The following is a 70,943-nucleotide window of genomic DNA, read 5'->3' as shown; positions in this document are numbered from 1 at the left end:
ACAGGATCACGGTCCTGGGACTCGGGCGTGGAGGCACTACCATGACACAGATATTAAATAATCATTAGGCTGAAAGAAAAGGAAAAAGGATGAAAATTTCATCCAAACTTCTTTTCCAGGGATTTGGGTGCAGAAATGTCCATTTCAGTTAGATTTTTTTCCTGGATAAAACACATCTCTGTTATCCGTCATCATCCTGCAAACCCCTCCCCTCCGCCAGCCTCTCAGCAGGTGGTGATCCTCCTAGGGAAAGGGTTTAAGTGGCTTTTGCTTATTCGGCGACACAGACAATCCTCAGCCCGACTTAGCTATAAAGTGAGCTGGGAGGGGCAATTTGGGAAGAGAGGATCAAGGGTGTGGGCTGAGCAGTGTGGAGAGAGGACCCTAGAAGTAGCCCTTCAGGGACGAGGACCTGCAGCTGAACCTGAGACTAGCTAGTTTAGTCTTTGGGCAGACAAATGAGCCCAGATGGGCTACAGCAAAACCTCCTGGGTGGCCAACCCTCCTGATTGGTTGAAGGGACCCAACAGGGCTGATCGCTGGCTGCTCAACGCTTATGATCACTCCTGTGCCTGCCTCCTTCCCAGCCTTGCTCCAGCCCTACTTGGATCCTGACTCCAGCTCTGACCCTGGACGTTGTTCCTGACTGCTGAATCCTGCTCTAACCACTAGGAACAACTGCCCACATCCCAGTCAGGAGGCTTTCCTTCCCAACTGACCGCCCCCACCTCCGGCAAACAGCCCAGGCCTTGCAGCGGGAGGTTTGATTTCTTGTCTCCTTATCTCAGCTCTGACACCTGCCAGGCCTGTTAACAGCCAGAAGTGCAGCATGGTACGCATTGCCATAGAGCGTCTGGGTCAAAGAAGCTGCCTCAAAGGGGGAGGAGGGGGTAAATGGTCTGATGGTTTAGGGATTGGGAGTCCAAACTTCCTAGTTCTTTGAGGCAGTGGGGTTTAGTGATTAGAGCAGGGGACTGGGAGTCAGGAAGCCTTGGTTCTATTCCTGTCTCTGCCACTCACTGCTGGGTGACCTTGGGCAAGTCACATCTCCCTATGCCTCAGTTTTCCCCATCTGTAAAATGGGAGTGATGATACTGACCTATCAGGAATGCAGGGGGAAGGTGAAATGGTTCAGGGCACCAGTCATTGATTTAGGCACTGGGCAGGGGGGCCTGGGAGAAGAAAGCTCTGTGCAGCCATCTGTTGCTTTGCTAAGTAGATGCACGAAGGAGGCAAAATGCTTCGGGTCCCTTGTTTTTTTTTTTAATGCATCCTTTAGGCACAGTGCAGTGCGGTCCATATTCAATCCACTTCCTCACCGTGCTGGGCAACAGCAGCCTCCGCCCCATCTTCTTCGCCTCTGGACTCCCCTTCCACCCCCCGACCTTGGCTGAGGTCGGAGAAGACCGAGTCCCACGCCTCCTCCAGCTCTCTCCGCCGCTCCTCGTACACCTCCTTCTCCGCCAGCTGGTTTCCTTCCAGCCAGGAGGTGGCCTCCTCACACAGCTCCAACACCCTCTTCTTGGCCCGAACATCAAGGGCCTGGCCTCCCTCCGCAGCCCTCTTCAGGTGAAGTGCGCACGACTCCAAGGAGTTCATGGCTGCAATCTTCTCCTGCTGCGCCTCGTCTTGTGCCCTGTGCTCCTCGGCCTCCCGCACCATCCGCTCCACTTCCTCTCTGTCCAGCCGGCCCCTGGTGTCGGTGATGGTGAGCTGGCTGGTGTTGCCAGTATCCGTGTCCCTCGCCAACACGGTCAGGATGTTGTTGCTGTCGATGGAGAAGCTGACCTGGATGATGGGCTCTCCGCGCAGTGCCAGAGGAAGGCCGCTTAGGATGAAGGTGCCCAGCAGGTGGTTGTTTTTGCTCATGGGTCTCTCCCCTTCGTAGACCTCGAACACAACCGTCTCTTGGTCGTCTTCCGCCGTGGTGAATTCCATGGTTTCCTGGGTTGGGATCGGAGAATTGCGTTTGATCACGGTGGCCATCACCCCTCCTACCGTGTCAATCCCCAGAGACAGTGGGGTCACGTCCAGGAGGAGCATGTTTTGCAGACCCTGGGACCTGTTGCCTGTCAAGATGGCCGCCTGCACAGCTGCCCCATAGGCCACGGCCTCATCTGGGTTGATCTTCTTGCTCAGTTCCCGCCCACTGAAGAACTCCTGCAGCAGCGTCTGGACCCTGGGGATGCGGGTTGAGCCTCCCACCAGCACGATGTCGTGGATCTGATCCTTGTTCATGTTGGCGTCCCGCAGCGCCTTCCCTAAGGGCTTTAAGGTGGCCTGGAAGAGGTCGGAGCACAAGTCCTCGAAGCGAGCCCGGGTGACAGTGGTGTGGAAATCCACCCCCTTGTACAGGGAGTCAACGGAGATGGCGGCAGCGGTGCCGGAAGAGAGCGTGCGCTTGGCCCTCTCGCAAGCCGTCCTTAGCCTCTGCATGGCCTTCTTGTCCTGGCTGAGGTCCTCCTTGTGTTTCCTCCTGAACTCCCGCACTAAGTGATCCACCAGCCGGTTGTCGAAATCCTCCCCACCTAGGTGGGTGTCCCCCGCCGTGGCCTTCACCTCGAAGATGCCGTCGTCCACCCTGAGGATGGACACGTCAAAGGTGCCGCCGCCCAGGTCAAAGATGAGGATGTTGCGCTTCCCTTCCCCTTTGTGGCTGGCCTCCAGGCCATAGGCAATGGCCGCTGCCGTGGGCTCATTGAGGATCTTCAGGACGTGGAGGCCAGCGATCGTCCCAGCATCTATGGTGGCCCGGCGCTGGGAGTCATTGAAATAGGCTGGCACCGTGATGACGGCCTGGGTGATGGAGCAGCCTAGGTAGGCCTCAGCCGTCTGCTTCATCTTGGTGAGCACTATGGCGGAGATCTCCTCAGGGTAGAAGGCCTTTTCCTTCCCCTTGAAGGACACCTGTACCTTGAGCTTCCCGGTATCGCTTACCACCTGAAAGGGCCAGTGCCTCATATCCAGCTGAACCATGGGGTCCTCAACTATCCGGCCAATCAGCCGCTTGGCATCAAAGATGGTGTTCTGGGGGTTGAGGGCTGCCTGGCTCTTGGCTGGGTCCCCCACCAGGCGCTCCGTGTCTGTGAAAGCCACGTAGCTGGGTGTGGTCCGGTTGCCTTGGTCGTTGGCGATGATCTCCACCTTGCCGTGCTGGCAGACCCCCACGCAGGAGTAGGTCGTGCCTAGGTCTATCCCCACGGCCGGTCCCTTGGCCCCACGCATGGTCGGGGGCGAGGCTGTAGTACAAAAAGAGATCTGCTCCTGGGGCTTTCTGGAGACGCAGAACTGCTCCCATGGGTTGTTCCCTGCCCCTTGCCCCCACCTCAGTTGGTTGGTAAATTGACTTCCATGGGCCTTGTTCTCCTGGACAATCTATTAATATTGTCTCTGCCTCCAGCCGGGAGGCAGGAGCTTCCCCACCTCAGCTCCCCTAGAGACCTGACTGCCTTTACCACGACACGTGTCACAATAGGGTCAAGCCACCAGCCTGCTGCTGCATTCTGCTCTCCATTATGGCTTCAACCCTATGGGTGTTATTGGCAGCTCTGGAAATGGAGTATTCCCACTGTCCTACTAAAGAGTGACTGTGCTGGGGGGGAAGGAGGCGGCATGGGAGTGAATGTGAGAGGAGGCGGGGCGCATTGGGGCATCACGGGGGACATGAACAGAAAGAGGAGACCTTGGGTCATATGTAGGCTTGGCAGAATTCAATTTTGATATTTTTATAACTTCGACAGCTGATATCGGTTTCTTTCACATCTATTTTTTTTCGATTCGCAGCTATTGAAACGTCACCCTTGTGTGAAATTTGGGTTGTGAGCATATTTTTCCCTTTTTATCCATTTAAATTTTCACAGTTGTGGAAAATGCCAGGATGGGGAGGGGAGGGGTTGTCAGACAATGATTTAATGACAGTAGACACGGAGAATGAAAAAGTTAAAAGCTTTATACCCCGTTAACACAAACGATCAACGTTGCATGTCAAAATATACAAAGTAAATATCCTGCAATCAACAGATTGTACCTGTTTTTACTATTCATTCGTGAGTCCATTTGTAACCAGCCTAATTCAAAAGTCTGAATCACTGGATTTTGATGCTAATAAATTCTCAAGCAGCGTTTTTCTTACTTTTTCTATCTGTATATTTCGATGATTATTGAAGGAAATAGTTTTTGTTGTTGGTTTGTGTGTGTGCAGTGAAATCAATGTCTACCAATAAAAGGCTGATCCTTCCAAGCCTTGTTATTTATATTATTATAGACAAGCACCTGACAATCAGGATATGAACCCAACCAGCTCTCACATAATGCTTTCTAGCCCTAGCTCTCAAAGTGCTTTAAAAGGGAAGGCAGTACCAGTATCATTTTATATATGGGGAAACTGAGGCACACAAGAGAGACATGACACGCTCATGCTCACAGTCCTCCAGCAGCAGAGCCAGGCCAAGAACCCAGGTCTCCTGAATGCCAGGTCAGTGCTTTATCCACTAGGCGACTCTCTTTCTCCCAGCTGTAGGAAGAGCCATTCATGGCTACTGACATGCAGGAAGCAGTTGTAGCAAATTGGAAATAGTTAGTGCCTACTTTGGGTGGCTTTTTGAGCCAATCCCAGTTGGGTACGAGCACCTAGATTCTAGGGGATGGACATTGTAGAGATGCAGGAGAGAGAGACAGATTGGTAAGAGAGGATGGATGGACAGAGACCAAAGGTGTGGGCAGACAGAGAAAAGACAGGATAGATAGTTTGCTGAGGAACCTTCCTCCCGAGGCCTTTCTCAGTGCTACCAACTCTCACGAGGTTATTGCAAGACTCTCCATATTTGATGTTTGAATGCCCAGTTCCTGGAGTCTTGTTATTATGGGGAAATCTCGGCTTTCGGTTAACCATCCCCTCCCCCCGCAGCTGCAGAGAAAAACTAGGAAAAGTGAACATATTTCGATGATTATTGAAGGAAATAGTTTTTGTTGTTGGTTTGTGTGTGTGCAGTGAAATCAATGTCTACCAATAAAAAGCTGATCCTTCCAAGCCTTGTTATTTATATTATTATAGACAAGCACCTGACAATCAGGATATGAACCCAGCCAGCTCTCACATAATGCTTTCTAGCCCTAGCTCTCAAAGTGCTTTAAAAGGGAAGGCTTTCCGAAATCGAAAAGCAAAGAACCCCGTGTTTTGCAGTTTGAAAAATCTCATGATTTTTATGTGACGGGGGAGGGCGGGGTGGGGGAAGGGCGGCTGACTCCTGATATTTAGAGCACTCGGGCTGGGCCACCCCATGCATGCCCCAGCTCTTCCCCATCAAAGGCGTTACTGATCCCAGATCCCTCCCGTTGTGGCTTCATCCCACGAAGGGTCGTTCTGAAAACATGCAGGGTATGGTGGGGTTGATGTGAGTTCCCAGGGTGGAGCTGATTTCAACACTGCAGAGAGGGGGGCGGTGAGAGGGTGGATTCCCATGCCCTCCCCTTCTCTAGCATGAATGAGGAAACCCACAGCTCCAGTCAATCTAATTAAAACCGCTTGTCTTTGCACTTTGATCTGCCTTCCCCGTCAACCTGCACTGGGTCGCTGGCGAGTTAAGAGACATATTAACTCGCCCGTACCCAGGCTTCGGGTGGCGGGGGAGCATGAAGGAGGACTGGGGGGGCATTAAAGGGAAACTGTTGATGCTGGGGGGGAAGAAAGGCCCCCTTTTCTCCGCACGTACTTCCCGCCCCCGCGTCTCCCCCAAGCTGACATGAACAACAAGCTTCCCCCCCGCCCAAACATGGGTTGCATTAAAGTCTCAAGACCGGGTCAGGTTGGAGAAGGAAAAAGGATACTATAGCTTTACAGTAGCGCGAACTATAGAGCCACTGTTTCGGTGGTGACCCCGGGGGTCAAAGGTGAAGGGTTTCCCAGGAGCGTCTTTGATGAGAGCCATCTTTGATGAGAAAGGAGCCTCTATACAGATGTCCCATAATTACCATGAGAATGTGCAGCACATGGTCGAGAAACGCAGCCCCGAAAGGGAGGTTTAATGGAATGTAATTAAAACGGCCCCTGTTCAGCGTTTTCGCTCGCACTTTCTCGCTCGCTCGGGCCCCACTTTAACCTTTTCAAGGCTCGGTTCGTGACAAGCGGCGCAGAGAGCTGGCGCGGCCCCAGGCCCGCCCACCCCACCCCATTCCATCCACCCCCCACCGTCCTCTGGGAAGCTCCAGCCAGGCTGTCGGGAGAAAGTCACCAGCTCTGCGTAAACACCTCCCCAGCCGATCGGAGCTGAAAATCTGGGCATTCCCGGTCTCATCTCGTGATACCCACCTCAGCAGAGGGACACCTTTCCACTTGCAACTTATCAGCTGTGGCCCCTGGGTTTTGCTAACACTGGACTTTTCTAAAGCACCAGGCAAGCTCTGGGGGTGTGTGTGTGTGTGTCTATGTGTGTTAGGAGAGAGATTGTCAGTTTATTCCAGGTGGTTTTTAAAGGGTAGCTGGAATGAGTGGACAGGGGGATGCACCTTTCTCCCAAGCCCTGCCTCCTATGGGATCTTAGCCCAGACGTGATTCGCCCCAGCGCAGCAGGATTCACCCCAGTGCAAGTCAGTTGTGTCTATACCAGGGCACTGGTGCAGCTTCACCCTCGGCTAAAATCCCAGTGGAGAAGAGGCTTCAGCCAGGCCCCTTTCCCGCACCAGCCCCCTCTGCAGCACTCTCCTTTAAGTGCTTGGAAAGGAATGTCGCTCTGGGCTCTCTGAAGGCCTGCAACCACTCCCCCCCTACACCAGCTGGGACCCTATTCCGGTCCCATTCGCCCTCACCTTCCAGAGACGCTGCGTCTCCCTCAGTCAGGGAGGCTCCCCTCTCTTATCCTCACAGTGACTGAGACAGTGCTGCCAGGAGTTGAGTTCTCAGCAGACTCTGCCGTGCACCAGGTCACAACACCATGGGGCTCAGTGGCCCCTCAGCCTGGACAGAGGCTGATGCTTACAAGTGGTTGGGCCATGGCTCCCAGGCTCTCTGGCCTATGCAACTCTGAATATGCGCAGAATTGCACCTAGGGTGAAAAATCAGGATGGGGTGTGCGGGTGTCTTAGGTGCCTATATAAGACAAAGCCCCCGAATATCAGGAGTGTCCCTATAAAATCAGGACAGCTGGTCACTCGAATTGCACCACTGATTCTGGGCCCAAGTTGGGACTCGTTTGCAGGGCAGTGTGGATGTGGAGGAAGCTGGCCCCGCTGTATCTGCTCCGTGGCTAGACGCAGGACTCCAGGCCTCGGGGCTGTCTCGCACGCATTGGCCATCAACTGCAAAATTCACCTCCTTTAAAAAAAAACAACTCTGTGTCTCCTCTTATGTTTGGGGTCAGATAGGCTTGGAAAGACCCTCCTCTTCCTCTGTTTTGGCTGCCACCAGACACTCTCATCCGTATGATAAACCCCCATGCATAAAAAGACAGATAGGCTAATATATCTGTAATCCGCCTTTCACACACTCACGAACCAGGGCCAGGCACCAAGGCAGCTCGAGCGCAACGCGAGAGGTTAATCTCCATGAAATCAGCCCTTCAGCCTGGCTATTATGTCATGTCAAGATGTCAGGGGCAGAGAGATGCTAACTTTGCTAGCGAACTCCCTCCGCACATTCCTCCCACTTGTTGGGTCTCTGGCAGAGCGGGGGGGAATTTTGGGGAGGAAATGTCATCCTTGTTCTGTTCACGGCATACACTGAGAAGTTAGAGACACACATAATACACTCTTTCTGAAAATCCTGGTCCCATGGAAGCTAATGCAAAGCTCTGGAAGGCTGCAACGTAATAGTGCTTTAATTCCTAGAATCCAGAACTTTAACATACACAAAATCCCCATAGCGGGGCGAGTCCAAGGAGGCTGCTGCTTAAAACACACAGAGGTACAACTCACCCCACTGCAGGCTGGATGACTGCAGACTGACTACAGCTAGACCCAGGTCACTCACTTCCCTACAGAGCCACCCAGCCTGCGAGCAGGACCAGGAAACCCCTTACAAACGTCAAGGGAGAGCTTGTAATTTGCAATGCACCACAGTACCCAGGGTCCTGGCCGGGTTTCTGCTGGAGCAACTAGCCCGTGCTGCAGCCCCTGTGGGCGTGGCATCACTGCTCCAGGGCCCGAGCTAGCTAGTTCAAAGCTAGGTCGGGTACGTCCACACATGCTGCAATCACATCCCATCATTGCAGGGGAGACACACCCTAAATGAGTATTGCCCCTTTGCTGAGCAACAGCTGAATCCACCGCCTGGCAGGTCCAGCTCCCGTTTAGAGCTGAAATCAGCGACATGGGGACAGGCGTTTGCTTACTGCAGAATAGTTTATTTAAAGCATGTACAGGGAGGGGGTCACATTCAGCAGCTCGGGCCATAGGCCACACAGAGAGTCAGGTGCAGAGCAGGGAATCAGATGCAGCTCTCATTCAACGGAGAGTGCTTTAACCCGTGCAAGCCACCATCACGCCTCTCTGGGGACAGTCACTGAATGGCACCGGTAATGCCATCTACGGACAGTTTCACCCAGGCTGCTTGTCCACCCGGGACTGATATTGTGCAAGGCCATTGGCACCTTTTGCCATAACATAAGGAATAAGGTGATCAAAAGCTGGACTGCAAATGCAGTTCAAGAAGAAGGGGAGTGTAGCCTGGTGAGTAGAGCAGGAGACGTGGAAGTCAGGATTCCTAGGGGGTTTTCCAGCGCTGGTAAGGGAGTGAGGGCTAGAGGTTAGAGCAAGGGCTTCAGGTGTTCTGAGTTGAGGAGAGTGGGTGTTCTTAGTGGCTAGAAGAACAGACTGGGCCCCAGGACTCCTGGGTTCTACCTCTGGCTGCAGCAGGGAGTCTGTGCTGGTGGCTAGAGCAGTGGGATCTAGGCCAGGATTGCTGGGTGCTGTTCCTGACTCTGATATGGAATTGCTGTGGGACTTGGGGTGAGTCCCTTTCCCCTCTCTGCACTTCCATTGTCCCCCTCCATAAGAGGGGGCTAACCTTTCCCTAGCTCCCAGGGGTTTGTGTGTCTCAGCTTTTGGAATCGTCTCAGGGCAAGCCCAAGGAATGCAAAATAATGATTAGAGAAACTGGAGCAGATTCTTGTGCCCGGTTAGAATCCAAAGCGCTGATCATGCTAGTGGTTATTCCCAGCAGGGATGCTTCTGCAACAGCATCCACGTTGACCTCCAGCAACACTAACGGATAGGAACTAACTCTAATCTATAAATGGGGAAACTGAGGCACAGGGTCGCAGAGTGACTCACCCACAGCCACTCAACGAGTTGTTAGAGCCCTGAACAGAACCCAGGAGTCCCAGTCTGGTGCCTAATTCCCAAAGCAACTGATAAGCACGGCAGTGTCCTGACAAGCAAGAAGAAATCTGGGACTCGTTGAAGTCAGCGGCAAAGTTCCCATTTACTTCAGTGGAGCCAAGTTTTCATCCTGAGGTCCCTAAAGGTGGTTTTCTTATTTCAAGGCTATTTCAGGGATTGCTGTAAGTTCTGGGTGAAAGATCCGGTTGGTTCTTAGCACATCAGAACTCCCCTCCCCATCTGCACTTAGAATAAAACCCAGGAGGCAGGATGATCTCCGCCAGAACAAGCTGCATACTCTGCGATTAATCTTCCTTTTATAACTGGGATCGGGACCACATAACATGGACACATAATAAGGGACATGTCCACAGTCTAAGGGACTTGCCTGAGGTCATATCGGAGGCAGTAGCAGAGCAGGGAACTGAGCCTGCAACTCTGGAATCCCAGGGAAGTGTCTTTATAACAAGGCCATCTTTTGTCAAGCACCCAGAGTTTTCTCTGGGAAAGTATCCTTTCCTGCTGCTTTAAAGGCACTCGCTCCGTGCCACAGCTATATTCTCAATGCAGCAAAGGAGAGGATCAGCAAAGCTTTGGCTGAGAGATTCAGGAACAAACATCCTCCTGGGCATTGAAGGTTTCACTGGGGCTAAGCGAATTGCCTCTTTGCAAACAGAATTAGACTTGGTCTAGATCTAAACCATAGGTTGATCCGGGTAAGTCATTCCAGGCTGTGAAAAATGTTGCCCCCTGAGCAGCATAGTTCAGTTGACCTAATGCGCACTGTAGACATGGCTGGGTGGATAGAAGGATTTGAACTCATGCCTCTCAGAGATGTGGATTAGCTACATCGATGGTGACAGAGAAAGCATCAAGTATCTGGCTGTACACTGCCATAGGCCCGTTGTGCACACGTACCCTTAGACTTTGCTCAAGCGATTTACTTTCGCAAATGACCAAATGGAAGGCAAAATAAATCCTGAAACGGGATTTCTTACAGACATCAGGCTTCTGTTGGCTCTGTACACTGATCACTTTTTGGTCTTTCTGCATCTTTCCCTCCGTCCGCTTCCACTGCTCAGTTCTCACACAGCATGCAAGGCTAGCTGTGCTCGGGACGGGAGTTCAGGCTGCTTTCTTTGATGTTGCGAATTACTAGAGCTGGTTGGAAAACAGATTTCCTCTCCCACAAAAATCTCAAGTTTTTTTTATCATCTCGAATTGGGACGAAAAATCAAAATTTCGGGATAAAAAATTGCCAAAAAATGTGGGTCCATCAAAACTTTTTGTTTTGATAAATTGGAAACATTTCATTTCAATTTTAATCTTTTTAAAAACAAATTTTTATACCAAAGCAAGCCAATTTTGAAACAAAAAAGTGGTTTCAAAATGACAGATTCCATTTTGATGTTCATGAGCTTTTCCCCCAATTCTTTTCAAGACAATATTTCATCGAAACTGACACAATTTTGCAAAAAGGTTGGTTTGATTGAGAAACAGCTTTTTCCCCAGCAGAAAACTCTTTTGATTAACATTTTCTGACCAGCTCCACTAATTACTGCATTTGAAATGCCATCGGTGTGAAAGACTGAAGGAAAGATGATGGAAATCTCATTTCATCAGGGAATGCGTGGGCACATGTCTGGGGAAGGAACAGACGCAGAGTCAGAAGGTCTGGGATGTAACAGTCTAGCCTAGATTGGAATTCCAGCCCCTGATGTTGGGTACGTTTCTTGCACCTGATTCTCCGTTTGCCTTGCCTCTTGTTTAGTCCTTGTAACATTTCTTTTGAACAAAATCCAAACTTTGGGAGTCTCCTTTGAAAAGACCATTCCATTGTAAGAATGATGCTCACAATGCTCTGTCATCCCCTTCTATCCACCCCCCCCATCCCCAATCAACATAGCAATGATTTGAAACAAATCATCCCAAATGCAAACAAACAAAAAATCAAATGAATAAAATCTAAAAAGTCAAAACCAAAATCCCTCCTGGAAGCAGATTTTTCAACAGTTGGTACTTGTCTGGCCCCCACCACTGTGATAGTTGATACCTCACAATCTGTAACTTGTCTAGTCTCACAACTTCCACAGGGCAACTATGCCCATTACGCAGATGGGGAAACTAAGGCACGGAGCAACTCACTCAAGTCGAGGCTGTGCCAAAGCAGGAAATTGAACCTAGGCCTCTAAACTCCTAGGCAAGTGCCCTAACCACTGGGAAAACCTTCCTCATAGCAAGTAGTGTAAGAAGGACGCCCAGACAGCAAATGTGAAAAATCGGGATGGGGTAGGGGGTAATAGGAGCCTATCTAAGAAAAAGACCCAAAAATCAGGACTGTCCCTAAAAAATCGGGACATCTGGTCACCCTAAGTGTAAAGTGGCTGAAATTACAGAGCAGCTGAGAATCAAGCCCAGAATTAATAATAAAATAGCAACAACCGTTTCTTACAGAGTGCTCTGCATCGGTAAATCTCCAAGAGCTTCACAGTCTTTAATGTATTTCTCCTCACAACACCCCTGTGAAGCGGAGAAGACCATTAGCCCATTAGACAGATGAGGTCCCAAGGCCCAGAGGGGCTAAGGCCCAGATCCTCAAAGGTATTTAACTGCCTAACTCCCAGGAAATGTGTCTTTAAACCCCACCAGCATGATCAGCGTGGTACGACACAGAAGAAACAGCCCATCCGGGACGTGGACACTGCCGCAGAACAGTGCTTCAGATCCAGCTTTCAAAGCACCCGCTGGAATAAATGAGCCGTTTATTTTTCAACAAGACCCTCCCGCCTTGCGATCTCAGCAAGCCTCCTTGGAAATGGAAAGACTGTTCGGCCTTAGCGATCCCAAACCAGCCGCCGCCGACTCCAGCTCCATGGAAAACCAGCCTCCGGCTTAAGCCTCATCCAGGGAAGCGGCTGGACAGTTTCTTCCCCCAAGACTCCGATGGAAATTTCAAAGGGAGGGGAGATTTCTAAAGCGGGGGGGGGGCAGAATGAGCAGTGGCTTAGCTAAATAAATTCCCCAGTTTAGAGGGAGGGAAGAGACATGCAGACACAGCCGGCCTCCTGGCCCCTTTCCATTGTCACAGAAAGGTCAGCCCCTGACGAGTTAGTTATCATTAGCTAAGGCCAATTTAATCACAGCAATTGCACATAAATCACTCAGGACAGACGGAGCACTTTATTCCCCTCCCCCTACCAGTCTAAAAGGTTGACAGATCCCCCCCCCCACCCCCTTCCCTTGAAAATCCACCCAGCCCCGTCCCCTCGGCAGCCTCCTTTCTCCCCTGCCATTGGGTCTTGTCTGTTTTTCCAAATATTAAAGGCCGTCATAAATCACAGGGCGCTGACCATCCATCAGGCTGTCAGGCTGAAGAGCAGGGTCACGGGTAAGAAAGATCAGAGGGCAGTCGGGAATAGAAAGGGGTCAGGACAGCCACGCATGTGTCTAGAACAACTTATTTGATTTCACTTGGCAGGCCCGGAGGCGGAGAGCGGCGATCAAGTCTGGGGAGGGCCAGGGGCACTCATGTTACCTGCCCTCCCCAGCGCTGGGCGGTCCTTTGCCTTGGAATTATTCCCGCGAGAACCAGACCAGTGAGAGAAGTCACCCGCTGCCCCCAGTGGCAACGCTCCCTTGCCTAGCAAAAGCCTCAGGAGATTTTGGGGAGGTGGCAATGTCAGGCAGAGGGGCCGGAAAAAATATTTCTGGGCCCGGAAGGTGTTTTCTACCCTCCTCCTGGTCAGCCAGCCGGCGCAGACTCCTGCCCAGGCTCCTGGCCATCCAGCCGTGTGTTTGGATAAAAGAGGGCCAGATCCGCAGCTGGCGTAAATCAGCCCGGCTCTCGTGAAGATGTTTGGCCCGTTCATCAGGGATGCGGACGGAGGGTCGAGTTAACCCATGTTGCTTGTGCCCCTTTCCCTCCCTTGGAAGTGGCCCTGCAGCTCGACAGGCACACGAGCTGTCTCTTTGCCGCGTCCTGTCCACACTACACCTGCGCCCTCTCTCCTGAATCCGCCAGCCTTTCCGGTCAGATTATTCATAAAATAATAATAATGAATAAAGCTTCCCACCTCTGCAGCATCTCTCATCTGCAGAGCTCCAAGCTTTTCCAGAGAACTTAAAGCTCTATTATCATTACTGTTTGAATGGCTCTAGCATCTATCGGCCCTGTCAAGGCTCAGGGCCCCATTGTGCCAGGCGCTGCACAAACAGAGTGCAAAGACCCTCCCAAGTTTGAGTTTACCATCCGCGGCTGTGGTGAGGTGGCTCCCACAGGCGGATGGGGAGAGCACAAGGTACAAGCTGGTTCAGCTTTGTGCACCAGGCCACAGTCATTGCTTGTGGTCCGGCGACACTCGTCTGTCAACTGGGAGTCCTGGCCGCAAAGACCCAGATGGGGGACCCATCGTGCCAGGTGCTGAATGGGCTCAGCGCAAGAGACAATCCCTGAGCTCTCCGGAAGGGGAGGGAAACTGAGGCACAGAGAAGGGCGGTGACTTGCCTATGGCTAGTGGGAATAGAAGCCGGGTTGCTGGAGTTGCTGATCCGCCCCTGCTCTGAGCGTGGAGAGCTACTGATGCAAAGTGCTATGTTAGTGCCAGTTTTCAGGCCTTGGGCGACGGCTCTGGCTTCCCCACAAGGAATGCACCAAGGGCCACGCGGGCGGCATGCAAACTTTCCCCCAGTTCTTTCTCGCCTTTTTTTTTTTTATTTCAATCTAATTGAAGAGAGGGAGGGGGGGAGAGTTTGGAAGATAAAAGCTGCCAGGGCTAATTACACCTCATTATTCCAAAAGCTCTCTCACGCCTCACTTACTCTCAAACGCCAGCAAAAGCGCGGGGGAGGGGCGAGGGTATTAAGGGAAAGGCCTGGTGGAAAACAAAGTTAGTTCATTCACATGGCACAGCAGAAAAGCCTGGTGCGTGGGGGGGCTTCTTTTTTTTTTCTTCCTCCCCTTGACCGGGGAGGGGCTTTAACTGCAACTGACGTCCCAGTTCGTTTCTGGTCTCGGCACTCAGGGCTGGGGGAAGAAAAGTAACTTACTAGGAAGCTTTGGGGAATTTCAAACCTGCTCTCCCTCTCCTCCCAGGCCTGGTCCTTGGCACAGCTAGGTCTCTCGGGAGCATGAAAAATCCATACCGACCTCACCCCTGGCGTAGACAGTGCTAGGTCGATGGACGAATTCTCCAGGGAGGTGGATTATCTACGCCGGTGGCATAGGGAGTGTCTACACAGAAGCACTCCAGAGGGGCAGCTGTGCCTCTGGAGTCCTTCAGGTGTAGACCGGCCCCCAGAGGAGTGAGCCGCTGGGAAATGAGATCAGGGTGATGGATTCTGGCTCTGGGGTTCAGGATTCAATCCAGGCTCAGGCCTCTCTCAGCCTTTCGGGTGCTGTGAAGAGGACGACGGGTTGGCAGAATGGCGTAAAGAGGCCTTTGGGTAAATCAGGTAGAAATCAGGCCCTGGGTGATTTCAGTTGGTTCCCCTTTAGCAGAAGAGTTGTGAATAGGCCAGAAACACCAAGAGAACCGAGCTCTTTGCCATCGAAAGGCCAGAAACGCCACACACGGCTAAGATCTCACTGCCCAACCATCCCCAGCGATGACTTCCTGAGACAGTGTTGCCTAGTGAATAGAGCGCCAGACCTGGGCTCCATTCCCGACTCTGCCCCTGGCCTGCTGGCTGACCGTGGGCAAGTCATGGCCCCTGCCCATGCCTCAGTTTCCCCCTCTGTAAATTGAGGCTAGCAATACTGACCTTCCTTTGAAAACAGCATTGGTGTTTCCTGATGAAAGGCACTATATGCAAGTCAGAGGTTATTAGCAGTATTTATGAATAAGGCCCCATGGAAAAGCTCACGTAACCACAAAACAAACCCAGGCACTAATCACTGCACAGTGAAATGGCAACCAGCTGCTTCCCCACCCCTGTCCCTGCACCCTCTTCACCCCTTACATCCTCAATCCTGGTGCCCATCTGTGTGCGTACAGCCTGTTGAGCAGGCAAGGAATCCATGAGGTTGAGGGGCTGAGCAGGGGCACTGGGAAGATTGACCGGGTGGGCTCTTCGTGCCATCCAAAGCCTGCCTCGATCTACATGGACAGCTGAAGGGGCTTAGGTCCTTGCAGAAGCTGGCCCTAGGTCAGGTCCATGGAGCAAGGGGAAATACTCAGATTATTCCCCATTCCAGGTCCCTCACACCAGCCAGATTAACCCAAAGGGGACTGATCACAGTGCAGGGTGGTTGAGCACGGTCCGAGCAACTGCAGCACGGGAGGAATGAGAGCCGGGACTCCTATTCTAGTCAGGATCCTATTCCCAGCTCTTCACATGTACACTGTGGGGAATCATGGCGCTGCTCGGTGCCTCAGTTTCCCTGTCCGTCAAAGGAGAGAATAAATATTCTTGCATTGCAAAGCTTCATTAATATTTGCAAACGGCTTTGAGATCCTGAGATGAAAGTGCTGCTGGGAAGGCAGGGCAAAGGTCAGGATGTTTAATCTGAAGTCATTTCGGGAGCACTGCCCCAGTGTTCCAAGGGATAAAATATATACATCTACATAAAGCCCATGCTACTGAAAAACAGACTGCTTCTGTCACGGAGGGGATATCGGATAGGTAAGTTTGCAAGAAGACAGGATCTTTATTATCTATTCCCTTAGCAAAGCTCATCCTTGCTTTCCCCCGCCCCCCCCCCCACTTTCTTTTTTTTCTTTTTTAATAAGATCCCAGCTAGTTGCTGTGGAGATGAGCCCAAGATGTCACCACCGGAGATTTCTGACATCAGGAGGGAAAAGAGGCCTCAGTAGCAAAAGCAACTCTTTAAGGAAAAAAAAATATTTGCTTTCATGAAAATGCCCCCTATTATTTGGGGGGGGGGTGGGGGGGAAGTGCAGAGAATATACATGCATAGAGAGGAGGTTTATTTCTGTGTCAAACGTTTTGCAAAGATTTCCAGGTGATCTTGGTGGGTTTTTTTAAAGCTGTCATATTGGGTTGTTGTTGTTTTTTTTTTTAAATCGTTGAGGAAAAGAATCCAAAGAAGAGACAGCTGCCTGTAGATTTCAGTTATTATGTGTTTGGTTTTGATGGCCTAGCAATTAACTTGTTTCTTGGGAGTAGTTTTGATAGTGAAAGAAACCCCACCTGTGATATTCCACCTACCAGCACACCCCTCTTAGGAAGACACTGAAAGTTTTCACTTTGACATACTCTCAGGATCGCACCCCAATTCTGTGCTTTTGGAATGATGGGTTGTCATGTAAAATGGCACTTTGAACGCTTGATCAATGCGTCGTTGCCCAACCGAACTGCGCCCTTTGAGAAATACCATTGCTCGGGCTAGTGTGTTGAAAGAGCAGGATTCTCCTCTATTCATTTTTTTTTTTTTAAGTCAGTGAAGGAGAATCTGCATTGTTGACTTCTGGGTTTGGACAAAATTGCAAGGAGCATTAGGAACATGAGCCAACGTGGTGGCTGCGTTAGAACACAGACCAAAATTCAGCAGAAGCTTCCAAACTATGCAAAAAGCCAACACTCTGAGCAATTACTTGATTATTGCATCAGTAATTTAGATACTAAAATGCAAGGGTTTGCACTTGCGGTTTGTAAAACACAACATGCAACGTTTAGTGGCTATTTTGTTTTTTAAGATCAGCAGAGCTGTTGATGCAAATTAGTTTCGTACCTGCATGGTAAAATAGAAGTTTTCATATCCAGTATGCAAGGAGAGAAAACACACTACAGTTAGCGCAGCATTGGTTACAATGTAATGAAAGAGGTGCCAGGGCACAAGCAATTTTTCCACTTTCACAACTGATGCGGCAAGCCCAGGGGTGCTCGGGCTATGAACTGCCAAGCCTAGAGGTGCCGGGGCTCAGCTCGGGCAAGCCCCAGCAAAAATGAAACACTAGTTACCATGACTGTACACGTGTAAAAAATAAATTCTCGCTGTAACTTTTTATATGGCAACACCTAGTTTTTCCTCATGTCTATTTTTTGGCAACTCAAATGTGATGTGATTTACAATTTGCAACATTTATTTGTGCAAAACATTCTGCATCCACACACCCATTTTTCAGTCATATTTGCAGCTCACGTTGCAAACAAGCAATTGCATTTTTAGTTTTAGTACACTGCAAAATCAGATCATTTCAAAAAATCCTATCGTTGACCAATGGGGCAAAAGACTTATTTTTCTACAAAATTCTCCCCAGCCACAAACATCGAACTGGCTTTAGCACCTCTACAAATTACCTATTATGTTTTATTTATTTTAAAAAAACCTAAATTATAAACGTTTCTGAACAGGGAATATGGCAATAGTTTCACATGTCATGTAGGTCTCAATCCAATGCCTATTGAAATCAACTGGCAATCTTTTCATTGACTTCAGCAGAAGTGAGATCGAGCCCCTAGTACATTTTTTGTGCGTGGTATAAATATGACTAATAACTTCTGGAAAATAGGCACAAATTGGTTAAATGCCAGGTTTAAACCCAAGAAGGATTGGTGTTCTTTTACCAGCTTTTGTATCAGGGTGTGTGTTAGAAATTGATATTTTAAAATAGTAATAGTAATAGCAAAATAGTAAAGAAACAAAATTAGATAAGATGGTCAGTGAAACACCATTTGCCATGTTCTCACACTTGGCTACCTTAAAATGACTGCTGCCCATCAAATATTCCCGCTAAAGAGTGAAGCATGGGATGCAGGACTCCAAAGCAAACTATTTTGTTTAGCATCTTTGTAGCTAGATAGACAGATAGATAGTCTCATGTATGCGTATACCTATGCATCTATCTACATATTAAATAGATAGATTAGATGTATAATTTAATTATTGGTTGCCTAGGTACCACAGTAATGTTGCACTAGAAATACCTAGCCAGATAGATTTAATTTCCCTTTAGAGTAAGTTATTTAATACAACCTCTATACATCAAGTAGATGAAACACCTGCTTAAGCAAGGTAGACTCTATAGAAAGTGAGATTTTACAGGGATGATCAGCTAATCCTCATTATATAGGCACCAGTAACAACAATCGGGAAGATCTGAATTTTTTTTTTAAATAACACAGTGAAGGAAATTCTCTTACTCACCCTTATTTATTCGCTGGTATAACTATCTGGGTCTTAAGTCTGGATGCACAGGCATAAAAACTGATGTTTCAATTGCTTATGCAAGTTTGTCTCTCCATTGTAGATAGACATGTCTGGATTTTATATATCTATATTTCTCTGTAAATCTGTCTCTGGATCCCAGATCTATTCTAGGTACAATGTCCTGTGGGAAATGTTTAAATAATTGTTCTTTAGAATTAGAATTCCTTCAGGCTCGATCCAACATTAAACTAAACACCATTAAGAAACCTCCTTCTCTGGTTCTGATTTAAAATGATTCAACAAATCCTTACACCTTGCTATAAATCAGAGTGCTAAATCCGTTTTTTATTTATACTATTTTTTTAAAAAAATAACATTAAATAAAAGCCACCAGAGGACCTGAGCACAGAGACCGGCTTGCAGGCGGGCTACTACATACCTCTGTACAATAAAGACAATAAATAATCCCGGCTTCATTAAGGTGAGTTAGAAAGATTTGATCAGGGTTTATAAAGGACTTTGCATTCCTCAGATGAAAGGCTGCTTTTTAGTAGAAGAAGAAATTATGACTCAAGGACACAATCAACTTAAAAAACTACACTTCTGTTTGATTATTATTAACCTGATATTGTTAAAGTAACCCTGAAGATAAAAGATATTGGAGAACAAATGTTATTTTTGTTTGCTTGTTTAATTTGTGCATTTGATAGCACTCTGTCCATTGTGTCTTTTCCCCTGAATCGTCAGTTAGGATGTTGGGGGGTTTTTTTACACAGCAAAGTGGGAGAGAGGAAAAAGATTAAAAACAGGAAAATGTGCTCATAAAACCTCAAACTTTGACACAGGGCTTCAGGGGCAGGTGGGGGACATGAACTGCTTTTAACTCATTTTCAGAAACGGACGAGATTTCAAGTTAACAGTGTCTTTGGAGAATTCAGCTGCACAGGTACGGAATAAACAAAGCAAAGAGAAGTCTCTTTGACCAGGATAGTTTGGGTAGTCAAGAACTTAGGTTTCTCTATGAGCAATTTTATTTGCATCCTAAAACAACTCAATTTCATCCTGAATAAAAATCTTAATCTTCCCCTCACCCTCCTAAAAACTGTTTTCTCCTTTTGATATCTTAGGGACTTTGCATGCCGCAGTCTTTCCAGCCTTACCAAAATTATGTGTTTGTAAGAAATTATATTAAAAACTACCTTGCTGAATTGTTAACCTTTCTCCTTTTTAGCCTGTATAGTTCTTCAAGCTCTTCATACCCAGCACGCATCGAGCAGAAAAAAGAAGGAAGGAGTAAGCAATTTAGAAAGGAAACATCAACCAGCAATATTGCGTCAGTCTTGACTTCATTAATTTGTATTTTAAAACACTCTGCACAGTGCTAAATGATTCTCATCTGCATGCCATTTCACACCTCTCATGCCAGAGAGGAGAAATCTTTTTATCCTAAGGAATCTTTTCTACAATGTTACAAAACAAACCAAAATAAGACAATTATAAAAAATGGACAGACCGATTTTTTTTAACTCTTCTTGCTGTGTTTATTTTTTAAAAAGGAACAAAGACTGAACACTGAGAAATGGATTTTAAAACACCGCACAAAGAACTATGTTTAATTGTTACAGAAGGTTTTAAATGCTGCATTTTTTCCTCTAGTATATATTTCGTACCGTGATCACAATTGCCACAGCAGGTTTTGCAGCTTGTATTTTCTCTGCCGTGCGTGTATCCTTATACGGCGGTCACCCTTTATTTACAATTACCTTAGATAGCCCCAAAGCTCTATCTCTCTATTTGCAATTGTCAAAGTATTTTCTGCACATGTTGAAGCAACTTTCGCTTCTTTATCGAAGGCAAAAGTACCAAGTTCTTCAGAGCTGGATGTATATGCAGCTCGCTCGGAAAAGCGCATAAAAGACACTTGCACATAAATAACTATTAAGTAGGATTTAAAAAATAAAGCAATTGAAGCCAGATAATTCCCTACATAATAAATCAGCTCTATTCTCCACACCATGGAAAGCCCTTACGCGCCTGGGGTATTTAGCATGTCTTTTAACAAAGCTGAAGGATTTGTATTTAAATTGTACTTTATGGGTCTTGTTCTCCATTTGCCCCGTACTTTGTGTGCAGTCATTTACGCCAGTGCAAAGCAAAGGCCGTGTAAAACGCTACCAAATCGGCTTACACCTGGTGTAAATGACCACACAGGAGGCCGGGCAGCGGGATCTGGAATCGGTGAGCAGGCCCCTTTAAATGAACCGGGTTTAACCAGCTCTGAGCAAACACAAACGCAGGGCCAGATTCTTAGTTCCACTGATGCTTCTTTGAGTACTTGGGCAGTGCAAAAAAGCCTTAAAATGGGGTTCGTTTAAGTCCCTGTTATGCTGCCCAAGTGGTGTAAAGGGGGGTCAAAGTGAATCAGGCCCTAAATAGCCAAAACGCAGATTGAAGGGAAGCAGATGGCTTCATATTTGATCAAGAGACTGGCATGTTCAAGGGATCACGTTCACTATCTACGGCTACCCTTAAAAATGCACCAATTTTGCCTTCAGTAACTAGATGAAATGACCATGCCTTACAAATTGCACTCGCTAGCTGTCAATCGCTTCTGGGCAACACCTTCTGTAAAGTTCTCCCAGACATTCGACAGTGTCTAAAGGTGACCCTGGCAGAAAACACCTTCCAAGTCAGTTTCTCACAGCACCACATCTCTGAAACCAGGGCTATTTTCTGTGCCCAAATGTTTTGCGTCAAGGAAGGGGTTAGGTGTGGGGTTTGATTCTGTTACGTTTTCATGGCCAGTCATCCCTCTTAACAGCTGATGTGGGACACAACCCTCCAAATGAAGGGAAATTAAGAAAAAAAATTAGGTAGAGAGGAAACCTTAAACGCTGTGAGGTTCCTTCCTTTGGTAGAAAGCGTCTCTTTAAAACCTCAGTTTTGTGGTTGGTGATTTCTGATCTAAATAATTTTCAATGATAAAAGTGAGGAGGTAATTAATGGGCCTAGAGTGTAAATACTTTTAGGACTGAAATGAGCAGAGTCAGGTACAATTGAGATGGACATGTCCAGTATCAGTGTTTACAGTAAGGAGAATAAGTTAAAAACAATGAAATGACAGCACAAGGCACACCTAATCAAAAGGTACAAGGAGCCAAAGTATAGATGGATTTGAGAAACAAAATGATTAATTTTCTAACAAATTCTTGGGTGGCTAGAAACATATTCATGTCCTGGGACACTTTTGAGAATTAACAGGCCCCTACCCTCTTTCCATGGGGATTCAGGAATAAAACCCTTATTTCCGTTTTGAATGGATTTCACAATTCATTTAAGTAGCCAGGAGCCCCAGCTGCAAAGTTCTGTCTAAAATTCAAAGTTTTCCAAGCATCAGGGACATTGAGACCTGACCCGATCTAGTTTTAAGTAAGAATCCGTTCATCCCTTTGCAGACAAAGGTGTTGTTTTTTTATGTTTGCACCATGGGCAATATTTTCCATTCCACTTCAAATTGCTTTTTATCGCTTCGGTTTTTCATTCCATTTTTCTAATGGGATTTGTTTCCCTCAGTTACAGGACAATATATGCAAAATTACATTATCAAGTGTCATCTTGACAAACTGACTGCATTAGAATCTCTCACAGAAAAAAAAAATGAATCCGAAATTAACTCACCTTATTTGTTTTTGCTTATTTTAAAAGATCACTTTTCTTTCAGCAGCTTTTGTATATTAAAGCCTTTTAGCAGCTGAAAAGAAAAGCATTCACCCCGATAAAGATGCTACATGGTTCAAAATCATTTATTTTGCTTAGCAGCTTTCATGCTAAGTACCTCTGCAGAGTTCCATACAAAAGAGTGATTAGGGTATGCCGTACATTACAGGAAGCTGAGATTCCATTTTGGAAGAAAATTGTAACAAAATAAGTACATTTGACGCAATTTTAGGATCAGTTGCATAAGTGATATTTCCCAAGTATATTTAGTTGCATTAAAGATACATTACTGTAAAAGGAAATATTCCCATTTCAATGTAAGTGTTTCTGAAGGAAGTAGGACATTTCTGTCTTAGGATGTTGTAGCTCTTTTTGATCACTTTGTAATGCATCTGCCCTGTGATACAGATGCGCTGCATTGTCTCCTCTAGCCTGAAAAATATGCTTCTTTTGGAAAATGAAAACTCAATTGTGTCTAAAGCAGACCCTTGAAAACAGCGACGGGGTGAGGTGGACAATTGAAGAGTGCAGGAAAAAATGACAGTCACAGGATATCCCGTTGAATGAAGGCGTAAAGATAAGTTTAGGGCTCGATACTGTAAATCAGGAGTAGCTTTGCTCACGTGAGTACAGCTCAGTGTGGATCCTCAGCTGGGGGGTAGCGTTTGTGGGATCATCACACACACCTGGTGATGTCTGTGGGGTTTTTGTAGCGCCATCACCGTATATGTGAGACCACGATCCTGAAAGACCTACACATGGGAGTGGCCCTGTTTTAGTTCACAGAACATGCCCATCTGTGAAATTAATCACACAAATAAGCCTTTGCAGGATCAGGGCATATCATGCACTAACTGAACAAAGCAGCCTTGCAACACTGCCATGAAAAATAATCATTCCAGGCCCAGCGCTGCTCACCGGCCCTTTCACCATCAGGACATCTCTTGTTTACTCACCCGTTAAAAACAATCATTTCCCCGATGAAAGGGCATGTTGGATTTTGCACACTTCACATACATTGTACATGTCCTATATCTATCATATTATCGCACTTAAACATCCCATTGCATGGACTTACACTGCCTGGTCGCTCTTTCACTGCATGGGCATAACGTGCTGTATTGCACTCAAATAAACCTTTGCACTGGTCACCTCAAGGTCCCTTTTCATGATGCTGTAACAGTGACATCAGTGTTTGTTTAACTCGAGATAGATGGTATTTCCACCTCTCTCCCTGCCACCAGTGTCTTTTAAAAAGCAGCAAAATCCATGGCCTCCTACAATATGCTAAGCAGCATCCCAGCATCCTTTCCTTCCTAGGGTTGCCTGTTGCTTATTTACATGTACATCTTTTTCATGAAAGGGCCTACAAAATTTCCCTCCAAGCTGAATGACTCCCACGTCTATCGGTGCCCCTCTGTGTTTTATAATCCCTGGATCAGATGTTATTCCACTCACAGTCAGGTGTTCTCTCTCTCTCTCTCTCTCTCTCTTTTTAGTTTTTTTTTTAATTTGCCATCATGCTTAAAACAGGGGATGTCAACACAGACAATCCCCCCTCCCCCCCCGAGTTTGAAATTAGACCTATCTAAAATAAAATTTCCTTCTCTGGATATAAGAGTTTCACAAATGCATCGGTAAAAAAGAAATTATAAACACATGAAAACAAACATTGAGCCTGATTTGTCCCCATAGTGTGCAACATGATACTCTTTGCTTGTAAAGAGTATCATTTGTGGAGTATATTTCTTGTTAACCTGCCTATGGATAGATCTTATGTTCAGAGCTGGCTTTAAAGATGCAGCAAAGTCTGAGAGGCAGAATTTGGCGTATAAGGAAAAGAGTTCTGCAAGAGTTTGTAGCTTAAAGGTCTCAGGAACTTGATCTGATTGACAGGCCTATTAAATTAAAAAAAAATCCATCACCACGAAGGGATATATATTTGATGGATGTGCTGTGTCTATCTGATCATTTGCATATTAACTCTTTGTAGTCCTAATGCATAGTTATACCAAAGAAGCAACTCATAACATGAGAACTGAGGAATGAGTTTTTAATGTGTGCAAAAAAGGATGTTGCCTGCTGCTTCTTTTTTTTTAATCTGTTTGTCACATATGCTTTTACTGAAACAAAAACAAGCCAGGAAACAGCAGATGAGAATTTCTTCCAAGTACACCAATTAAAAGTTTGCTAGGCAGCCAGAAAGTTGCAGCAACAAAAAGAAACCATGGTAATACAGGAATGATACAGACTCTTCCCATTGTTGCAAGAGGTCTATTGTGAGGGAGTGATTTGTTAACTGATAAATGTGTCTTTCAAAAGCCGATCATGTAATTTCCACTGTTCTCCACCCCGCCATGTTTATAATTCAGTGCATGTGAATTCAATTTGCTGCTTAGCTAGCCTGCATCGCTGCTCTCTATCTCTCAGGATGCTGTCATTTGATTTATTTTTGAAAGTGGAAGAAACAGTGTTATACATCTGTTATACCATATCCATATCCCCAGAAGCCAGCTTCATTTGGGAACAACAGTAGCAGAGTTTGGAGGGCTTTGTTTCCCTAGAGCACTATGCAATGTGGGTTTGGAACAAATGCATTCGTAGCCCCAAGTTAAATATTAGCTGGACATTGACTAAATTCGAGTTGGAAATATTCAGAGGCCGAAAAGCAACACTTTCCCCCAAAACCCTTTTTTGATTTAAAAAACCCCAGGAAGATAAAAATCAAGATCATTCTGCTCTGTCCTGATTCTTGTGTAGCCAAAGAAGGAAATTAAGCAATTCTCTCTCTCTTAAAATAGCCCGACAACACCAAAGCAAGCGTCTTACCCCTGCAGTTGCTGCTTACCGAAGTCTTAATGTAGCTTGCAAAAGGAATGACCAATTTGCATAGCTGTGCTTCAGAGATGGACTGGTTCAAGGGGACAGGGACTGCCTTTCCAGGCCTTGAATGGCATTGTGGAGAGAAAAAAAAACAACTACCCACCCTCTAATCTGAGTGAATTCACTCCTTTGCTGCATTCCTGGTGGCACAGACCTGATTCGTATTTACTCCTATCTGCTCCCCGTGAACTCAGAGCCAGTGAAATGCCTCTGGGAGGGAAATGTCTTCGGCGATTTTCGTGCACATTGCAGTTCCAGTTACAGCAAAGTGGATTCGCAGGACAGATCTTTATTCCCAAATCCTGCACAGTGCTCCAGTGTCTCCGTTAGCTTGTCACATTTCTGCTTCTGTTAGTGCAATATTTTAATACAGTTTATTCCATACGGCAAACTCAGAAAGATCGCTTATCCTCACAGCCACTTGGACCAAACCTCCATCTCCCAAAATGACTTGGTGGATGGAATTACAATTTTAAAAGCAGTCAGTAAAGAATATTACAGACCACTATGTCTCTCTATGGCTCTTATCCTGCAAATGCTTATGCACATACTTAGCTTTCAACATGTGGGTAACTGCACTAAAATTAATGGGACTTAACCACAAGTTTGTGGATTTGCAAGTTTGTGGCCTATATTTTTAGATCTATACACCCATGCACTCTGCATATATATAAAAAACTTAACAGGAATCTATTTCCCAAAGTCTCACATTGTTTTGTTAACCAGGTGATGCTGAGAACACTAATTTCCTGTAAGCTCCAAGGCCAAATATTCGCCCACCCCGTCAGCTCAGCCAGGAAAACATGGAAGATTCCAGGGTCACTTAACCACAATTAAAATAAATGTACCAAGGCTGATTTCAGAATTTTTCAGAATTTCTCAGAGTGTCCAGTGTTCCCTAGTCGTGTGTGTGTGTGTGCGCGAGAGAGAGAGACAGAGAGAGAGAGAGAGAGAGAGAGAGAGAAATCTCCCCTCTGGCCCATGAATTTTGTTTGAAATAGTCCAGGCATTTCTGCTATCAACCTTGCCCAGCGCGAAGCCACTAGAATCAAGGGTTGGGGTTCACGGCTCCACCTTCTGTCCTGTTCACAGTTTGAACAAAGGGAAGTTTCCCCCCTACAAGAGCTAACATGACCCCAGGAAAGCTCAAGGTTTTCGAGGAATCCTCCCCCACCCACACACCCTTTGGCAGACCCCAAAGGCAGCCCAATGCCTGTAGGAAAAAAATTGCCATTCTCCCTCCAACCCTGGACTGCCTCTTCCCTGTGCAACAATGGATCGTTTTGCTGAAAGCAGTCGAAGATTCTCTCATAACTCCTAGCGTATGGCACAGAGAGTGCTGATTTCAGGTTTGCAAGGAGCCGGGTCAACTCTGATAACCAGGGCTCTTATTTTTGCCTACAGCAACTTTCCAACAAACAGCTTCCCAATCAATGCTGTACACGATGGGCCCGATTCTGTTTGCTGTTACGTCCACCTGTGTAACTCGGCCGTAGCTCAATTAAACCTCCAGCGGATTTGCTCTGGCCTTACACTGGTACAGACAGAGATCCGAATCGGAGCGAATGTCTTAGGCCCCTTCATTTTACTTGTATCATATGCAGATGGAAAGGTCGGGCTGTGCATGGGTTTTCTCGAGTCCCCATCAGCCAAGTACATTTACACAGCAGAAAAAGATCCACGGCAACACATCTCAGAGCCCAGGTCAACCGACTCAAGCTTGCAGGGCTCAGGCTGCGGGGCTAAAATTAACAGTGTAGCCATTCAGGCTTGGGCTGGTGCCTGAGGTTCAGAGACCTGGCGAGGGGGACAGGTGCTAAAAGTAGCTGAGCTCCTACTTAAACATCTGAAAAGCCAGATTAGAGAATCTGGCTCTTATTTAGGTGCTCAAAGTGGAGTTGAACCCTGGGAAATCTGGCCCCAGGAAATCTGGCAAGTTTGTCTGATGATGTTGGATGGGGGACTTAATGTCTGAGCATGCGGGGCGGGGACCTTTCATTTATTTATTGGCTTTAAATCTTTCTTTCTCGTCAAAGTGGGAGCGACAAAGATACTCCAGAAGCCTGAATATTCCATCCCTCGAAAAGCCACAATATTACAACAACAAAACTTCAAAAACAGACTCCAACGAGAGACTGCTGAATTGGAATTAATTCGCAAAATGGAAACCATTAGATTAGGCTTGAATAAAGACTGGGAGTGGATGGGTCATTACACGAAATAAAACTATTTCCCCATGTTTATTCCCCCAACACACACACACACACACACACACACACACACACACACACACACACACACACACTGTTCCTCACACCTTCTTGTCAACTCCTGCAAATGGACTATTTTGATTACCGCAACAACAAAAATTCTCTCTCCTGCTGGTAATAGCTCACCTTAATTGATCACTGTCGTTAGAGTATATATGGCAACACCCATTGTTTCATGTTCTCTGTGTGTATATATATATATCTTCCTACTGTATTTTCCACTGCATGCATCCGATGAAGTGGGCTGTAGGCCACAAAAGCTTATGCTCAAATAAATGTGTTAGTCTCTAAGGTGCCACAAGTACTCCTGTTCTTTTTGCGGATACAGACTAACATGGCTGCTATTCTGAACCCATCCCTCATTAGTCTTTCTCAGTGGGGATACAGAAAGAGAGAGAGAAAACCCTACATGGGCTTGGATTCTGATCCAAGGATAAGCTGCTAGATGAAGAACTCCTGTATGCCTCCTCCAAGGCTTCTGAACCAGCACCAAACAAGGCCTCTGTTTCGGGACAGGTGGGACTGTGAATTTCCAAGTCACCTCTAATTTTAGGGGTTGGTCAGTGTTGATTTCTAGCTTATACAGGACAATGTAGTAGAAGAAGGATAACTGCCCACAACACGTACCTCGCCCTCTCTTGGAGAGAAGATTTAAAATTCTTCGGATCTGCTTTCTCACGGGTCTGTTAATGAAGCATTTAGGTGCATTCTGATGTGGTCCTGTGAGTAGCAAGGACTGTTACAATGACAGTGAGGAATATGGCAGGGGAGCAGGGCATCGTGGGCCTAGTTCTGATCCAGCATGAACAACCCCAAGCGTCCAGAAATCACGAGACTGACTTCAAAATCCTAAGTTGTTGTTTTTTAAATATAAATAATATTTGGTTAGTTTTAATCTGTCTTCTAATTTCTGAGCCTGAAATTTCTGAAAGAAAGTTGAGGTTTTCATGCAGTCTTTTGATTTGAGCCACTGGGGCTTTAAGAAAAAACAAACAATGATGAGAAGGCTCATGGTAAAAATCGAGAGTTTCCAACACCGCTGATCTCACTTAAGCATAGTCCCCGGCTCTTATATAGCACTTTTTATCAGTAGAATTAAAAACTCGTGACAAAGGAGGGCGGCTTCATTATCCCCATTTTACTGATGGGTAAACTTGGGCACAGAGAGAGAGGGGAAATAACTTGCCCAAGGTTACCCAGAAAGCCAGAAGTAGACCCAGGATTAGCACCCATGTCTCCTGAGTCCCAGCCTAATGCTCTCTCTCTTAAGTCAGCCAAAGTAACTATCATTAGCAAAATGCACATTGGGTTCCATTGTCCATCCCTCTGCCCCTAGTGCCAGTGCTCACAGCAGTGCAGAGTGCAATGTGAAGCACCACCATCAGCCGAATGCAGGGGGCAGGATGGCAGAGAATCAGTCCCGGGAGTTTTTTTCTTATTCAGTCAAATACTCTTTCCTCTCCCCGCTCGGGGTTATAAGAGAGGCCACATTGGCACTGTCAGTCTGTGTACACGCCGATCGGCTGAATGCGAGAGAAAAATCAATCAAAGTGAAATTAAAAAAATTAAAGCGAGAATTCAAATAAAACCCCTCTCATAATGGGAGATGACATTCGAGTCATTGAGATTCTGATATTAATGGAACCTCATTCAGCTCGGTGCATTTTCATGCAAATTTCCACGTCTCGGGCAAACTGTCCACTCCCGCCTACTCTCCCCCATTCCGTGCCCAAGTTTGAATCCTTCTCCTCTCCTCTCCTCTCTGGATAATTATCAACAGTTCCTTATCTCTAATTGCAGCCTGGTGGCTTTGTCTTAATTCACTGCGTGGCCCAGAGGCCAAATGAGGCGGGTTTGATCAGCAACAAGGATTCTGTGCAAAAAGGTCTGGGAATGAGACCTGCCAATCAATCAGGAGAAACCTCTTAGATGCTTCCCTCCCTTATAGAAGAGCCGATGCTGGGAAGGGGGAGGGGACCAGGTGGCTCCAGGAAACTTTGAGTCTAGGGCTAGCTGGGGACATACAGATGGGTTTAGACTGTGAAATCCAGGGCTAGTTTGATGGTGATGATTAAAACGGTAACACCCAGTAGACCTAAGCTCAGGGTACCATTGTGCTGGGCACTGCATACACACATAATGAGAGATAGTCCCTGACCCGAGGAGCTTGCAAGCTAAATACACACAACAGGGAAGGGAAATCGAGGCCCTGATGCATCAGTGCATCATCCACTGCTAGGCAAGGGGAGACTGAAGGAGAGTCGTGTGCACTCCCACCTCTGATTATATAACACCCTTATGGAAAGCCTCAGCTCCCCGGGCTGAATTTTCAGAGGGGTTTGGCTTTTAGACACAGGAACAAAGTAGCCAGAGTTTCAAAACCCAGCCGCTCCAGAAAAACCAGGGACAAAGTCTTCTGGGCATGAAGTCCTGGGTCCAGATCCTGGAAGGTATTTTAGCCACCTAACTCCCTTTGGAGTAAAGCACCTAAGAATGTTGGAGGATCAGGACCCGGCTTCTTTCCACCAAGCCGGTGAGTGTGATTAGGTAGAGACCAGCACACTTTCTCCCTAGGGCAGGGGTCGGCAACCTTTCAGAAGTGCTGTGCCGAATCTTCATTTATTCACTCAAACTTAAGGTTTCGCATGCCAGTAATACATGTTAACGTTTTCAGAAGGTCTCTTTCTATAAGTCTATAATATATAACTAAACTATTGTTGTATGTAAAGTAAATAAGGTTTTTAAAATGTTTAAGAAGCTTCATTTAAAATTAAATTAAAATGCAGAGCCCCTCGGACCGGTGGCCAGGACCCAGGCAGTGTGAATGCTGCTGAAAATCAGCTCGTGTGCTGCCTTCGGCACTCGTGCCATAGGTTGCCTTCCCCTGCCCTAGGGTGACCAGATAGCAAGTGTGAAAAATCGGGACAGGAAGTAGGGGGTAATAGGAGCCCATATTAAAAAAAAGCCCCAAATATTGGGACTGTCCCTATAAAATTGGGACATCTGGTCACCCTACTTCTCCCAGAATGGCCAGTAAGGGGCTGGCCTGTCCCACTTTCCCAGCACCCTCCATCTCCCCAGCTTATAGGCACAGTGTCATTGAGTGATCAGGGAAGAGACGGTTCTCGCTGCTTTGTACTCCTGGCTGTTAAGGCGCAGCAGCCAATGGAAAGATCCCCCAGGAGTGGTTCTGACATGTGGAGACAAATGGCAAAACTAGAGTTTTTCCAAAGTCTCTAGAAGCCAAACAGAGCAGCCTGCCCCACTTTTTAGACGTTGCTGCCCCCGGGTGGAGCTCTGCACACACTGCACAGGCCTCCTGGCTTGCTCGCCCTATCTACGTTGCATGCTTCTTGGGCCCAAGAATCAGGGCATGTCTATGCTATAAAATTAAATCAAGCTATGTTATGCTTTCGTGTCTACACTACTCTCCTTCTGTCGGCGGCTCACATCCTCACCAGGAGCGCTGCTTTCCCTAGATTGGGCTAGATGATCTCCTGAGGTCCCTTCCAACCCTGATATTCTATGACTCTATTCTCCTTGCAAACCCAATCCCTGTGCCAGGTATGCTGCCCTCCTAGCTAAAGAGGGTCAAGGTAAGAACAGGCTGGGGACTGATTTCAGGAAATCCCTGAGCGGGATTTCAAGCAAGGCAGGAGATCACCTTTGGTCTGAGCCTGGGGGATATTTCTGCTTTTGGGTGGAAATTGCAAGGAGGGCGGGGCTTTGTTTGATTCAGAAGCTCTGCATAGAATTCAGGGGAGAGAGGGGCAAGGCAGCAGGAAAAACAGCATGTGGAGGGGCGGATTAGTAGCCAAAGGGGTTAAAAGGCAACCAGTGTGCTCCCTTATTTGAAGCCCAAGGGCCAGGGCCCCGGTGAACAGCCCCTTTGGGGAGTTGGTTCCATTTTTTGAACTCAGGTCCCAGCACAAGGAGAGGGTAACTAGCCCCAAAGCGTCACCCTGCAAAGGCCCACGGGTCAGGCTTTCTGACCGATCGGCACTGGCCTGCCGAGAGACGACAGCTGGACCCAGTGCCGGGGCTGAGCATGGCATCCCACTGCCATTTGCCTGGGCGATTTTAAAAAAGGAGAGGGAATGTGAGAGTGAGAAGGGGGAGCAAGGCAGCGGGGAGACCAAAGAGCAAATCAAGCCCGGATACCACAAGCACAGTGGCCCTACAGTTTGCTCCTCGACTAAAGCTCTTTTCCCCTCCCCTTCCACTTGAAGTAGAATAAAAAGTCACAGGTGCCACCGAGGGACAGACCCCACCTGGGGGGACCCCAAGACCCCACTAGGTCTTTTCCATCTACACATCATTGTCTCCTGTGACTGGGGAGGGGTGATGGTCGGGACAGGTTTAGAAAACTCCACCCTCGGTGATCACGGCATTGTTCTGAACGTTCACACTAGACAATCAGGTTATTACAGGCAACCCAGTAGAACGGGGAACAGAAAAGTGACAGCATGTCAGAGCCAGGAATAGACCCAAGATCTCCTGAGTGCTGGCCTAGTGTCCTACCCACTTGACCATCCAGCTCGTAATACCAAACTTTTCTCAGTAGCTTGCAAAGCACTTCACAAAGGAAGGCAGCATCACAATCCTAATTTGGCACATGGAGAAACTGAGGCACAAAGTTTCACCCCCTTAGGTCACCCAGCAAAGACAGGACCAGAACCCAGGTCTCCTGAGGGCCCACTCTGTGCTCAGCCCTCTAGGCCACACCTCCCTGCAAATACAGATGTAGGATATGAGGCAGTGGTCGTGGGGTTCAGACTCCAGACCAGGGGCCCAATTCTCTCTTGCCGTGTAGCCAATGGCATTGGTGCAAAGCGAGTGTAAAACATGCCCCAGTTGATGCAACAGCCATTCGACCCTCGTTTCACATGGCTGCGCACTACGGATGGCTGGGTGGCTCTGGGAGTTCAGGCCATGCTGCGGGGTGCCCAGGCAGGCCAGACACCCTTGCTGTAGCAAACAAGAATTCTGCACCTCATTATCTAGCCCCAGGGTTTCAGGCTTCGGAGCTGCCAGGACTGATGCTCCAGGAGACGAGGGGAGGTCTGATTTCGAGAGCTCATGGAGAAGAGGAGCTATAGCTGCAAAGCATTCCAGCCTCAGACTCAGAAGAGCCTCGCAGAGCTCAGGGCCAGATCCTCAGCCGGTGTATCCACAGGGCCCCGCTGGTTTCTTTCCACCCGCTGAGCATCACTGTCAGCTCCCCAGGAGACGGGGCAGATCAGAGGCAGCTTGGCTTCAGCTACATCTGTTTCCATCTTTTTTTAGACAACCTCCCCCCGCCTTTCCCTGCACCTTCCCCTCTCTGGTTCCCCCCTCCACAGCCCCAGTTCACGTTTTAAACACATGGTGCAGCCCAGGGCTGGGCTGAGCGCCTCCCATACCCAGTTGCTAGTCCAGGAGCAGGTGCTTCTGTCTGTTGATTTATCTGTGCAGCAGCCTACAGCTCTTCTGTGAAAATCTGCAACCCCCCGCCAGCTCTGCTAAGAGGTGGGGAGGGGAGCGGGACAGATGAATTAACATCTGACTGGGGGCTTCCTGCTTTGCTTTCCCCAGCGATGCAATCAAGAGGACTCCAGTTCTTCTCAGATCTGCCGCCCACATTCTGGAGAGGCTCACAGGAAAAGTACAGGGGGAGTTTGGGCCTCTCATCCATATGCCCTCGGACTTTTCTCCTTTCCATTCAGCCTCTCCCCGTGCCTGGAGGGACATAAGGAAAAAGAGGGAGAGTTTTGTCCTTTGGATGTTCTCAAGAACTTCTCTACCCAGACATGGGATGGGAGTGACACCAGCTTTCCTAGGGCTTAGGAGAAGCATGGGAAAAAAGGAATCTGAGATCGTATAAGGGGTAGGAAAGGTTGTGTCCTGCGGGAAGCAGCAGGACTTGAGGTTTCAGCTTGGCAGATGGGCCAAGGGTGGGCTTCAGCTTCATTGATCTGTTTCAGGCCAACCCTTGGGTAAAGCAGGGAGAGAGACAGCAGATTGAGACCTTTCTCTTTGAAATCCATCTTGGTTCTTCCCATTCCTGTGCGGAAACAAATAACTGGAGCGATTTACAAGGGGATTCCACCTGAATTCTTTGCAGCAATCTGGGATCAGCAAGCAGCTCCAGACCTGGATGATGTTCCGAAGCTGGGAGAGGTGGAGGGATTTAAAAACAATTCTTCAGGACAGCATAAACTCAGCCCCAGAGCACGTCACACTGAGAACTGAGTGAGTGGGATTCCAAGATGGGCAGGAGTTTGCCGCATCTCTTACGAGTGTTGGTCCGGATTGGATCTCCTGGATATCACCGGAGATTGCTTTGGCTATAGACTCTGATAAGGAAGTGCGTCCGACTCAGAAAATCCTCTGCCAGTGGATTCCCCTCACTGCCCCCCTCCTCCCATCAGAATCCTGCTTTCAGGATCAAAAATACTAGTGGCTATTTTTAAAGTGTCCACTTAGAACCTTCTCCTCTGGCTTTCAGGGAGGGATTTGGTTGTGGGAGAGTTCAGCTGTTTTCTTCTCCTACCGTATCCAGTCCTGGGGGTTAACACACTTGATTCCTCTCCCCTGCATCCCCCTGTTTCTGGCTGGCGGATGAAATCTCAGGAATATCCGGGGAGTTGGTACAAGAAGTGTGCCAGGCGATTGGACGAAGGACTCCGTAGCTAGTGGGTGTGAAGTTTTCCAAGGTAAGTCAGAGCGATGATTTCTTGTAAGATCGTTTCGTGGGTGAATTCGGTGCTTGTAAATGTCAAGGGCTAACGCTTATGGTTCAAACAAGCTCCAAGCAAACTTTCCTGCGGTCTCCGCTGTTCTGCCAATGCACCCTGGCCCTGGTTTGCTGCTGTTCCAGTTCTGGGGGGCCCTCCCCCCAACACAGCCCTGCTGGTATAGTCATGGTCTCCTGCAAAGATCTATCATTGCAACTCACCACCTGGCTTCCTCCTCCAGCGCTGCAGATGCACCACAGTCTGTGGTGCTCCCTTTCATTGTAGCCCTGATCTTTGCTTGGAACCCAGACCAAACCTTGTGGGGGGGTCTCTGGATTCCCTTTTCCTCCATTTCTCCCTTCCCCTCTCCCCCATCATTTTCCTGGCTGCTGCTGCCTTCCCACTCTCTGTCCAGCGCCAGATGTGAGGCAGCAACACCTTCCACCTGGGACTTGCAAGCCAGTGAATGGAAGCGGGACTCACCCTGGATTCTCGCTGTGATCTGCAGCCCAGCTGCATGAGCTCTGCATCATTCAGATCAGTCTCTGAATGCGTCTGAACCTCCAAACAATTTGAGTGTGGGTGGGGCTGAGGGCAGTTTGCCAAGGCTGAGCCCTGGCACCTCTAGGCTTGGCAGTTCATAGCCCCCCACCTCTGGGCTTAGCGCATCCAGTGCATTACCGCCTGGGCCAAGGGGCCCCAGCCAATCTGGGTGGCTTGGAAAATCTCCCCCCGCCAGGGCCATGGCAGGGAAACAGAGCTTCTCCAATCTTGGGGCCACGGGGAGGGGAGGTCCGGAAAGGAGTGAGTGGAGGTGAGGCCATAGGGGGGAAGGGGTGGGGCTGTGGGCAGAACGGGGGCAGGGCCACGGTGGAAGGGGTGGAATGGGATGGGGCTACAGATGGAAAGAGTAGGGTGACCCCATGGTTCCAGTGCTGGGCCCTGCCTTGCTCCGTCCCAGGGCTCCGGGAAACTTTCATCCATCTCTGGCTGCATCAGTGATGAATGCGAAAAAATTGCTTGTGCCCCAGCACCTCTTTCATTCCAGAATAAACCCTGGCTGGGGGTGGGCGGGGGGGAGGGGAGCTTAGCCGAAGGAGCTCACATGACTGTCTTCTTCCAAGCAATTGCACAAGTGCTTACTGCCGGCCCAGGAGCCATTCCCGGGCTGAACACACACATCCACCTTGCAGCTGGGCAAATCTGCTGCAGCTCCACTTGCTCAGGTGAGCCAAGTTGTCAGATCTGGAGTCATGAAGGCATTTTCCTCCCCAGCAAATTAGCCAGGAGGACTTGGGGGGGGTTGGGTTTCCACTTTCCTCTGCAACATGGGGCGTGAGTCACCTGCAGGGATTCTCTCACTTCCTCAATTCCTTGCCCCTTGCAGGGGCCTGGGGCGTTGGTGGCATCTCAGTCTGTGCTCTGCCCGTGGCATATATCAGTCTAGAATCCCAGGCGCTGAGGTGCTTTTGTCTAACAAAAGTCATCCGCTCCACGTAGGGGTATCCAGATGAAACTGAGTAGCTGGTGATACACAGGTCAGGCCAGATGATCCAAAGGTCCCTTCTGGCCTTAACTCTATGAAATATGTTCAGTTCGGCGTGTGATTCTTTCCCAATATACCACCCTATCATAACCTTAGTCCCAGATTTGGACCTTAGCGTCCAAAATAGGGGGTGTGTGATTCTTTCCCAATATACCACCCCTCACAGGCGCTGGAGCTGGGGTGCTGCCTCACCTCTTGGCTTGAAGTGGTTTCCATCCTATACCGGATTTATAGTTTGGTTCACTGGCTCTCAGCACCCTCACTATAAAAATGGTTCCAGCCTGCTGGCCACCCCTAGGGTGGATGCAGTTACCTGGGGATAAAAGTGCCTTTTACCAGAATAGCTCATTCCCCTTTCCACATGGGACTAGCTAGAAGCACCTTTATATGATATAACTACATCCACGCTAGAGGGGGTGGTACTGCTTTGATACAGTACCTACACAGACAATCCACAGGAAATCACCCCGGCTGATTTGGGAAGGAAGCCGTGAGCTGTCCATTGGTTCCAGCGTCATGCCAAGTCCTGTTGCATGGGATGGGGCATGTTCTGTGCTTGGGCACAGCTGCTGCTGGAAGAGTAGTACCCCAAGCCACACCTAGCGTAGTAGAAAAAGTAGTAGCCCTACTTTCTCATGGACGGGGTAGCTTGCTTTGGGTCCATGCTGGGAGGGGCAGGGTTGCATGAGAAAGTGAAGGCAGCCTCCCCCTCCCATTCCCACCCGTGCAGAGTGGGGATGGAACACTGTCGCGTCAGAAGGCAGCAGGGACTGGTGTAAAGGTTGCACAAGGGACATGGCTGTGGAGGACTGGATTTTAGCTACCTGGATGATCTCTGTCTTCCCTCCACTTGCCCAGTCTAGGTCACAATGCTGTGGACCTCTGCGAACCCAGGCTCTAGGGCAGACTTTTTCAAAACATCCTTTTCTTGTTTCACCTTTCCCCTGCTGGTCTCCTCTCTTCTCCCGTTTGCTGCCATTATGACACTAAAATAGATGGGGTTTCTGGGAGGTTGGGAAGGGGAGCCAGTGTAGGCTGACCTGGGTGCGTCTGGTGCATCGGGCAGCACAGCAGATGTATTTATTGCCTGAGCATCCTTTGGTACCTTGAGCAGCAGTTAAAGGGTTAAAGAGATGGCCTCTAGGTTCCTTCCCGCACCAAACACCTTCCACTGATCAAAGCCTGTGAAAGACTCTGCTTGAGACTCAGACCCTGAGCAGCAAACTGAGAATTCCCGCCTGCATCCCCTCCCACCCTCTGTGTAACTGATTCCCACCCAGGGCATCCAGGCATTGGCCTGGCTTGGAGCTCATGGCAGGGAAGCTGAAATCAACAGATGGAGCAAATACTGGGCAGCCCAAGTCACGGCTAGGTGGGGTTTGGAGGGGGAAAAAACTGCAACCCGGAGATGCAATGCAAGCTGTGCCCTGCCCTAGACGGTGCTGGGGTGAACAGAGACAGTCGCATAAGAAATAGCTTAGGGGAAAGGAGAAACTAAAAGGCACACAAGCTGAGAGATGTGTGTAGCTGGCGAGCCAGTGAGAGGGGCAGGTAGAGGGGAGGATACTCCAGATAACAGGAAGTGCAGAGAAGGGGCTTGCAGTGCTAGACAGGTCGCTTGAAGGGTCAGGGGCAATGGGGACAGAGTTCTGTGAGTCGGTGCCGCAGCAGTGCTCCATTCTAGGTTCTATCCCTGCCTCCCTCTGTACTATTAGACAAATCGCTCTCCCCCAACTCCGTGCCTCAGTTTCCCCATCAGTCAAATGGAGATAACGATCCTTCAGCTGTTATGTCGAGTTATATTGTAAGCATTTCAGATCCAGGGGCTGAGTCTGCGCAGCGCCCAGCACATCAGGGCTCCGATCCCCGCTGGGCCCTCTGCAGGCTACTGCAATGCAAATACCAACACTAAGCAGGGGGAGTGTTGTAAAATGTCTGGTAGTCAGAAACCTTGTGACACAGCCACACTTTGCGGATGCCACCCTCGCTAGAGCTTGAGAAAAAGCCAGGGGCCGCCTAGGCGTCAAAAGGCTTTTCCCTTCCTTTTCTAACAGCTGACAATGCAAACTACACTGGGATCCGGCACCCCAAGCGGTGTCCTTAGCTTCTTAGAACTATCACTAGCAATAAAGGTTCCGCCACTGGATCTTAGCAGATGGGTCTGTTGGTGAGCAAGGGAGAATAGACTTAAGCTTGTTCCACTAACAGTTGCACTGGCCCTGCAAGGCAACGGGCTTGAGACAGCTGCCGTTAGAAAAGGGATCAGAGCTGCTGAGCAGGGAGCCAAGGTCATTTTTCTGAGCATTGCCTGGCTTGAACAGAGAAACTGGGCCACCACAGAGCTGCACTACTACAGAGTTTACGGTAAGCTATTCTGTTCTGTATACTATTTAGCTTCTCCAGCCCTGCCCAGCACCATAGTAAGCTGAGCCCCTTTTGGGTGAATTATGGTACTAAAATGATTGAAGAGAGTAGCTTCTATTGGGAGGAATTAAAAGTGTGGGATCTCTTTCTCTCTTTTCACATGCTTTGCTTCCTCCTTGAAGTCCGACCCAGCCAGCCTCAGGTTTTTAGTTAGGGTTCAAATGAAAATGCATTGAAGGGAATTTGTGCCACAGTATAAATTGCTTTGCATTTAGCAGTCAAAAAGCAATTCTGCTCTGAATCAGCTTGAAAGGGGGCTTAGCAACGGGGAGCAATCCGCAGTTTGGTGCATGAGCTTTGCAAAGCCAGACCCTTTGCACAAATGCAGCAGTTACCAGTCTGTCTTGCTCTGATCTACTGCTGGGACCTTAGATCTGTCTGCACTGCAGACGTGCTGGGTTTAACATCAGAACTGTAAATTCATGCCGCCTGCAATCATGGGACAGTATATAGGGTTGTGACGATGCGGTTCTGGTGGGACCCAACTGAGAGTGCCAATTCAGGACCAATTGCTTAAACAGGGCAGTTACAGCCCTAGGCTGGGGTTTTTCCACCTCTAAGGCAAACCAAGCCAGCCGGACAAAAATGACTTCGGTTTCACCCCACTGGCTAACCACAAGTCACACATGCAATTTCCTTAGACACTCCAGTCCCCCAGTATTACCACCAGTGCCACTCGTCCTGGGGATGAATGGTTATGAAAACCAACACCCCAGTAAAAGAAAAAGTTTCTCTCGATCCCAAAGGACCAAGCTCCAGACTCAGGTCAATATACACATCAGATCTTACCCACAAATCACGCTGCTGCCAATCCTTTAGAATCTAAAATCTAAAGGTTTAATCATAAAGGGAAAAAGGTAGAGATGAGAGCTAGAATTGGTTAAATGGAATCAATTCCATACAGTAATGGCAAAGTTCTTAGTTCAGGCTTGTAGCAGTGATGGACTAAACTGCAGGTTCAAATCAAGTCTCTGGAGAACATCCCCCGCTGGGATGGGTCATCAGTCCTTTGTGTAGAGCTTCAGTTTGTAGCAAAGTCCCTCCAGAGGTAGGAAACAGGACTGAAGACAAGATGGAGATGAGGCATCAGCCTTATATAGGCACTTCCAGGTGTAAGAACACTTCTTTGTTCTTACTGTGGAAAATTACAGCAAAATGGAGTTTGGAGTCACATGGGCAAGTCCCTACATACTTTGCTGAGTTACAAGGCGTATCTGCCTCCTCTCAATGGATCAATTGTGTAGCTGATGGTCCTTAATGGGCCATCAAGCAGGCTAAGCAGAGCTAACACCAACTTGTCTGGGGTGTTTCCCAGAACTGCAGCACCAATTTGAAATATAACAGACAGTATACAGCCAATACTTATAACTTCAACTACATAATGATACAGACATACAGACAGCATAATCATAACCAGTAACCCACAACCTGGTCTTAGACACCTTATATGACCCCCTTTACATAGGATTTGGTGCCACTACAGGACCTTGGTTGCAAACCATGTTCTATATGATCCCAGTTTATATCAATAATGTCACAAGGGTCTAATGACTCATTCCCTTGTGTTGCTGACCCCAAGCATTCGAAAGTCATGCATCAGGCCCTGAAAAATCATGTTTGTTTTGTTTTAAGTGAGAAATGTGGAGGAAGTTTATTTGGTTTTGGAGCCTTTCAGTGATCACTTTTTCAACTTGTCTCTGCAAGCACAAAGCTAGAAACGTAGCTTTCATTTTTTTAAAAATGAGATTCCCTCATAATGACTTGACTGTAGGAGCTGAGACTTTAAGCAAAACCCCACCCCACCAGATAGCATGAGATTAAATCATGAATGTTAGTAATGCTGTGTTCTAATCATTTTTAATGCTACAAAGGTGGGAGATTTGGTGAGTTTTTTTGGTTGGTTGGTGTTTTTAAAGAACCATCTTTTCGCAAATTGTTGGCTTGGCTGGAGTTACAACCTAAGATCAGAGATCTCAACTGTGTAAGGTGCTTTGTTTTGCCTCTCCTTCCTCTTTGGGCTCTGGCCAAGACAGGAGACTGGAGCTGCTGGACTAATGATCTGAATCAGTGATGTGTTGCAGTGGACCCTGTCAAAGTCATGCAGCCTTGTTGTAGGGAGAGCTGGGATGGTTTCCTTGCAATGGACGGAATTCATCCCCTTTCGCTGTGCCTGAAACAGCTCATTTGCTCACAGGAGCAAATCTCTGTGCCACTGGAAAGCACTATATTGTAGCAAACAGCAAGGTACCTAGTATCAGGGGTAGCCCTGTTTGTCTGCAAGGTACCTCAGCACCTTACATGAAAGAAGATGAAAGTTCTACCAAGTCTTTTCACACCCATTTCAAGTGACACATTTGGGATGCTGCATTGCCTTACGAGACGGGCCTGATTCCCTGCTTGTGCTCTTTGCAGTCAGGAGGCACTCTGTCTGCGTGGACGTAGAACGGGTATAAGGGGAGAAAACAACATTTTCTAGCAAAGTACCACCTATTCGGAGTTTGTGTCTGGCCAACAGCATTGCCTCTCTTTGCTTATGAGACAGTCTGTTTGATTGAATGGAGAAATGAATCACGTTTTCCCTCTTCTTTCTACAGCCCTGAGATGTGGTGTTTATCCCAGGCTAGCTAGCTATCTTAGGGTTTTGTACGGCTGCCCATCACCAGAGTGACTGGCCACCTTCTGTGTAAATAGATTGACCGTAGCAAATTCTCTGGTGAATGTAATGGGATCTCTAGCTCTTGTCCCTTAAGGGAAAATAATGGTGAGAAATCCTTATTCATGATGCTGTAATGCCCACTAATCACCAGTCTTGTTTTGGTTCATTAAGGAGCTAGCACAGGCATAGGCAATGTACAAAATGTCTAAAACCTACATACAAAACTTCACCAGGATCAGCATCTGCAAACCTTCCCAGCCTACCCCAGAAAAGGTCCATTCACCACTTATTTGCATTACCGTAGTCTCTGGAGGCCCTCAGTTGAGATCAGGGCCCCATCATGTGTGTGCAGCACCCAGCGTGCCAAAGGAGACACTGATCGTTCGTCCTGCTTGGAAGAACTTGCAGTCTAAATAGCCAAGACAGGCAAAGGGTGGGAGGGGGAACAGAAGGGAAGGGCCTTGTCCATTGTCACAGACCACGTCAACGGCAGAACTAGGAGCAGACCCAAGTTCTTCTTGGTTCTAGCTGAGTATTCGTTCCACTAGATCCGTGGTTCTCAACCAGGGGTTCACATACCCCAGGGGGGGACACAGAGGTTTTCCAGGGGGTACGTCAACTCATCTAGATATTTGCCTGGTTTTACAACAGGCTGCATAAAAAGCACCAGCAAAGCCAGTACAAACTAAAATTTCATACAAAGACTTGTTTATACTGCTCTCTATGCTATACACTAAAATGTCAGGGCAATATTTATAGTCCAATCAATTTATTTTATAATTATGTGGTAAAAATGAGAACGTCAGCAATTCTGCAGTACTAGTGCGCCGTGACGCTTGTGTATTTTTAGGTTGAATTTTGTAAGCAAGTCGTTTTTAAGTGAGGTGGAACTTGGAGGTATGCAAGCTAAATCAGACTCCTGAAAGGGGGACAGGAGTCTAGAAAGGTTGAGAGCCACCTGCCATAGATAACATTGCGTCTTGCTGGTTAGCGCTGGGCAGGACCTGAATTTTAAGGGAAATTCTGCAATTTAGAAATTTCTTCCATTCTGAAAACATTGTTTTTTAATTTCCTGCAAAAACAAAAATCTGAAAAAGTGTCATTTCAGGGCGATATAAATGTTCCGTTCCGATGATGACCTTTTTAAAAGGTTTTTTTTTTTTTTGTCACATATATATGAAAACCTGATTCATTCCATTCTGAAATGGCAAATCAAAATGTTCCCTTCCGAAAACGTCCAAGCAGGAAATTTTGACATTATCAAAACATCTTGTTTCGTTTTTTTTCTAAAGGTTTGAGTTCTATGAAAACAACATTTTTTTGTCAAAAAATGAATGACAGATTTCCAACCAGTTCTAAATAAGTGCCTTTCACCAACCCAGCCATATGCTAGTCAATCACTCCATATACACCCCTTGGGGCCTGGTAGATACATCACTGATCTAGGATTCAGCAGCCCTGGGTTCTCTTCCACTTCCCTGCTGGGTAACCTTGGGCAAGTCACTTTGCCTACCTGTGCCTCAGTTTCCCCACCAGTAAAATGGGGCTAATGCTATTGACCCTCCTTTGTAAAGAGCTTTGCGATATATGGATGAAGAGTCATTTAGAAGAGCTATTAATTATTATTATTATATTATTTGCATTGTGTTGCATTCCAAAGGCCAACAAATCAGAGCTCTGCTGGACCAAGGTGGGGAGGCTGTGGAATCCCCATTACTAGAGGTTTTTCAGAACAGGTTGGACAAACGCAGGAATTATCTAGCTAAGGGGTCGGCAGCCTTTCAGAAGTGCTGTGTTGAGTCTTCATTTATTCACTCTAATTTAAGGTTTCGCGTGCCAGTAATACATTTAAACATTTTCAGAAGGTCTCTTTCTATAAGTCTATAATATATAACTAAACTATCGTTGTATGTAAAGTAAATAAGGTTTTTAAAATGTTTAAGAAGCTTCATTTAAAATTAAATTAAAATGCCAAGCCTCCCGGACCGGTGGCCAGGACCTGGGCAGTCTCTCTCCAGTTGAGGGGCAGGGTGGGTGTGGCAGATTCATGGCATTGCCCGGGGGGGGAGGTAGAAGGAAATGTCAAATTTTAACCCTCGCCACAGACAGTCCACATGCTCATGGGGATATTTGCACATGTGGCCTGCTAGGCCAGCTCACCGACTCCCTAGCAAGCAGAGTGGTGAATCCCTGCAAGCCTTGGTAGCTAAGTCGCCTAGCTAGCGTGCTGCCTGTCTCCCGCTGGGAGTTAACAACTATTTCTGGGGCTCCTCTCTCTGCACCATGTGCTTGTTTTTCTTGGCTGGGTCATAGTCGGTCTAAATTTAGTCCAATCTATTTCGACGCCTGTCCCCTGCTCTGTGTGTCTTGCAAACGGGAGGGGTGAGGGGGAAGCTGCTGCGTGAAAATGGCAACGAGGGGGGTGGAGAGAGATCAAGGATCCTGGCCCCATGGTGGAGTGCATGGAATCAGCATGGCCCCCTCCGCTGCCAGAGACGGCGTCTTCTCCTGACCCTGTCTCCTGGAACGTACCCTCGGGGAAGCACGCGGTGGGGTCTGCAGACCCAAGTGGATGGCACAGGTCGCCTGGCTGGAGTCTCCTTGCTGCTGCCTGGCTTAAAGATTTGGCTGGTAAGAACACCGGGCTGGTCTTTGAAAAGCAGACCTGCCTGGAGGGCTGCACCGTGGCTGTTTGGCTATTAACCCTCGCTAATTAAACCCTATGTCCTGTGAGCTAGGTAAATATCATCAGGGCGGAGAGGGGTGGCCACGGAGGTCGTGGGATTTGCCCAAAGGAATTGGTGCCAGAACTGAAGTATGGGGCAGCTGATCCAAAGGCAGGGAGAGAGGGAACGGCCATCAAGTCATCCTGACAGGAAATCTCCTCTCTCCTGTTGATCTCACAGAGAATGTGTTCTGTCCATGCTTGGTAATGGCACTGGCTGGGAGTGGGTTGCTTGGGGAGGACTGGGGGGGGGCCACTGTATTATACCCATGGCTTCCTAGGATGAGCTGGGAGAGGGGGCTGTTCACTAGCAAGCTGAGAGCTCAGATGGTCCTGGAGAGCTCGGCGTGGCAGTTTCCCCTTCCATTCTCAAAGCAGAAAGGAAAAGGAAGGGCCAAGTGGTACGGAGCTGCCGTGGATGTGGGTGGGGAGAGACAGGGTCTGCGCTAGGGCCTGGTGACAGATGGGGGAGCAGTGGATTCTTGGGGGGGGTGGGTCTGTGCTCAGGTGAGAGGGGAGGGAACATGTCGCAGGGGCGGGGCGCAAGGGAAAGTGTGGGCACGCGGGCCGTGGGGGTGGTTAGAGTTCTGTCCCTTTCTGAAAGAGGGAGCAGACTGGCACTTTGGCCAGGGGCACTGTGTGGGGGGAAGACAGCCACAGGGTCAGCCTTCTGTGCGTGTCTAGTGCCCGGCTCCAGTGCGCACAGCCAGAGCCCCTGCACCAGCCAAGGCTGCCTGGCTTTAGCAAGGCGGGGACGCGGGTGTGATGAGAAAGTGAAGCCGATCTCTCCCGCGACTTATAAAGAAGAGTCAAGAGAATGAAATCTAGTGAAAGCTGCTGATCTCTTGGGGCCCTGGGGGAGCATGTGGGGTGTGTATCAGAGCCCTGGAACTGGGGGAGTCTGTGGAAGATCTGTTCCAAGTGGACAATCTAGGTGCCAGTGACATCTTGAGGCAAAGGCAAACTGGGCACAGGCCCAGGGCCCGAGCAGGGATGTGTATAAAAGTTTATCCGGTTTCACAGCGGAGCTAAAGAAAGCGATGTTTGAAAATCAACAGAATACACATAAAACTTTCTGTTACCCCTCGGTCGTGTTTTTCTTCTCAATAAAATTTGAAAGGAAAGAGTTCCATTCTTCATGAGATCACAGGCTTCTGAGCCTGGCTACTTGATATGATGAAAAGGATGTTTGGAGGGGAGAGATCTTGGCCCTTCTTCTAGAAACGCTAACCCTCACATGCCCTGTGAGGTCTCTTATCCCCTTCTTATAGCTGGGGAAGTGGAGGCGATTAGCCTGAAGCCACAAAGCAAATTAGTAGTAGACATGGGAATAGAACTCTCACTCATTGTCCTCTAACCACTAGACCCAATTCCTTCCTGATCTCAGAAGAGAACCCAAGAGTCCTGACTCCTAATCCCCACCCCTTGCTCTGACCACTAGACTCCATCAAGCCATGCGCATTCTGTTGGATTCTCCCGGGCCCCCAGGTCCTGCCAAGATGGTCTCACTTCACGTGTCTTGAGATCAGATCTCCATCTCTGGAAGTCTCCGTGTCGAGATGCTTTAGCCTAACCCAACCTGTTAGGCTCAACAGTGGGGTTAAGTGGGTGACGTGTGATACGCTGGATGTCGCACTAGCTGATCTTCCGGCCTCCAGGTCTATGAATCAGAAGCTTCTCTTCCTGGGAGGTTCTTGGGGGAGGGGTGATGGCAAGACCTGGGTCCCATCACGTGGGCTGATCATGTGGCGGTTGGCTACTTTTTGGTGGGGAGCGCTGGGTTGATCATTAGCTCCTGCAGCGAACCCAGAGGGAGCTGGCAGATGCTCCCGGGTTGTTTATCGGCTTAGTCAAACACCCCAAAGTTCAAGCACAGTTGCAACAGGCAGAGCTGGAGAAAGCGAATGCAGAAGGCTGGACAAGTTGAGCGAAGGAGGCAGAGGAGAACAAACCATCTGCTCGTATTCCTTCGGACCCAGTGCTCATCCTAAGTGACAGAGGTACAAAGGGAGGTGACAGCGTTAGTGTCTCTAATGGGACAGGGCAGGGGGATGACAGGGCCGGTTCCTAGGGCTGTGAGACAAGAGCACCACTATGTAAGAGGCCACTGACTGAACCAAGCCATGATGAGTCCGGGTGCTAGACCAGTGCTGCTGATCTGAGAGAATCTGTCCGCTCCCGGGATAGTGGTGCTCTGCCTGTCTCTCATCCTAGCAGGAAGGGATCCGGTTGCAGCAATTGAGAGAGAGAGAGAGAGAGAGAGAGAGAGAGAGTGTGTGTGTGTGTGTGTGTGTGTGTGCATGCTCGCACACAAACATGCCTAGAAGAGACTCGTACCTGCTTTTGCAGGGGCAATAGACGAGCCCCAGTTGGAAAACGGGGGCAATGAAGCAACTCCAGGGCCGCCCGGGGGAGGAGGAGGGCAAGTGGGGCAATTTACCCCAGGCCCCGCAGGGGCCCCGCGAGCCCTGGCCGGCGGTGGTCCGGGTCTTCAGCCAGCATTTCGGCAGCAGAGGGCCCTTCAGTGCTGCCAAAGACGTGGAGCGACTGAAGGGCTCCCCGCCACCGAAATGCCGCTGAAGACTTGGACCATCGCCAGGCCAGTACAAGCGCCGCAGCTCCCCTGCTTTTCCCCAGGTCCCCTGAATCCTCTGGGTGGCCCTGATCAACCCAGTGATTGCTCAGAGACCACCAGATCAGGCGTAGGGAGCAGGGATCTTTTCCCTTCAGTTTTCACACCTGATAAGAGGCGTGATCATTCCACCGGACTCTTCTAGACGGCTTTTCTTAGAGCTGGGAACGGTACTGGCCCCCCTGTACTGTACTCCCTAAAGGCCACCTCCCATCTCATCCGCTGCCTTCCCGCTCAGGGTCCAGGCCCATTGGCGGAGCAGCATGGTGGCAGCGGCAGCGTAGATAGATTCCACCACCTGGTGTCTGGGGAAAATCTGCTGCCGTGCTTGCATGCTGCGTGTGGCCTGCGGCTCTCCGTAAGCAGTAAAGGAGAGGGTGTGACTAGCATACCACACCAGGACTTGGGAGAGCTGGGTTCTGTGTTCCTGAATCTGCAGTTGGCTTGATGCACCTCTGTGCCTGTGTCCCCTCCCTCATTTGTAAAATAGGGATAACGATACCTGCCTCTACATAAACAGTTGTGGGATTGATGGATGTTTAAACCACTGTCTATTCTCGGAGTGATGAGGACTTCACAGGGAGGTGCATGTACCCCACAATGACCAGAAATGGACATTAGAATCAGTCTACAGGTGTCCAGGACTGGAGACAACTTTCTCCAGAGATGGTTTGAGATTGTGCTATGAATTCCCTCAGCAACCCAGGACTATCACAAACCTCACCTCTTTCCTGCTCTACATTTAAGGTGCATTTCTTGGACCTGGCCATCTCTAATCCAAACACACAATGATGGGTATCTGCACATGCTTCTCCCCCTGGGGGGAGGGTGAGAGAACAAACCCTACAGGACTGACGTGTAGTCACCTTGCTTCCTGTCCTAGTGGAAGGTGCTCAGATACTACAGCAATGAGCATGGTATAAAAACCTATTGAGAACAGGATTTCAGACCCAGTATGCATAAGCCTATAGAAATCTAATACTGGGTATACACGTGCTCCATACCTTGAGAGGCTGCAGCTCCCTCTTCCATTGCAATCCCATTAGATAGTTCTTGCTCTAGGACAGGTGTTGGCCAGAAGGACAGAGCATATGTTGTTAATGAATGCCAAGGAGGTGTTGTTTTATTTTTTCCTTGGGCCAGATTCAAACCATCTCCCACCCCCTATCCTCCCCACCAGCCATTAGTCTAATTTTATTTTTCCTGGCAGAAAATGACTGGGGGTGGGAAATGTGCTAGCCATGGCTATGGTCCGTCCAGCACAAATAATGGCCTGGCATTTAGCAGTTGTGACCCTACTGTCTCCAGAATCCTCTTCCCTTCACAGAAACTTTTTCTTCATTTTCAGAAACTTGCAAACACTGCCAGTGTGAGCTGCTCCCAGAAGGGAGTGGAGTTCAAACTCCCACAGGCAGCTGGGCCAGTCAAAATTAAATGTGTGACCCTCTCTTTTAGGTAAAATAAAAGAACTTTTATTTACACATGCAGTATTTGTGCCTGTCACTACCCCGCATACACTTGCACATCCCAGTTTCTGACAGTCCCACAGATGCACAGATATGATCACCAGTGGTCGGCACCCTGCAGTCTGTTCCTTAAATCTAGCAGCAGGGTGGAGAAATTGCTTGTTTTGAGTCTAGCTGTTAGCTAAAATACCATTTGCATCCCCCCCCCCACACCCTGATGGAATTTAGAGTGTTCCTTATCCCAGCCCAATGCATGAGACATGTGGTTAGACTGTTAGCGGGGTGTTCATGGTGCATTCCTCTACATCAGAGAGAGAGAGAGAGAGAGAGATCCTGGTGAAGTCAGACTCAAAGACATAAATGCAGGACTATAAATGCTATCTACTGTACCTAGATTTTTGTATTGGCATCCAGCATAATCCATTTCAGGTTCCCACCCACAGTAGACCCTAAAACCCAGCTTCTTTCCTAAGACAGACCAGTGCAAACCTGCAGGACTGCCATTTGAATAGAAAATGAGAGGGGAGAAAAAAAATCCCTTTGTTTCTAGAGAAATTCTCCCCTTAATTTTCCACGTGTGCATGTAACCGAAATGCTGTGAATCTGGAAAGTCCCCCTGGTTCTGGATACTAACTCGCTTATTTATGCGGACGTGGAGTCAATTTAGTGTAGAGGTCATCAGAGTGAAACTTACATAATAGATCCCTGCATGTAATTTAGCCATTGGAATAATGGTACCCAGGGACGTGGTGGATACTCTGTCGCTTGAGATCTTTAAATCATGACTGGATGCCTTTCTTTCTAAAAGATGCATTATAGCTCAACCAAAAGCGATGGGCCTTGATGCAGAAGTTTGCTGGCTGAGGTTCTCAGGAGCTCAGACTAGCTGATCACAGTGGTTCTCTTCTGGCCTTAAAAAAAAGAAAAAATCTACAACTCTGTGCTTCATTCCTTCTGTTTTCACAATGAGCTATTCACCGGCTGGAGTCACAGCTGACGGCTGTTAGTAATGCATTCCTCTGTGCACCAGCAAAAATGGCACAGGCTGTACCTAACCTCGCATATGGGGACTGCTGCAAACAGCTGTCTGCAGATCGAGGTCCTCTGGATGTGAGAAAGGGGTGCAGCAAACAATCGGGTTCAGTGTCTTGTGGGGCTTGACAATGGAGCAGTTACCCTTTCGACTGGGAGCCGAGTGATTAAGTCCAGCACAAGTTGCTAATGATCCAGTCTTGTCTGCTGTCTAGTTTGGGAGCCTACAAGAAATGAGTTTGGCGGGTCTCAGTCCAATTTCCAGCAGCCCACTGTCCCCACCACAAAAGTCAGCAGCCCAATTTTGGTGCCCGTTGAGGTTAATCTAGGCATAGAGGTCAAAGACTGAGTGGACTATGGAGAATGAATTCCTCTCTCAGCCCCACTCCCATCAGATTAACATTAATGCTGCCTAGCCAATGCATGCTAGATAGCAGCCAGCCCATTTCTGCCCTCTCTTGCCACACGCACCATATCTGTAACTCTCTCCTATACCATATTTCTGTTTGAAAACATCTGAATTTCAATACAACTTGACAACTATATCACGTGCTTTGATAGTGGCAAGTTTCTGCCGAAGGATCCCAATGCACTTTGAACTGTATAAATGCAGCCACTTCTGGGGTGGGACATCAGAGAACATTAGTGCACAGAACACCGGAATGGGGAGGAGAAGGCAGTTTGGACCAAGGGGAATCCCATATCATGGGCCATAGGGTCACTAATGTTCACACACAGCAGACAGGACCCTGTTATTAAGCTGTCTTCTAAAAGAGTCACACAAAGTAACTTGTAGATGTGTCTCTCTCCATGGGAAAGATGAAGAGGGTAGCTGAGCCTGCTGGATTTTGAACCTGTGGCTCTAGGGATTCTGGCTATTTCAAACATAAAGCTAAGGGCACCAAGCCATCCTGTCCAGCAGCTCATGTTAATTTATTTAGCCCAGATCCCTGTCTCTGCTTTGCTTCCAGGGGAGCTGGTGAAAGAAAAGAAGAAAAGGGGGGTGCCTAATCCCCATTGACTCTGGATGGATTGGAATGGGGAAGTCAGCCTGCAGTACGAGCCCACAGCAACTGGAAAGCACCTGCTTCATCCTCAGAGCACTTTTCCTCCTCCTTTTCTGCAGGCATGGTAAGGAGCTGAACAGGCAGAGATGCCAGGGGTCAGCTGCACACCAGAAGTGGGGATTCCAGTGGGAACGTGAGCAGCATGCACCTGCCAGAGGCAGGGGATTGCTGAAATAGAGGGGTGGGCATCTGCTAGCTTAGCAGCAGTTCCCATAGAGAATACAAAGTGGTGGCAGGAGTGTGATGGCTCATTGCATCATTAAAAACAGCAATGGCCCGGCAGCATTTCCCTGATGCCCTGGTTATCGGCGATGAAAAGGTTCTGCTGGGTCATCTTGGGAGCTTTGCCCCCAAATTCAGTAGGATCAGGGTTTTGCACTTAGTCTTTCTCCATCCCCTTACCAGTGTGGGATTGCTCCCAACCCCTCTGGGAATCTGTAGCTTCGACATCTTCCCCCTCCTGCAATCCCTTGCCCAGAGGCTCTCTCCCTGCTCTCAAAATATGCTTGAGATCTGGCTTATTTTGCAATGCCCCAGTGCACCTCTGCCTCCCATTTTCCATACACTTGTGCAAGTTTTAGCCTTTGGGGAAACTCCAGATCCAAGAGAACAGCAGATTGCTGGTGGTCAGCCAAAGAATACAGTGCCATCTCTCGCACTGCGATGAGGCAACGCTGAACCAGGGGAGAGTGGCCTTACTGAATTACCAACACCGTTGCCTGCAGCACCCCAGTGGTTACTTCCGTGGTCTCCCACCGCAACCAGGCCCAGCCCTGCATATCTTGGGAAGTCTTGCATACTCACGGATCTCCAAGGCAGTGTAGTAATATAGCCTGGGACGGGAGGACAGAATGTTATAACACTCTGTTGCCCCCTTTAGCCCAAGCAGTTAGCCAAGATTTGGGCCCTTTCAGGTTGTTTCCATTAGGACGAGAAATCTGTGATAGGAATCAGAGAGATTCTTGGTGTGATCTTGTTTGTTTACAAAATAAAAATGTACAGAGAGTCTTTGTGCTGTGAGCACAGGAAAAAGACGCAGCAGCCAGTTTTCTTGTGCAGAAATCCCCGTGTCTGCCCCTCTAGCGAGCCCTGTGCCCAAGAAGCTCAAAAGAAATTCTTCCATCAAGCTAACGCCTCTTAGAGAGGTGGATTTACTGCAGCCAGTGTGGTGTTTCTAGTGTAGACACGGGCTCAGGCTCACACCACAACTCCTTCTCCTGGCTTTCAGCCACTAACATACACAGGTGGTGACTACCATCCTAACTACTGTGTTTGCAGTCAGGGCAACCCTTCGACCCACAGGGCTCAGGCTTGGTCTACACTACAAACTTATATCAGTGTAACTGTGTTGCCCTGAGCGACGTCGTTATACCAACCTAAGCCCTGGTGTGGACAGTGCTACGTCTCCGGGAGGACCTCTCCCATTGACACAGTTACCGCCTGTTGGGGAGGGGGAGTGCCTACGCCGACAGGAGAAGCTCTCCTATTGGTGTAGGTAGCGTCTTCACAAAGTGCTACAACGATACTGTAAGTGGAGACATGCCCTTAGCTCTGACCTACCATGTACCTTGGGTGGGGGTGTCCCTCCATTGTTGGTCACTGTCATTACAAACGGGCTTAATTGCTCCTTTTACTGAGGCACAAAGAGAGAGTGCTTGGCACAGCCATTGACTTTAACGAGGTCTGCGGCTGTCCTGGCATCCAAGGCCTCCTGGATGGAAGCCATTAGCCGCTTTCAGCAGAGTGGTGTAGCACTGACATCAGACGTGATCCCGTATGCTCTGTCTCGCCATCCAGCTTGCTGCCAGTGTAAGATCCTGCGCTGCAATGCCGACTACGTGGCCGCCACCCTCAACCTGCGTGGCTCCAACAAGGACGCGGCTTACTGCAACGCCCTGCGCTCCTACTCCCACTGCACCCGCAAGACGGCCCGGACCTGCCGGGGCGACCTGGTCTACCACTCTGCCGTCCACGGCATCGAGGACCTTATGATCCAGCACAACTGCTCCAAGGAAGGCCCCACCTCGCCGCCCCGGCCCCGCCCGCCGGCACCCAACCACCAGGGCTTTGAGTCCCTGGACATCTGCAACTACGAGAAGAGCTTCCTCTACAAGCATGGCCAGCCCCCCACCTACCAGCACTGCGCCGCCTTCGGGGACCCCCACGTCCGCACCTTCCAGGATGAGTTCCACACCTGCCGCGTGGAGGGCTCCTGGCCTCTCCTGGACAATAACTATTTGTTTGTGCAGGCAACTAGCTACCTGGTGGCAAAGAGTTCCAACGCGACTGCCACCGGCAAGGTAACGTCACAGCCTGGGATTGGCTGCTGGGGGTTCCCCAGGCTTTGGGCGGCTGCCGTTGCATTCGCGGTGCGAGAGGGATGGAGGCTCAGAATCAAATGTAAGAATCATTCGTGCAATGACAGAAATGCTCTCCAGTTGCTCCTGGACATGGGAAGGGGGTGGAATAGATTAGAGGAACAGATCTCAAATGGCGGCCCGTGGATCACTTGCTGCTTGTCCATCTGCACCTGGCTGTGCACATGGTGCTGGCCCCTGCTCCTTAAGAAAAATATATTAAGTACTTTCCTAGTGGGACTTTTCACTTGCCACATAGGGCATGGTAGGCAGCCCTAAGGGTGGGGCTTATGCAGTTAGGAATGAGAGTGATGCTTGGGGTCAAGAGACCATCTTTCCAACGGTCACCAGGTGAACAGTGGGAGGGGCTCACTCTGCCCTATGAGGTGCTCCAGGTATGGGTCCAGCCTGGGATTGTGGAAACCCTGTATTTCAGGGTTTCTCAAATAGGGGTCGCCTCTTCTGTAGGGAAAACCCCTGGCGGGGCGGGCTGGTTTGTTTACCTGCCCTGTCCGCAGGTCTGGCCGATCGCAGCTCCCACTGGCTGCAGATCACTGCTCTGGCCAATGGGAGCTGCTGGAAGCGGTGGCCAGTAAGTCTCTCGGCCCACGCCGCTTCCAGCAGCTCCCATTGGCCCGGAGCAGCGATCTGCAGTCAGTGGGAGCCGCAATCGGCCAGACCTGCAGATGGGGCAGGTAAACACACCAGTCCAGCCCGCCAGGGGCTTTCCCTACACAAGCGGCGACCCCTGTTTGAGAAACCGTGCTGCATTTGGATGTACAGCAGGGGTTCTCAAACAGGAGGTCGGGACCCCTCACGAGGTCACGAGGTTATTACATGGGGGTGGGGTCACACGCTGTCAACCTCCACCCTAAACCCTGCTTCACCTCCAGCATTTATAATGGTGTTAAATATATATAAAAAGTGGGTTTAATTTATAAGGAGGGGGGCACACACAGAGCTTGCTGTGTGAAAGGGGTCACCAGTACCAACATTTGAGAACCAGTGATGTACAGTGACCTGCCATGAGTCCTAAGAAAGATGACGGGCAGCAAGGTGACCTCCTGATCTCTTACTACAACGTCAGCCAAGGGCAGGGCCGTACTGCGCTGGGTGGTGCACAGAAACACACAGTTTCCCAGTCCCCAAAAGAGCTCACAATCTAAACAGCCAAGACAGATGGACATTGGGTGGAAGGGAAAGCAGTTTGCCCAAGGCCTGGCAGCAGGTGAGTGGCAGAACTAGGAACAGAACCCAGGAATGTCTAACATAGTGAATGCTTATGGGAATGGGGTAGGTTTAGAAGATAAAATTAAAAAAGAGCAAGTTAAAAATCACTTAGAAAAGTTAGATGCCTGCAAGTCACCAGGGCCTGATGAAATGCATCCTAGAATACTCAAGGAGTTAATAGAGGAGGTATCTGAGCCTCTAGTTATTATCTTTGGAAAGTCATGGGAGACGGGGGAGATTCCAGAAGACTGGAAAAGGGCAAATATAGTGCCCATCTATAAAAAGGGAAATTAAAACAACCCAGGAAACTACAGACTAGTTAGTTTAACTTCTGTGCTGGGGAAGATAATGGAGCAAGTAATTAAAGAAATCATCTGCAAACACTTGAAGGGTGGTAAGGTGATAGAGAATAGCCAGCATAGATTTGTAAAGAACAAATCGTGTCAAACCAATCTGATAGCTTTCTTTGATAGGATAATGAGTCTTGTGGATAAGGGAGAAGCGGTGGATGTGGTATACCTAGACTTTAGTAAGGCGTTTGATACGGTCTCGCATGATATTCTTATAGATAAACTAGGAAAGTGCAATTTAGATGGGGCTACTATAAGGTGGGAGCATAACTGGCTGGATAACCATACTCAGAGAGTAGTTATTAATGGCTCCCAATCCTGCTGGAAAGGTATAACAAGTGGGGTTCCGCAGGGGTCTGTTTTGCGACCAGCTCTGTTCCATATCTTCATCAACGACTTAGATGTTGGCATAGAAAGTATGCGTATTAAGTTTGCAGACGATACCAAACTGGGAGGGATTGCAACTGCTTTGGAGGACAGGGTCAAAATTCAAAATGATCTGGACAAATTGGAGAAATGGTCTGAGGTAAACAGGATGAAGGTCAATAAAGACAAATGCAAAGTGCTCCACTTAGGAAGGAACAATCAGTTTCACACATATAGAATGGGAAGAGACTGTCTAGGAAGGAGTACGGCAGAAAGGGATCTAGGGATCATAGTGGACCACAAGCTAAATATGAGTCAACAGTGTGATACTGTTGCAAAAAAAAAAAAAAGCAAACGTGATTCTGGGATGCATTAACAGGTGTGTTGTAAACAAGACACGAGAAGTCATTCTTCTGCTCTACTCTGCACTGGTTAGGCCTCAGCTGGAGTATAGTGTCCAGTTCTGGGCACCGCATTTCAAGAAAGATGTGGAGAAATTGGAGAGGGTCCAGAGAAGAGCAACAAGAATGATTAAAGGTCTTGAGAACATGACCTATGAAGGAAGGCTGAAAGAATTGGGTTTATTTAGTTTGGAAAAGAGAAGACTGAGAGTGGACATGATAGCAGTTCTCAGGTATCTAAAAGTATGTCATCAGGAGGAGAGAGAAAACTTGTTCACCTTAGCCTCCAATGATAGAACAAGAAGCAATGGGCTTAAACTGCAGCAAGGGAGATTTAGGTTGGACATTAGGAAAAAGTTCCTAACTGTCAGGGTAGTTAAACACTGGAATAAATTGCCTAGGGAGGTTGTGGAATCTCCATCTCTGGAGATATTTAAAGGTAGGTTAGATAAATGTCTATCAGGGATGGTCTAGACAGTATTTGGTCCTGCCATGAGGGCAGGGGACTGGACTCGATGACCTCTCGAGGTTCCTTCCAGTCCTAGAGTCCATGAGTCCTGAGTCTCAGTCCAGTGCTCTGGATGTTGGACCAGTAGTTCTGTACCTTGACCTGCCTGCCATCTATCAATATGGGAAGGGCAGGGTGGTTGTTGGATCTCCTGACAGGTATCTAGGAGGGTCACAATCCCTTCCTCTTTCCCCTCTCCCCATCACGGTTAACCGGAACTAGGACATAGGACTTCTGATCCAGCCTTGCTTCTTTCTTTTTGCCCTGCAGCTCACGATCATATTTAAGAACATGAAGGAATGCATCGACCAGAAGGTCTACCAGGCCGAAATAGACAACCTGCCAGCTGCCTTCGAGGATGGCTCGGTGAATGGTGGTGAGAGGCCAGGGGGGAGCAGCCTGACCATCCAGGAACATGCGCCTGGGCAGCATGTGGAGATTCGGGCTGCCTACATCGGCACCATCATTGCCGTGCGCCAGGCAGGCCGGCAGCTATCCTTCTCCATCCGGGCAGCCGAGGAGGTGGCGCGGTCCTTCACCGAAGAGCAGGACCTGCAACTCTGTGTGGGCGGCTGTCCACCCAGCCAGCGCATCTCCCGCAGTGAGTGTCACCACACCGGGATTGCCACTGAGACGGCGCGACTGCTGTGCAAGGAAAAGCTGCCGGTCGAGGACGTCTACTTCCAGTCGTGCGTCTTTGATGTGGTGACCTCAGGCGATGCCAATTTCACCCTGGCCGCACATGGTGCTCTGGAGGACGCAAAGATGTTCCACCCAGATGCTGAGAAACTGCACATCTTCCAGACTGGGGCGGGCTGTTGTCTCATCTCCTTACCCTTCCTCCTTGTCATCGTCACCTCTAACCTCTTGGCTATTCAGTTGTGCTTTTAACACTCCTTGTGCATCAGGTACCAGGGCTGCAAGAATCTGTAGCTGCTCTGTGACATATAGACTGGAGTGAGGTGGACATCAGCTAAAGGAAATGGTGCCCTATCTAGGATCTGCTATCATGGGCGTGGAACCAGACTGGTGAAAGGCCCTGGCTTTAGAGAAAAGGCCTGGAAATAGCAGCTCATGCTTCCCATTCTCAAACACTCTGAGGACTGGATTAGTCGAGTTTTGTTCTGCTCCTGAATGTTAATGGAGTTTTCCCATCGTGGGTTCTGATTTTTTATTACTTTATTTTTTTTAAATAAAAGTGGGGAATCTGCTGCCACATGGGAAAAAGCCATGCAGGGACTTAACTTCTATTGTCTCGCTTTTTTTCTGATCATGTGTCTGAAACCAGGAGCGTGGATCCTCTGAGCTTCTGCAGCACGTCTGCCAAGCTAGTTGTAGCACACAGGATAGGTAATTTGCAGGACCTCTTCTTGCTTTTTCTTTACCCAGCATGCACTTCAGTTCCAACATAGTTGTAAACAGACTCTTGCTCAGAAACCTGCTAGAGTCAGAAATGTTGGAATCCAGGCTGGGGTCAAAGCTTTTGGATGGCAAAACTTGTTGATTTGTAGCTTCAGACATTCTTGTGAGAGCTGCTGTGGAACCACATTGGAATGAAGTAGAAAGCAGCAAGATGGTAACCAGAATGTCTTGTTCAAGGTTTGAGATTCCTTGAACCACTTGAGCTAGGAACTGTTTGTATAATGCTAACTTGTAGCCCAGCTGTCTGCAAAAATGTCAAATCTCTGAAGTTTCACTTTAAAATTGTCATCTCAGCGTTGCAATTTCTCTCTTTTTGGCACTAATCTAGGACTGAATATAGCAAGTCCCAGACTTTGGACCAGTGTTGAGTTTCAACAATACAGTATAGAGAAAAATTGATCTAATTTTCCCCTTTTTTAGCCCAAGCTTGATCTGTTATTCTGTCTCCCATAGCCCCACAAAAACCCAACAAAACCACTGGCTTGATTTCAGGAGTAAGATTAGTAAAGTGATAAACCCCAGAAGCAGCAAAGGCCAAAGCTATCAGATTGCATCACTGACTAGGTAAAATATTAAGGAATGTACATAAATATTGCGGTGAGACTGAAGTTAAATGTTTAATATATTTGAGGTTTTAGGAGAAGTGTATAGAGTTCTATTTGTTAATAAATATTTTCCATGTACAAAGACTTAAAAAAAAAAAAAAAAAAGAGGATTCATCTGCTAAACAACTTTGCAATTCTTGTCCTGCTGAACTGTGAGAGGAATCACAGAGCTTTGATCCTACAAAGATGGCCTTCGTAGAAGAGAACAGTCATTGGGGGAAGGCTGGTAGGATTTGCAAACATTGTTGCGTGAAAGAATTTTTAAAATAGTGTGAGAGAAGGCTTATCAACCCGTAAAAAACAAGGCTCATTTTTATGGCTCATGTTTCAAGCCATATTTGGTTTATTTGTCTAGTCCTGCTTTTTCATGGCTCCTCTGATCAAAGTCACAGTAAAAGGTATAGTCTAGAGAGCTTCAAAAGTACTTCTCACTCACACACTGTCCACCATGTGGTGTCAACCATAAGAGTTTCTCCGTTTCTTGTACACTGGCATCATTGATCCATGAACATTTGACATTAAAGGTGTCTATTTTTGAAGTCCTCATTTCCTGTCATCTGTCTCTTATTTCCCTGGTTGGCGTGCAACAGGTGAAGATAATTATATCTTGTATTCCACCCCATCGCTCCTTTCATTCCAAAGCACTTTATGATCTAAATATACACACAGGGCATTGAATGTGGGAGAGAATAGCAGTGGATACTCTCACACTCCACCTACAACCAAGCTCCGCTCACTTGTGATACCAAAATGGGGACACCACTTGCAATAGATTGTGTGGATCTTCAGAATGTAATCATTACTCTTTTTCTTTGCCCCCAGTAAAACACTCATGCCAGTGTTAACATGCCTCAGAAAAGGATGAAGGCCCTTCACACCTCAGAACTGTTGTTTCAGGCTCTCTGCAAATGCAGGCAGACATTCCTGCAATGGTTAACATTTGGTTTGCATTTTCAAGGTTCTCTTTGCAAAGACATGGGCCAGAATCTTATTTTATTTATTTAAAAATGAACATTTAGATTCTGGAACACTTTTCATCATGTCTCCTATTTTGTAATCAGCTCACTGGGCGACTGTGACCCAGCCCAATTAGGTCCCTATAGATACGGAATTTACTTAACCCAGTATTAAAATGCATCCACCTCTGGAATGGAACACAGCAGCTGTTTAACAGCACACAGCAATGCTGCCCAACTGCCTGGAAACAAAGAACAACACAGTATCTAAGTGAAGTGCCAGGGGCAGTTTTAGGGATGCAGAATATAATTACCCAGTAGAATTTGAGCTATGATACAGCAGCTAATGAACCTATTACTGGGGAAAGTGACAATGGCTCTTTCAGTGACCCCAGGTGATCAGGTCCTCAGTTTAACATCTTGGCTCCTCCAGACCTACTGGAATCTAGTTCCCAGCTCTGGCCTCTTTGCACCTCTCCAGTGGCGTAATGGGGTAGAATGGCCTTCTAGGAACAGCAACCAATGCAGAAGCAACAGTGGCAACCCTGTGTTGCCCTTGGTCATGGGCATAGCAAGGGAGTCATGCCAGAGGGTCTGGCCTACTCTGTGTCCCTTTGCACTGCGCTGAGAAATTGGCTCTGTACTGAGAGGGAATAAACCATGCACCGGCTACTGCACCAATACTGCCCCAGTCTGCAGCCCCCTGGCTTTGTGAGACTCTCATACCCAATGCCAATGCTGCGTATCTCAACCTTTCCCTCCCTGCCTGAGAGATACAAACTACAGAGCAATCAAACGTCCAGATGGCACAAAGTACTTGCCCACCAGCACCCAGTGCCTTGATCTGGTTTCGTTTACGTCTGCTGTAATTAAACCATTTTCGGAGACCTGATCTTTGGCCTGTTACTTGACCAGCAGAGGTCACTTTTTGATAAGAAATAGCACTGATTCAAAGGCTACGGGAGTTGACTGGGGGAAGGGGTGGAGGCAGGGCTGGCTCCAGCTTTTTTGCCGCCCCAAGGGGTGAAAGGGAAAAAAATAATAATAAAGCCACGATCAGCGGCACTTCAGCAGCTGCTCTACCGGGCCGCTTTTATTCTTTGGCAGCAATTCAGCAGCCGGTCCTTCCCTCTGAGAGGGACTTGCTGCCGAAGACCCGGACGTGCCCCCTCCCCTTCGATGGGCCACCCCAAGCACCTGCTTCGTTCGCTGGTGCCTGGAGCCGGCCCTGGATGGGGGAGAGTGTTTCCTTCGATTTCAGTGAGCTTTCGATCATAGTACTAAAACACACTCCAAAATACAGTACGCCTGCAAATTTTCACCTAGCTTAGAGCTGATCTTCAGCAGGGAGGGGCAGAGGGGTGGCATTAGAGGTTATCACCTCGCCCTGTCACATCTTAATTGTGCACTTCACGGCATCATTTATCCAAAGCAGGTATTTAAGCCTTCCACCCCACATCTCTCAGAGATGAGCAAATTTTACCCCCATTCCACAGGGAGGTAAAAATCAAGGTGCAGTGACCTGCCTAGAGAGACCCAGGGAGTAAGTAGCATTGTTGAGAATGAACCCAGGAGTCCTGACCCCTCGGTCACAATCTGCCTCCCACAGCAGGTAATAAAACCCAGGAGTCCTGGTCCACTGATCTACCCACTAGACCACAATCTCTCCCAGCATGCAACACAGAACTCAGGGAGTCCTGACCCTCAGTCACCTGCTTTATGTGTTTTCCGTACGTCAAAGCCACCGAAACAGGCAAACAAAAGTGACTGAGTGGTGATGAAGGGCACGCATCTTGTTAGTTACTAGTATTCCTTTGTATTACAGTAGCACCCAGAGGTCTGAGTCAGGCAGCAGGGCCCTGATGTGCTAGGCCCAGTATAGGCAGTGAGAAGACCACCTTACATTCATTATTGTGTTTGTTTGGGTCTTTCCCTTTTACCATTACATCATGGGAACAGCTGTGATTGATAGGCTCCCCCCCCAGGACAAGTGGGAGCTTTCAGGAGGCAGTTGAAGGGGGGAAGGAATGGACCAGGTCAAGGAGCCGATCCCAGCAGCAGGATTTTACACGGAAGGAGGAGAGGAACTGGGTGATGGGAGGATACTACAGGAGCATAGCAAAGTGCAGTCATTCCAAGAGGGAGGGAAGCAATGGATTGGAATTTTCAAGCCTGCTCGTATGTCGTCACTTCCACCGATTTCAAGGGAAGCAGCACCAGGCTCCTACAGTGACATGTCTGGGTCAGTGACCAGAGGAAGAGAGACCTGTCCACTGCCAGCAGATTTCACGCCGCAGCCAGAAGCTGCACCGAGGCCTTGATCCAAAACCCACTGAAGTCAATGAGAGCCCTTCCATCGATGTCAATGAGCTTTGGATCAAGCTCTTGGTTTCCTAGCTTATGTTGCATGAGAGGACATCAGGAGCATGGGCCGATGTTTTCCAAAATGGCCACAAACTCTGGGCAGCCTCCATTTTCGGACACCCGACTTGAGACATAGAAACATAGGAACTGGCAGACAGGATCGGACCCAAAGTCCATCTAGTCCAATTTCCTCACTCCAGCCATGGTCAACAGCAGATGCTTCAGAGAACCCCACAGTCGGATAATCTGTCCTCCTACATCAAGTCTCCTCCTGATCCCTAAAAATTAGAGATTGTCTTAAACCCTGCATTGAGTTTAACTTCCCTTCCAGAATTTCCATTAGCTATTATACAACTTCAAGGGGGCTGATTTTCAGAGGTATTCACTATCTCCAGCTCCTAGAGACTTCAGATGCAATGTACTCCGCCATGAAAATTGGGGCCAAGGTGTCTCCAACTGGACACCCCAAAATAGAGCCCTCCAACTCAGAAGCCAATCTTGAAAAGCTTAACGCAGGTAGCTTCAGTGCGCCTTCAGTGCCAGTAACACACAGGCTGGCCTGACTTCATATGTGCTGCAGCCAATGCTGCAGCATGTGCTATTAACTAGAGACAGGCTCCAAGATACAGAATTTCAGATCCAGATTTTCCCAAATATTCAGAGGGGTGCACCCAGCATTAAATGTGTCCCAAAAATATATGGGAACCCAATAACTGTGTGGCATTAGCTAAACAGAATCTATGCAGGATAAAACTGGATGCTGACATTAAATTAAATACCTGGTTCTTATCTCAGCATTTTTCATAGGAAGAGCTCCCAGTATTTCAGCAGAGACATAAAAGATATTTGTAAAAGGCTGGACTCACTCCTGGCACGCCTGCCTCCCAGCTGGGGGTGGTGTAGATGGCTCTCTTCCAGAACCTCCTGCTGGCAGTCGCTTTACTCCGGCATCAGTCTGCCACTTCTCATGGCTCAGCCTTCTGGCCAGGTAGTCCAACCCCTTCCAGGGTAACAGAAGGGGCAACAAACAAGTCCAAATAATAATTCCAAGACCTCGACAGGTCTTCAGGCCTCAATCCTGGCCCCAGGTGTCCTTACACCCTTCTCTGCAGGCTCTGAATTGTCCTCATCCCTTTCCCTCAGGGAGGCTTTGGACTTCTGCTGTGGCTGAAGGGAACCTGGCCTGCCCCACCACATGGGGTCAAGCCCCCAGACCCTTTAACCAGCCGTCAAGGTCTGTTCCATCCAACTTCTTGCTGCTGCCTCCACAGGACTCCTTCCTACCATGGCATTTCTCCCCAGCCCCTTTCCAGGCTCTTGTGCTGAGCAAAGCCACCGAGAGCTTCTACCTAGACAGCCAGGTCCCGCCCTTGCCTGTGTCCCCAGTCCACAGCGACCCTCACATCAGGGCTCCGGTGAGCCGGCCCCCTGCAGCATTCCATATGCCAGGCCCCTCTGCCTTTGAGTCCTTCCACGCCGAGCGTGTCCAGGCATAGGTGCTAGAACAAGAGGTTGTGCAGCACCCCCTGGATTGAAGTGGTTTCCATTATATACAGGGATAACAGTTTGGTTCAATGGCTCTCAGCACCCCCACTATACAAATTGTTCCAGGGCCACTGCATCCAGGAACCCTGCTCTTGGATTCAGCTTCTTCCCCTCTATCTTGGGGCCCCACCTGAGCCTTCTACCCAGCAGGATTCCCCAGCTTTGGCCAGTTCCATCAACCTTCTCCAGCAGGTCATGCCTGTCTCTCTGCCATCTACTAGAAAACAGCTGCTGAGTTCTTCCCACTCTCCTTGCTAACCTTGTCTGCTCCAGCCCTCTTCACTTCAAACTAACTACTCAGCTCCAATCCCAGCTGGGATTCATCTTTAATCAGACCTGGCCCAGCCTCCCAGTGCTTTAATTAAGCTCTCATCAATCCCATTAGTGCCAGTGTGAAGTAGATACCCCATCACAGTCATAATTTCCATTTTACAGAAGAGGGGAGTCAAGGCAGAGAGAGGTGAAGTGACATGGCCAAGGTCACACCAGCAGGCTAAGTAGCTGAGGAACTGGAGAGGGAACCCAGATTTCTTGCGTTCCCAGTCCTCTAGGCCACACTGCATTTAATAATATTACAGTCATCTGGAACCTGGTCTGCACAATTTCTTAAAGCCATGCCCTTCTCCTTCTTAGAACCCCAGCATACTCAACACAGAGTTTGAGAGCCTTGAGCACCTTAAAAAAAAAATCCTATCAACAGGGCTCAGCATGCTAGAAATGTGCTCGCACCAGCTGGGTTTAAATGTGGCCGTAGCTAGCATGGTCTTGAACCCTTCGTGGACGGGTCCAAAATCACTTCTGAGACACCGGTCAAGACAGGCAAAGGAGTGAAGAATCATTTCTGGGGCTCAGTGCTGTCATGCTGTTCCTGGAGAGGCCGCTAGATGTCTGTGCACACTCAGAAATAAGGGCCAGCTATCAATAGCACAAAAGGAATCTGGGTTGATACCCAGTCTTGCTCCTAAGACTACTGTACCCTTTTCTGGAGGCTGATTTGTCTGGCATACCTGAAGTTTCACATCACTTAAAAACTACTTGCTTACAAAAATCAGACATAAAAATACAAAAATGTCTCAGTGCACTAGTATGTTCTCATTTTTACCATATACTTATCAAATAAATCGATTGGAATATAAATCTTGTACTTACATTTCAGTGTATAGTATATAGAGCAGTAGAAACAAGTCTGTATGAAATTGCAGTTTGTACTGAGTTTGCGAGTGCTTTTTATGTAGCCTGTTGTAAAACGAGGCAAATATCTAGATGAGTTGATGTACTCCCTGGAAGACCTCTGTGTGCCCCTGGTTGAGAATCACTGGCCTAAGATATGTATTTCCCTACCAAGAGCATCATGAAATCCCTACACAAAAATCTATACGTTTTTCATTCTCATGCCTTAGCCTCAAAGTAAATAAAAAATAATATGTGGAAATATACCTATCTCATAGAACTGGAGGAGACCCTGAAGGATCATCAAGCCTAGCTCCCCTGCCTTTGCTAGGCAGAACCAAGTACTGATTTTGCCCCAGATCCCTAAGTGCCCCCTAAAGGATTGAGTTCATAGCTCTGAAGTTAGCAGGCCAATGCTCAAACCACTGAGCTATCCCTCCCCCCTTGAAGTAGGAGCACAAAGCATCCCTGACCTGTGTCCATCACCAGTTGTGGCATGTAGTACAGGCAGCGCCATGGAGAAATACTCCTCTTTGTTGATTAACTCCATGATTGGGGACTGGCAAAGAATAGACACAGGAGCAATGGCCCCCAATACAAGTCAGAGACCTCAATGATGTGCATCCATCAATAGCTCCTCTAGTGAGACTCTGTGCTGTGTGGCTGCTGGGTGCTAAACTAGAGCTGAGAAGCTGTGAGTTCAAGTCCCAGCTCTGATAGGCACTTTCTGTGTGAGGTGGATTAAGTTGCTGTGCCTCAGTTTCCTCTTCTGTAAAATGGGAATAATGCTGCTCATCTATCTTTGTTAAAGCACATTGAGATTCATAGATAGGAAGTGCTACCATATAGGACCATTCTACCTAGCTTGATGCTTTGTGATATTTTTGCAGTGGAGTGGGTTTGATAGGGTTTCTTTTTGGTGGCTGGTTTTCTTGGAGGGAACGGGAAAGGGAGCTGTTATTGTGTTTTTATGGCAACACAGCTCTGTGTTTATATTAGCAAAGGCAGGTTGAATAAGAGCACTGTGCACTTGGAGAAGAAGGTGGGGAGTTTTGTGATGGTCTTTAGTCCCCATGGGAGTTTACTCTACAGTCTAGGACCAGCCCCTGAGCAAGCTCTGTCTCCTGCAAAGCTGAGTTTCACCCTGATGACAGAAAGTTCCACTGGGCCTGAGAAGTGGAGTTGTCAGCCACAGTCCCCATCCGGGATCGTTCAGTCTCCTTTAAATGTGCTGGGCCCACTGAGACCCCCCCAAGATAAGGACTGCGACCTTGAATTGGACTCGCTAGTCTACAGGAAGCCGATGAGAAAGGGGGAGGGATTCGATGTGCTCATGGTAACCTGGATTGCTGAGGAGAAGTGGAGTAAACTCTTCCCTGCTGCCTCCAGCAATATGGGGTCCCATTCTTGTTTGGGGACTTACAAATGGCAGACCCAGCCCTGAGGGAAGGAAATCACTCTTGCCAATCAGTAAATCTTTTGCTATATACGAGCTTCTTCTTTTATTATTCAGTAACAGCAGCAGTAGTAATAGTACGCAGCCCAACTGTTGCCAAAGGCAGAGCTGGTCCCTTGGATTGGTTTCACAAAGTAATTGGGCAATGAGGTTAAAAAAAACCCCAATAACATTGCAAGGCACAACTGCTAGCTGAGTAGGTGGATGGCACCAAACTAGGCAAGCACCAAACTTCCAGGCTGGAAGCATGTGGTGTCATACTGCATGAGTCCAGAAGAAGTCAGTCTCTGCTAGCTAAACAAATGAAATCCAGCCTTCTCTCCCCACAAGGCATTCTGTGGGTATGGAGTTCGTTCTCACTGCTTGTTATGGGTACTAGTGATGTGACCTTTCACAAACTCTAAAATTACATATATTTTTGGTGTATGCATGGTTGGATTAGATCCCAGTCACAGACCACTTGGGTGTAACCAGCTCTAGCTCCTACTCAACTCATTATAAAAGCCCTATCTTGGAAGGATATGGAGAAGAACATAAGAATGGCTCTACTGGATCAGACCAAGGGTCTATCTAGCCCAGTATCCTGTCTTCTGACAGTGGCCAGTGCCCCGGAGGGAATGAACAGAACAGGTGATCATCAAGTGATCCATCCCCTGTCGCTCATTCCCAGCTTCTGGTAAACAGAGGCTAGGGACACCATGCCTGGCTAATAGCCATTGATGGACCTATCCTCCATGAATTTATCGAGTTCTTTTTTGAACCCTGTTATGGTCTTGGCCAATTAACTCAACAATCCATCAACTAGAAAAGCTTTGCGAATTGCATTCATGCCAAGAGCTTGCAACCTGGGACCTCCAAACTGGATCAACATAAGCGCTTACCCTGTGCTGCTGGGACAATCAGAGAGAGATAGGTTCCACTATGTGGCAGAGAAGTTGAAATCTATGCACCAGATTGATAAGCACCATGGGAATTTTTCAGAGGACACCTGTGATGAGGTTACCTAACCTCTGCTAGGAACTGAACTGGGACCCACCAAACTCACATCACAAAGATCCATGAAGATCTATCAGATGGCAACCATTTCCAGTCACTACCAACCTGGGCTAGATTTGAAATAGGGACCTACATGGTGTAAGGTCCTATGGCTCGTTACCAGTTTCCCTGACCCCTAAAATCTTCATCCACTTTTTAAATTTAGAAACATTTCACTTCCTTTCTGAAGGTAAAATTAAACACCCCATTCTCTGCTCAATTTTGAACATGGGCAGCTAGTGCTCCTTTACCCCATTGTTGCAGTAAAGTGTTTCCACTGGCCACTGATCCTTATAGGATTTGAGTGATGAACACAGAGAACTCAGATCAGATATGAGCAGAAAGGAGCAAAGTAGGGGATAGGAGTGGCCATTCAGGAGGACTTTCAAACCACAGCCCCCTGTTTAGACTCTGAAAATACAGTTCTTTCTTCCAGGCCTCTGTTAATCAGCTCCCACCCCCACCAGCGGAAACAGCTTTTGCAATAACAGTGCTGGAGTGGGTAACGTAACAGTCAAGCCTTTGCATGACAGTCAAGTTCCTTTTAGTAGGGCCCTTGTGAATGGTTTGAAATTGTGTTTCTGTACTTTCCGGAGAAAACCATATACGGCTAAAGAACATCTTGTGTAAACAACTATTTGGAGTTTTATGCATGGCGACAGCAGCCCACAACCAGCCCCCTTCAGAGACTGGAGTTATATCATTCGTTATGGGGTGGATGAGCAAGCCACAAAGGACACGCTAGAATGATTGACTCCTGCCATGTGAAAGAGAGAACTTTTTGTTATCCTGATCCATGTCAAGTAACTTAGGCCAGGAAATAAAGATGCTTAGCAATACTTTCCAGTGCATCAGATCTTTGGTACAGAGGAAATTCAGATCATCAAAGGCAAAAGAAATCAAGACTAGAAGACGGTTTGTAAATTTGGTTTAAACACAGTTTGTTGTCATCACCCTCCCCTGTGTTTGAGCTGAGTTAGCCTGAACCATGTTTGGAACCAGTTCAGGTAGCAAAGCAAAGAGCAGACAAGGCTTTAATGAACCAACTTCGAGAGCTGCTGAAGTGGTCAGAGAGACGGAGACAACAGTTCAGCGGTGCTCATCTCTGGCATCTTCTCTTTGAAAGAGATGTGACAAACTAAAGATTTTGTTTTATGAGCAAAAATCCCCTACTTAAAAAACCAAAAACAGGTATTTCCAAATTCTGGCATGTTGCCCCAGACGTTTTACGATGCCCACCATGTGGAAGCATTCATAATCTAGTCCCCTCCTGAGCACATCATGGTCCCCCTGCAGGATGGAAGAGAGGCATTTTCAGGAAGTCAGCGAGGCAAAGGCCAAAAGCAGCCTGCCAGGGAGAGATGGCTGGAGAGGATTCAATTTTTGGAATGTGCCTTGGATCACAGCTCTGGCAGGCTGCCTGGCTCAGGGATAAATGTTCTGAGACATCCGTGGAATGTGTGTTATCACCGGCTGAGAGAAAACAACAACGGGCTGCAGCTTGGAACAGGCCAGGGCGGTACAGCCAGAGGGAATATAATCCTTCAGGAGACACATGCACTGAAGGGAACCAGAGAGGCAGGATTTAACACTCCGCCTAAAGGAATGCAAGATGTTCTGATAAGGAACCGCATTCAGAACAAAACCGACAGTCCAGCTAATCCAGTATCCCATCTTCTGCCACACTGGAACAGACAAGTGGGCCATCTAATCTGGTATTCCACTTCCTGCCAAATTAGACTAAATCAATGTCTCACTTTAGCTCAGTGTCCCTCCGCCTACCACATTGGAATAGACTAGTGGTATCAGAGGGGTAGTTGTGTTAGTCTGTATCCACAAAAACAAGTGGTGTATCTAAACTAGTACCACGTATCGAACACTAGCTGATAGCAGATGTTCCAGAAAAAGATGCAGCCCCTTCATTTCACTCCTAGGCGGCCAGGGCTCCTTTTCCCCATTGCTTTCTCATAGCAAGGAAATTCCTTCTTCGATCCAGCAGATAATCAGTTTATATCCTACCTGGTGAGGAACAATTGACTTGGGGGTGGGATACACAAGCCAAATTCTAATCTGAGAATGTACATGAGCTTAGTTACTACAAACACACATACTATTCCCAGTCCCCATTTCAGGGGCGAAGGACAGCGAAGGGAAGTGACTATACTGGGGACACATCCCTTTCCCCAGCTGGCGGGGCAGAGGTTTTAGAGGCAAGAGGAAGAGAGTCTCTGATTTCCCTATTCCCCCGTCCTTTATAAAATCTTGTTTTAGCTGCTTAAAGACATTGTTTACAGCAGGGGTGGCCAACCTGTGGCTCTGGAACCACCTGCGGCTCTTCAGAAGTTAATACGCGGCTCCTTGAATAGGTGCTAACTCCGGGGCTGGAGCTACAGGCACCAACTTTCCAATGTGCCAGTGGTGCTCACTGCTCAACCCTGGGCTCTGCCCCAGGTCCTGACCCCACTTCACCCCTTCCCCCAAGGCTCTTGCCCCTTCCCCAGAGCCTGCCATGCGCTCACTCCCCCCCACCCCCGCTCCAGACTCCTGCACACTGTGAAACAGCTGATTGTGGCAGGCACTGATCGGTGGGGCTGCCGGGAGGCACTGGAGGTGGGAGGGGGGAGCTGATGGGGGGGGCGCTGACATATTACAAAGGCTCTTTGGCAATGTACATTGGTAAATTCTGGCTCCTTCTCAGTCTCGGGTTGGCCACCCCTGGTTTACAGCTTCGCTTGCATGAAAATTGTATTGATCTAGAGCAGCGTTTCTCAACCCTTTTGATACCAGGGACCAGCTTGCTGCCTTCCTAAATTATGTCACGGAGATCTCACGGACCAGCGCCAGTCCATGGTTGTTGAGAAACACTGATCTAGAGAAACAGCTTTTAAACTATGCCAAAATGGACCACAGTTGGTCAGGGATGGGGTGAATGCCTGAGAACATGACAGCTAAAAGAAAACTTGAGGGCTGCTGTGTCGAAATGTACCCAGAACTGTCAGTGAGTGGCTTTGTACCAAGATCCCCCTGCTCCCCAAACACTCCGGAGGGCAAGGTGTGCGAAACTGCCCCCCAGTGTGGTCAATAAGAGGGAAATGAGGAGTGGGGATGCTGCTTATTTGATGTCTAATATCCCAGAAGTCAGAGTCTTCAGGGAGTCAGCTCTTGATTCGACAATAAACCTGTTTTCCAACCATCAACTCTGCAAAGAACGTGGTGCTATGATCATGCAACTCTGCTATGATCCCAGCGCACGGCTTGTCACCCAGAATAAAGGCTGTGACATTGAGCCCCTGAAAAATCAGCTTTGTTTCCTATTTTTTCACCCAGTCACCTTTTTTCCTGTATTACAAGCAGTCAGCCCCATTGCATGTGATGTCCTTTAATACAGTCAGAGGAGGGGGTGGAATTTGTGCAACTCTTAAACATTCTCAGTGTGGCTAAATGAGGATTTTTTTTTTCCTGAGGGGAAATCTGTGTGTAGCGATGGGGGGTGAGGTTGGAGCTGTGGGGCAAGTACATTTTGGAACTTGGGAGGGCTCTCTGGGAAATGGGGGGATTTGGTAAGGGAGCAGTCCCCAAGTATAATCAATGGAAGGGTAGGAGAGGCTGAGATCTCCCCACCCTCAGTTATGATCTGTGACATGGGTTTGCGGGGGGCTATCAAGCTGTATAGTCAGTATGTGAGAAGAGGTGTAGGGTGACTGTTGAATTGCCCCCGACAGTGTGTGGGGAGCTGCTGGGGGGGGGGCTGTGGAACTGCCCCCCATGATCAGTGTAGGGGAGGTGTTGGGGGTTGCCATGGTCAATGTTGGGAGTGGTGTCAGGGGGCTGTAGAAGTGCCCCCCCCATGGTCAGTGTTGGGGAGGTGCTGGGGGACTGTGGAACTGAACCTCTATAGTCAGTGTGAGGGAAGGAGCAGAGATGGAATTGCCCCCCCCCCCCATGATCAGTGTTGGGGGTGGAGGAGGCTGTAGAAGTATCCCCCACATAGCCAGTATGGGGGAACTTGTCTGGGGGCTGTGGAATTAACACCCCCATGGTCAGTATGTGGAGGGGGCAGTACTGGGGGGGGGCTGTGGAACTGCCCCCATAGTCAGTGAGGGGGAGTTGTCAGTGTGGGGTGAGGTGGGAGGGCTGTGTAATTGACCCCCCCATGGTCAGTGGGGGGCAGTGCTGGGGGGGGCTGTGGAACTGCCCCCATGGTCAGTGTGGGGGGAGTTGTCAGGGAGCTGTAGAATTGCCCCCTCCATGGTCAGTGTGGGGTGACTGGGAGGGCTGTGGAACTAATCCTTCTCATCAGAGTGGGGTGTGTGTAATTGACCTCTCTATGGCCAGTGTGGGTTGAGTGGGGGGCTGTGGAATTGACCCCCCCCATGGTCAATGTGGGTTGAGTGGGGGGCTGTGGAATTAACCCCCGCCAGTGTGGGGTGGTGTAATTGACCCCCCCCATGGTCAGTACAGAGTGAGTGGGGGGGGCTGTGGAAATAACGCCCCTGCCAGTGTGGGGTGAGTAGAGGGGGCTGTGGAATTAACCCCCCCATGGTCAGTGTAGGGTGAGTGGAGGGCTGTGGAATTAACCCCCCCATGGTCAGTGTGGGGTGAGTGTGGGGCTGTGGAATTGACCCCCCCGTGGTCAGTGTGGGGTGAGTGGGGGGGCTGTGGAATTAACCCCCCCATGGTCAGTGTGGGGTGGTGTAATTGACCCCCCCATGGTCAGCGTAGGTTGAGTGTGGGGCTGTGGAATTGACCCCCCCCCCATGGTCAGTGTGGGGTGGGGGGGGACTATGGAGTTGACCCTCCCCATGGTCAGTGTGCAGTGAGTGAGGGGGCTGTGGAATTAACTCCCCGCCAGTGTGGGGTGGTGTAATTGACCCCCCCCATGGTCAGTACAGAGTGGGGGGGCTGTGGAAATACCCCCCCATGGTCAGTGTGGGGTGGGGGGGGCTGTGGAATTAACCCCCCACGGTCAGTGTGGGTTGAGTGGGGGGCTGTGGAATTGACCCCCCCATGGTCAGTGTGGGGTGGTGTAATTGACCCCCTCCCATGGTCAGTACGGAGTGGGGGGGCTGTGGAATTAACCCCCCACGGTCAGTGTGGGGTGAGTGGGGGGGCTGTGGAATTAACCCCCCATGGTCAGTGTGGGGCTGTGTAATTGACCCCCCCGTGGTCAGGGTGGGGTGGGGGGGGCTGTGGAATTAACCCCCCATGGTCAGTGTGGGGCTGTGTAATTGACACCCCCGTGGTCAGGGTGGGGTGGGGGGGGGCTGTGGAATTAACCCCCCATGGTCAGTGTGGGGCTGTGGAATTAACCCCCCATGGTCACTGTGGGGTGAGTGGGGGGGCTGTGGAATTAACCCCCCATGGTCAGCGGGAGGGGGGGACTGTGGAACTGTCCCCACGGTCGAAGGAGCAGTGCTCGGGGGGGGGGGGCTGCGAGCTGCCCCCATACAGTTTATCCGGGGGGAGCCTCCCTGCCCCCCCCCTCCCCCCGGGGCTGCCAGGCGGGGGGGGGAAGCTGACATCAGCCTGGGAGCGAAACAACAACCAGACCACAAAAACCCCCTCACACCCCCGCCCTGCTCCTCGGGAACATTATATCCCGCCCTCTGCCCCTGATTGGCTC

At 48.6% G+C, this 70,943-nt stretch overlaps 2 protein-coding genes across 3 annotated transcripts; one reads left to right on the top strand and one right to left on the bottom strand.

Annotated features, from left to right (window-relative positions):
* Positions 1 to 1,302: 1,302 nt before the first annotated feature.
* LOC115639619 (heat shock 70 kDa protein II-like) lies at positions 1,303 to 3,225 on the bottom strand. The gene has a single exon (XM_030542604.1). It carries the CDS (start codon positions 3,223 to 3,225, stop codon positions 1,303 to 1,305), a length of 1,923 nt encoding a protein of 640 aa, XP_030398464.1.
* A 30,462-nt stretch (positions 3,226 to 33,687) lies between these two features.
* HJV (hemojuvelin BMP co-receptor) lies at positions 33,688 to 56,899 on the top strand. 2 transcript variants are annotated; one of them, XM_030541783.1, is made up of 4 exons: positions 33,688 to 33,986; positions 49,460 to 49,619; positions 51,353 to 51,855; positions 55,038 to 56,899. In XM_030541783.1, exons 2-4 carry the CDS (start codon positions 49,526 to 49,528, stop codon positions 55,656 to 55,658), a joined length of 1,218 nt encoding a protein of 405 aa, XP_030397643.1. In that variant the 5' UTR covers positions 33,688 to 33,986; positions 49,460 to 49,525; the 3' UTR covers positions 55,659 to 56,899. The 2 variants fall into 2 exon arrangements, with proteins under 2 accessions (XP_030397643.1, XP_030397641.1); XM_030541781.1 differs by lacking the exon at positions 33,688 to 33,986 and adding an exon at positions 43,030 to 43,264.
* The last annotated feature ends 14,044 nt before the right edge of the window (positions 56,900 to 70,943 follow it).

Source organism: Gopherus evgoodei, chromosome 24 (assembly GCF_007399415.2).
Source record: "Gopherus evgoodei ecotype Sinaloan lineage chromosome 24, rGopEvg1_v1.p, whole genome shotgun sequence".
In the NCBI taxonomy this organism is placed as follows: domain Eukaryota; kingdom Metazoa; phylum Chordata; order Testudines; family Testudinidae; genus Gopherus; species Gopherus evgoodei.
This window is presented reverse-complemented; position numbering and strand designations above follow the sequence as displayed.

Bases quoted from the DNA above. Each gene is read 5' to 3' on its own strand.
- LOC115639619 (XM_030542604.1), bottom strand. From the start codon at position 3,225: ATGCGTGGGGCCAAGGGACCGGCCGTGGGGATAGACCTAGGCACGACC.
- HJV (XM_030541783.1), top strand. From the start codon at position 49,526: ATGGGGAAGTCAGCCTGCAGTACGAGCCCACAGCAACTGGAAAGCACC. The intron at 49,620-51,352 runs GTAAGGAGCTGA...CTCGCCATCCAG, and splicing joins CCTCCTTTTCTGCAGGCATG to CTTGCTGCCAGTGTAAGATC. The intron at 51,856-55,037 runs GTAACGTCACAG...TTTGCCCTGCAG, and splicing joins ACGCGACTGCCACCGGCAAG to CTCACGATCATATTTAAGAA.